At 35.2% G+C, this 71,634-nt stretch overlaps 7 protein-coding genes and 1 pseudogene across 8 annotated transcripts in view; 4 read left to right on the top strand and 4 right to left on the bottom strand.

Annotated features, from left to right (window-relative positions):
• The window catches only part of LOC105963514 (callose synthase 7), a 12,281-nt gene extending 8,639 nt beyond the window's left edge, over window positions 1-3,642 (bottom strand). The window contains exons 1-14 of the mRNA XM_012987919.2: window positions 2,957-3,642; window positions 2,506-2,606; window positions 2,259-2,371; window positions 2,068-2,155; window positions 1,845-1,955; window positions 1,638-1,760; window positions 1,447-1,536; window positions 1,262-1,353; window positions 1,055-1,178; window positions 798-932; window positions 635-711; window positions 478-565; window positions 172-291; window positions 1-66 (exon numbers count right to left, since the gene is read on the bottom strand). The exon at window positions 1-66 is cut by the window's left edge and continues 52 nt beyond it. Coding sequence (XP_012843373.2) covers window positions 1-66; window positions 172-291; window positions 478-565; window positions 635-711; window positions 798-932; window positions 1,055-1,178; window positions 1,262-1,353; window positions 1,447-1,536; window positions 1,638-1,760; window positions 1,845-1,955; window positions 2,068-2,155; window positions 2,259-2,371; window positions 2,506-2,606; window positions 2,957-3,161 — 1,533 coding nt within the window. The 5' untranslated portion in view covers window positions 3,162-3,642. The remainder of the gene's footprint in view (window positions 67-171; window positions 292-477; window positions 566-634; window positions 712-797; window positions 933-1,054; window positions 1,179-1,261; window positions 1,354-1,446; window positions 1,537-1,637; window positions 1,761-1,844; window positions 1,956-2,067; window positions 2,156-2,258; window positions 2,372-2,505; window positions 2,607-2,956) is intronic.
• Window positions 3,643-8,310: 4,668 nt separating this feature from the next.
• Window positions 8,311-9,940, top strand: LOC105950576 (uncharacterized). The gene is made up of 2 exons (XM_088812380.1): window positions 8,311-8,533; window positions 8,625-9,940. Exons 1-2 carry the CDS (start codon window positions 8,311-8,313, stop codon window positions 9,938-9,940), a joined length of 1,539 nt encoding a protein of 512 aa, XP_088668506.1.
• A 1,036-nt stretch (window positions 9,941-10,976) lies between these two features.
• Window positions 10,977-12,530, bottom strand: LOC105963517 (uncharacterized). The gene is made up of 3 exons (XM_088812379.1): window positions 11,919-12,530; window positions 11,132-11,818; window positions 10,977-11,060 (listed from the first exon to the last, which is right to left on the bottom strand). Exons 1-3 carry the CDS (start codon window positions 12,528-12,530, stop codon window positions 10,977-10,979), a joined length of 1,383 nt encoding a protein of 460 aa, XP_088668505.1.
• Window positions 12,531-14,667: 2,137 nt separating this feature from the next.
• On the top strand, window positions 14,668-19,751 carry LOC148765849 (uncharacterized). Its single transcript, XM_088812378.1, has 5 exons — window positions 14,668-14,743; window positions 17,035-17,190; window positions 18,289-19,191; window positions 19,297-19,373; window positions 19,464-19,751. Exons 1-5 carry the CDS (start codon window positions 14,668-14,670, stop codon window positions 19,749-19,751), a joined length of 1,500 nt encoding a protein of 499 aa, XP_088668504.1.
• Window positions 19,752-29,238: 9,487 nt separating this feature from the next.
• On the top strand, window positions 29,239-31,245 carry LOC148765848 (uncharacterized). Its single transcript, XM_088812377.1, has 2 exons — window positions 29,239-29,911; window positions 30,416-31,245. The coding sequence occupies exons 1-2, from the start codon at window positions 29,239-29,241 to the stop codon at window positions 31,243-31,245; spliced, it is 1,503 nt and encodes a 500-aa protein (XP_088668503.1).
• Window positions 31,246-39,684: 8,439 nt separating this feature from the next.
• Window positions 39,685-40,387, top strand: LOC148765847 (pentatricopeptide repeat-containing protein At1g15510, chloroplastic-like; annotated as a pseudogene).
• A 3,254-nt stretch (window positions 40,388-43,641) lies between these two features.
• LOC105963518 (uncharacterized) lies at window positions 43,642-45,989 on the bottom strand. Of its 2 annotated transcripts, XM_088811736.1 has the most exons (3): window positions 45,037-45,989; window positions 44,067-44,738; window positions 43,642-43,963 (listed from the first exon to the last, which is right to left on the bottom strand). In XM_088811736.1, exons 1-3 carry the CDS (start codon window positions 45,769-45,771, stop codon window positions 43,781-43,783), a joined length of 1,590 nt encoding a protein of 529 aa, XP_088667862.1. In that variant the 5' UTR covers window positions 45,772-45,989; the 3' UTR covers window positions 43,642-43,780. The 2 variants fall into 2 exon arrangements, with proteins under 2 accessions (XP_088667862.1, XP_088667863.1); XM_088811737.1 differs by lacking the exon at window positions 43,642-43,963 and having other exon boundaries at window positions 44,058-44,738.
• A 6,637-nt stretch (window positions 45,990-52,626) lies between these two features.
• LOC105964197 (uncharacterized) lies at window positions 52,627-69,881 on the bottom strand. The gene is made up of 7 exons (XM_088812375.1): window positions 69,231-69,881; window positions 68,100-68,771; window positions 67,780-67,998; window positions 54,027-54,220; window positions 53,850-53,938; window positions 53,290-53,747; window positions 52,627-53,208 (listed from the first exon to the last, which is right to left on the bottom strand). Exons 1-7 carry the CDS (start codon window positions 69,879-69,881, stop codon window positions 52,627-52,629), a joined length of 2,865 nt encoding a protein of 954 aa, XP_088668501.1.
• Window positions 69,882-71,634: the final 1,753 nt, after the last annotated feature.

Here is a 71,634-nt window from a genome sequence, read left to right as displayed (position 1 = left end):
AACGACATCCTCGTCAAAAAGTACGTTTGAGGTTAAACGTTGATGCCATGCAATGATAATCATAGCCTGATACAGAGAAAGATAATTAAGGAAACCACACAAAGGACAGATCAAGAGAAAATTGAATAACATAAAGAAAATATATATACGAATGTTAGCAAATTAAAGTACCTGGAGAGCCATAATGAAAAAAATCCACATTCTGTCGAAACTCCTAAAAAGGTGCCAAAACGTACGCAGTTCAACAAAATTTGTCTTGGGCTTTCTCTTTCCTACAGCCTGATTATTTCCCTATCAACGTAATAGCATTTTACGATAAGATATATGCATCTAATTACATCTAAAAACTCCCCAATTTTATCACCATTAACAGAGAAAGAACAACGTTACATCCTCGAAGCCGTAAATTAGCTAAATTTTCTACTATATGGTTATTCTGTTGATTGCAGTCTTTGAGCAAAAAAAATGGTAGGGTACCTTGTTTGCTGGCTTTATTACATCTGAGTGTACAAAAAAATCAGCTTTCCGATCCAAAGGCCAACCCAACTTCAAACACCTGTTTGTCCTGAAAAAACAAAGCAAGGAAGTTTAATAAAAGAAGTAGAGAAATTAATATAATTATTAAGAATGTTACCAAAAATATTCATTGAGATCGTCGTAGTTTCTCCATTCCGAATGGCTTGCTTTCCCACTTTTATTTCTCCGAGCTTCCTTTTAGAATAAAGATGAGCGGATTATTAGGAATCAAAAAAAAAAAAAATTAAATTACCGAGAGTAGCATTAGTGAAAAGAAGTACCTTCCGCAAAACCTCGTAAATCGGTGTCACAACATCCCTCAGAAATGACTCGTCGCCTTGTGCTGCCGTTTGATACGCACCTCCGATCACATGTTCGACGTTACCAAATACAGTTCCATACATCTCATGCGCCATCTACGGTTTTTCGAAATGTAAAGACATTATATTTTTTTTTCAAAAATGCTAACTCGATTATCAGTAGAATATAATACAATTAAGGAAGCAATTAGTGCTCGTGTTATAGAAACGAAACATACGCGGTGAAAAATATAGCAAATGCATTCCGGCATAAATCGAATGTTTGAAGCTTCACCCCAAATGAGGAGATAAAGTCCGATGTAGAGAAGCTGCGACTGTTGCCTCCTATCACCCCATGGACACCTGGCAAGGACGACGAAGATACATATATATATATTATATTATTATATATAAATATAATTATATGATTATAAATACAAACTTACTCTAGATTTTGTGTGAAGTGCAAGTATTTACACCACGACTGATAATTCTTGAAAATTTTGTCCATCAGTTTCTGAACGGTGTGGTTATCCAACTGCAGTATCGTTTCTTGTCACATTATACACGCATTATGTAATTAATTTGTCTGAATCTTAATATTAATATAAGTAAAATAAAAAATACGTACGAGCTCGTAGTCCTGAAGATTCTTGTTCCGCACATCCATATTAGCAAGAAGCAATATCAAGTGCTCTCGCTGATTTGCTACATTTCCTTTCTTCAGCACCACCATGGGGGTAAAAAGGTAAATGAACATAGTCAGCTAGCTGAGCCAACTCAATAATCACAATTCAACTGCTAAGGAGTGTTGAAATGTACCTGAAAACCAAAGCGTAAAGCAAGCCATTCGAGAATATCGTTGACCGTTCTCTCCTTTCCTTCAGGCATTTGAAACACCGGAAGATTTTCAACATTACGTATAGCTCGAAGTGCTGCTTTTATCTGATTATTATATATATAAAAAAAAATTAAACTACAAGATAAGATAAAATAGGCAGTATGTATGAGAATATTAAATAAAATAACCTCGGGGAGTTCCATGATTGCTGGTTTAACACCAACAGCATACAACGGCAGAATGTTATAATGCTCGTACTGTTCCTTTTTCTCCTCGACATCTTTCGCATATCTCTGAGTCTGCATTTATTATGTTATTAATAAAATTCAAATACTTTTTTTTACCAGAATTCTAAAAATTGAATAAATAAATTAAATTCACGAATAGTGTAGCAAAACACATGAATGAAACCTCCTCGTCGATTTTTGATTGAGGTACAACTGTCCTCAGCACGTCGTACAACACAGTTGCAATCTGATATATCTTAGCCATCTCCTCTCTGTAAAAGAGATCGACATATAATAAAAAAATTCATAAGGTCGAACAAACAATTCCTTGAAATATTCGAAAGCTACTGTTAATAAAATTACTTTGAGCCTTACGGTTTTTTGGTATATTGACCCTCTCGGATATTTTTCTCGTAGAAGATCTGATAATATTTCTGGATTTCTCTAGGATCATTTTTCGCGAGTATGGGTTTTGTTTCTTCTTCTTCCTATGCACAATGACCGTATATAAAAAACATTAAGCACAACATAAATTACAAAGAGAAAAAAACACAAAATGCCGAAATTTATTATGTAGAAAGAATAGCATGGTAAAATAAATATAGAGCTAAAATCGACGTACTCTTTCAAGCCTGTGTAGTAAATATGTCTTAAACTGCCGAATACCCCGCCCATTTGATGTCGGATCCATCCTGTGTGCTTTCTCAAATGCATGGAAGCGGCCTATTCCAAAAACGAGAAGAATACTGCTATAGTCAAAGTGTAAACGGATATCCGTCCTACTGCTAAAAAAGACGGTAGTTAGAGTCAACCAAACACTACGGCTATCATATTTGATGTACTAAGTTTGTATGTTATCTATTTTTCTTAAAAAGAAAATACAGAATCAAACAAACATTTAGTCCTTATCCCGATTCGATAAAAGATTATTTCCGTTTAGTATCAACATAGTGGCCGGTGTCGATACACTGAAACAACAACTGAAATTAGTGAATTAAATTTATCATTTATGAAATGCATCAAAAAATTGAAGCCATTCACATCTAGAAACTCGTAAAAAAATGAAAACATACATAAATAAGCAACGCGAGGGTTGTCCTTCTCGATTTCATTAGCAACACGGAGAATGGGGGCAATGGAAGCCAAGGAAGAAGGGACAAGCTCACTGTCGGCTGCGCTGCCCTCTGATTGGTCAACCATTGTCGGTGCTCTAGTCATCCTCCTCGACATCGTTCTTGGTGGCCCCACTTCATCTTTCGTCCCACTCGAACTCGCCATTCTACTCGAATTTGCAGAGTTGTTCTGCTGCTTCGGAAAGCGTAAATGGACAATGTTTTCATTATATATATATATATATATATATATATATATATATATATATATATATATATATATATATATATATATATATATATGCTTTGATGAAGAAGTAGGGCAAGTGTATGTATGTTTCTTTATTCATTCAAAAACTTTTGTTTCTACTTTAGATTTCTCTGGGAGGAAGGAAAGAATGTGGGGAACTGAAAAATCTTTGTCTGCTGTGTGATTGGGTTGGGCATCATGCTTTTTCTTTTTTTTTTTTTTTTTTTTATTTAATTTTTAGCTTTAGTAGTCGTGGTGAGTGTGTCGTTGTGTGAGTGATTGTTTTTCGGATATTGTGAAGAAATGCTTTTACGACAGTCAGTTTGTGTTTGTGTTTGTGTTTGTGTTTGTGGTGGAATTACTTTATGCACTTTGCTTTGCTTCATACGACAACTTTTGACGAGGAAGACTTGCCCACGACGACTGTATCTTATTCTCTCTCTCTCTCTCCATTTCCAATTTTACGGCTTTGTGTGATTGATTAATCAATCATTCTCACTTATTGGGTCTCACTTTTATCCTAATTACTTCACCAAAAAAACGCTGCTTGGTTTTTTTTTCATATAAGAGACGCTAGTTAGTTCACACGCGATGAAGTTGAAATTTTGAGTTAAAAATGATTAATGGTTAATAGCAGTGTTCTAAATATCGGTCGTGGCGGTCGATATATCGGCCGCCATATCGGTATCAATTATAAACCTTTACGATTTTGTTGAGGCGGTTTGGAATATCGGTTCTTTACGGCGAGGCGGTTTGCGGCGGTTTTTTGGCGGGTCAAACCGATATATCGGTCAACAAATCGGTTTTTTTTTTTTTTTTTTTTTTTTAAATTTAAATTAAAATGAAAATATGTTTTGATTTTTTGTTTTTCTCCAATTCTTTCAACTTCCAAAACCAAACCAAGTACTACCCCGCAATTTATGTTTTGTTGTGTTTATATTAATTGTTGATGCGAAAGACTTGCGTGGTATTTGTATTTCGTAAGAATCTTTTATTATATTATGATCTTATTGTTTTAAAATTTTTGTTATTTATTGAGTAATTAGAATTATATAATAACATATGAATGATAGGATAGAATTATGTTTAAACATTCTTTTATATATATTTTGAGTATTTATAAATAATATTTAGAAATATATTACACTAAATTTAAAAACCGATATATTTCCGATTTATCTCCGATAAATCACCGCCGCGCCGATTTATCGTGTGACGGTCCCTAACCGCCACGTACCTGATAACCGCCTTTTAGAACCTTGGTTAATAGAGGACAACTTTCAAAATATATTACAACATTTTTCCAAATTTTATTTTTAACCATTTATCACATCACTCACGCTCTTTTTTTTCCCCCTCTAGCTTTCTATTTAACAAAATGGGTTTTTATGAATAACACTGACCAACAATTTTTATTATTCTAGGTTTAGGGGTACAGTTATATCTCTTTCGCTAATAAGCTCATTCATTTAGGTGGTGTTTGTAAAAACTTTTAAAATAGGTTATGAGATTTTTTTTTTCTCTCATAATCTGTTTTTAGGAGTTTGCAAAACTGATTTTTGCTTTTGCTTCTCTTAAAATAAGTTGTTTTAAGTTACAATTTTAAAACTTCTATGTACCTGTTTTTTCTATTTAAATTGATTTTTTAGATTTTTTGTAAACACTTTCAACTTTTAGAATTAAGCACTTAATATCAACTTAACTCACAATCACTAACTTATGCTTTTAAATAAACTTTTGCAACCATCACCTTAATATGTATTATAAATAAAGGCAAAATTAATGTATATGACAAAATTACCCCCAACCTGTTAAACTCAATTCCTAATTGTAGCCCCAATTTAATTTCCATTTAATCAATTTTTACCACAAAAATCCAATTTTGACTTTTCCTTTTTTTAAACTTTTTTTTCCCGTTGGTCTCCGGCGTTGACTTTTTTTTTCCACCGCCGGTTTCTAGCGTTGACTTTTTTAATTTTAATTTTAATTTTTTTCCATAAAAAAATTTATCCTTTTTTTTTCTACGCCCGCCGCTTAACGTTGACCATAATTGTATTGTCATTTACAGTAATTATATTGTCGCTGATAGTAATTGTACTGTCATTGACATTTACGTAATTGTACTGTTGTTGACGGTACAATTACTGTCAACCACAACAACATTTTTTTTTTTGGCTCTTTTTGATTTTGTTTGATTTGTTGACAAGTCAACGTAATTATATTACTCTCGTTGACCGTAAAATTACTGTAAACACAATAATATTACCGTCAACCACATCAATTTTTTTTCCTTTTATTTTGTTTGATTTGTTGACCGATTAACGTAATATTTATTATTGTCTGCTATTGTAATATTGATATAAACCCAATAATATTACTACGGTTGACGGTAATATTACTATCATTAGAGTAATATTACTGTCAACCACATCAATATTAATTATTTTATCTTTTTATTATGTTACATTTGTTGAACGGTCAACATATTAATATTACTCTATTACACAATAATAGTGATTTTTGTTGTGTTAATATTACTGTACTAGAGAGTAATATAGAACTGTGTTAAACTGTAACATTGATATATTACTCTCTAGAACAGTAATATTAACACAACAAAAATCACTATTATTGTGTAATAGAGTAATATTAATATGTTGACCTTTCAACAAATGCAAACATAATAAAAAGATAAAAGAATTAATATTGATGTGGTTGACAGTAATAGCATTATCATCCACCGTAATATTACTGTGACGACAATAATATTACCGTCAATCGTAATAATATTATTGTGTTTATAGTAATATTACAATAGTAGACAATAATATTATTACGTTAATCGGTCAACAAATCAAACAAAACAAAAAGGCAAAAAAAAATATATTGATGTGGTTGATAGTAATATTATTGTGTTTATAGCAAGGTTGTAAAAAGCGGTAATCGAGTCCGAGTCGGTCAGGCACCGACTCACGATTAATCGGTGCGGCGGTGATTAATCGGTGATAAATCGGAAATAAATCAGTTTTTAAAATTTAATATAATATATTTCTAATATTATTTATAAATACTCCAAACATGTATATAAAGATATTTAAACATAGTTATATCTCCATCATGTATATATCTCAATATCATAATAAAAGTTTAATAATCATAAGATCATAATACATAAATATCCTTATAAAATATAAATAAAAAAACAATTTTGTTGAATTTACATTTATTCTTGAACATTCCTGGCATACATCATTAGTTCTTTAACAATAACAATTAACATAAACAAAATAAGGCATAAACTCATATTTTCTTTTATTAAAATCCAACTTTTATTTTGAATTTTAAAAAGAAAAAGAAAAAAAAAAAAAAAAAAAACTGATTTTTAACCGATTTTTGACCGATTGTTGCCACCGAGTTTGACCCGCCTTAAAGGTTTGACCGCCTCAGACCGCCTAAAACCGCCTCACAGGCAAAAAAACCGATTTTTCAAACCTTTACACTAAAATCGTAAAGGTTTTGGACCGCCTCCGCCTCGGGGACCGATTAATCGACCGCCTCGGCCGATTTTTAGAACACTGGTTTATAGTAATTTTACCGTCAACGACAGTAATATAATTACGTTCACTTGTCAATAAATAAACAAAATAAAAAAAAAACTAAAAAAATAATAATATTGTTGTAGTTATGTCAATGACAGTACAATTACTGTCAGCGACAGTATAATTCTTGTTAATGACAGTACAATTACGGTGAACGTTTAGGCGCGGACGTAAAAAAAAAGATATTGTTTTTAGGGAAAAAAATTAAAAGTTAAAAAAGTCAACGCCAGAAACCGGCCGCGAAAAAATAAATAAAATAATAAAATAATTTAAAAATTTTAACGCCGGAATCCGGCGACGGAAAAAGCAGACAAAACAAAACTCTAACGCCGGAACAGGCGACAAAAAAAAAAGTTTAAAAAAAGAAAAAGTCGAAATTGGATTTTGTGGTCATCACCAATCTATGTACGCGCCGTCCTCGGCGCAATCTAGCCAAAAAGTTCTAAATCTACTCCTCTTCGTCTGGCACATCGTCACCACACCGTCTCATTTCCCCATGGAGACTCACCTTCTTGGACGACAATAAATGATCAATTCTGATGGCAAGAAGGGGATGTTGTTGCTATAGGCAGCCGCATAGCCAGTGGTCATGGGCTTGCTTGAGCGTCGCCATAAGGGTGTAGGAGATTGGGGGCTCCGACGGCTTCACAATGTTGTTCTGGATCCCAGGCGTCGTCGCCATGGGTAGCTTATGAGAAGAAAGAGAGGTTACTTATAATGGTTGTGTTTAATTGTACTAGCTTGCTTGTAAATATGAATTATCGGAGATTAAACTTCCTAATTGGTTAAGGAATGCAGATTTAAGCAATTGAAAATTGTCAACAAATCTTAATCATTACAACACATTCAAGTTTTCAAGCAAGGAATATTAAGCTTATATATATACTCCCTCCTTCCCACTTTAATTGACTTTTAAGGATTTTTCACACAAATTAAGAATCTTATTAATTAGTCTTTAATTTAAGAATAAAGGTCAAAATTGCCCTTCCTCTCTAACTAATTATTCCTAGATTATCTCAATAATACATTTGACCATTTGATTTCTGCCGAGAATGTTAACAAACAAATCACATTAATTTAACAGAGACTCTTCATTATTCAAGAAAAATAAAAAAAGAAAAACAAATCATAACCACTTAATTAGAATATCTATGACAGTATGTGAAGAATGGAGTATTCCACTTCAACTAGAAATTAAATTGACAGAAGTTGATTTGAAAATTTCAATCCCCGCTACAATTAAGACATAAATTTTCACCACTAAGATATCAAGCTGAAATTTTTCAAAAACCTAGTTTGAATTTAAAAATTAAAAATTTCGATCATCCAAGATTAAAATTTTCCCACCAAAATTAATCTATAAAAGAAGGTTTAACTTCAGCCTTCAATATTAAAGTAAAATGAGAGTTTTTGTTGAACTAAATCAAAATAAAGAAATATCACAGTGTGACGTAAATAATGAAAGCATGAGACAAGAAAAAGAATTTGTTTTGCCAGACCTCAATGTTGTTGTTGCAGATTTTGTTGACGACCCCAATGTTGATCTAAATTCTCCAGAGAATGCAATATTTTCAGTGGATCGTTCATTGCTAGATTTAAACAGGGAACCGTTCGTGGAACATGACATATCATTGGAGATGGGATTACAAACTTTCATGGATGATAACTTAGAAGAAGTCTTCAATATAGGTACTTGTCCTTTACGTATTCTTCATGAAAAGTATTCATTCTTTGCTCATATTTTTTTTGTTCTGTCTTGCTTCTTTCCACTCTGTAAAAGATGAAAATGCAAACGAAGAATCTTTCCAGATACCAAGTGCTACAAGGAAAGTGAAACATTTAAACAATGCAGAACGTAGAGCTATATATAACGTGTTGCAACATAAAAGTATCAACGGAAGTTTGAAGAAAGGAGTAACAAAAATAGTGGCGTCACAATTTTCAGTTTCGATCCGAACTGTTCAACGTATTTGGAGACAATCAGGAAAAGGTGCACATGATGATGTATCGCATAAAAAGACAAGAAATTGTGGTCGAAAGAGAATTGAAATAAACATGGATCAATTTCGTGGGATTCCTCTGCATCGGCGGACAACTTTGGAGTCTTTAGCTTGTTCTTTGAACATGGCGAAAAGCACATTGTTTAGACGTTTAAAGTCACGAGAGTTACGACGACATTCGAATGCTATAAAACCGTTTCTAACGGAGGAAAACAAAAGATCTCGACTACAATTTTGTTTGTCAATGCTTGAGGGTGATAGCATACACCATGATCCAACTTTTCGTGGAATGTATAACATCATTCATATCGATGAAAAATGGTTCCAATTGACAAAAAAATCAGAGCATTACTATTTGTTGCCCGAGGAAGAAGACCCGATACGTACTTGTAAAAGTAAAAATTTCATTGGCAAGGTTATGTTTTTAGTTGCTATTGCTCGTCCAAGGTTTGATGAACAAGGAAATGAGACTTTCTCGGGAAAAATAGGCGTGTTTCCTCTTGTAACACGAGAGCCGGCTAAAAGAAACAGTGTGAATAGAGTTGCGGGTACACTAGAGACGAAACCGATTGCCTCGGTGAAAAGGGACGTTATAAGGTCATTCTTGATTGAAAAGGTCATACCAACAATCAAGGAAAAATGGCCAAGAGAAGACTCGAGATATCCAATATTCATTCAACAAGACAATGCAAGAACACATATTCCCCAAGATGATATTGAGTTTTGCCGAGTAGCGAAAGAAGATGGAGTTGATATTCGTTTGATGTGTCAACCTCCAAACTCTCCGGAATTGAATGTTTTAGATCTTGGATTTTTCAGTGCAATTCAATCATTGCAATACAAGGAGTCACCTAAAAATGTTGATGAACTTATTAATGCGGTTGTAAGTGCATTTGAAGGTTTTTCAGCGAGAAAGTCCAACCGTATATTCCTAACATTGCAATCGTGCATGATAGAGATAATGCGAGGAAAAGGTTCTAACAAGTTCAAGATCCCACATATGAGTAAAGCAATGCTAGAAAGAGAGGGCCGACTTCCAACTCAACTGAAATGTGATCGTGAGTTAGTACAAGAAATTCTTAATTATTTAGGATAAATTATGTTTCTAGATTATGCAATTTTCATTTGTAGCTTGATGTTGTGCATGTCAAATATACTCCCTGTTGAGCAACATCAACAATGTTTAAGGTCTTTTTGCATAAGTACCAAAATTTACTTCTTTATTCGACATAGTATTCTGCTTTCATGAAGCACCATGCTACTGTTGAATATTTTTTTATTCACTTAGCTAAAGGATTTTCTTAAATAGAACTAATGGGGGGGAAAAACAATGCATTTGCCTTGATAAGAATTAAACACCTCATATATATGGCTTATATATCAACTCGTCACCCAGGAAACAGAGAAAAGAAAAAGAAAAAAAAAATTTGCAGAAAAATAATTATCTGGCAGTCACAAATGGTTGTATTCATTCTCGACTGCATAAATACCATACATATCTTCTACGACCTGCACCATTTTCTTCTTCTTCACTTAAAAAAAGACAAGAAAAAAAAAGAGGTGAGATTGATTGAAATTTTAATAGAAGTTGGGAAGATAAATTTTCAGCATTATCATAACGACTTGCCGAATTTCTTCGTTTTGTAAAGTTTCTTCTCCTTCATCCGGAAATTTATTCAAATCAAAATTTCGATCTGCAACTATGTTCAAATCAAAATCCCTTGCAGGTTTTTTGCTTGGGATTTCTTCTAACAAATGTTTGAGTTTTAAATTCATGGAATCTTCATCTTCCATGGAGTCTTCTGTCTTCATTTTTTGTGTTTACGTGAGTAGAACAACATGGTATTTATTGTGTTTAGATTTTTTAGCTTTATTTAATATTATTACTTTCTCATTAAGTGTTTCTTGAAGAAAGAAAAAATAGCCGTAACATTAAAGAGTTGGAAAACTCAACAATAAGGGTAGGAATGGAAAAGAAAAAAAAGATTTGCTTTGGATTTCTGAAACGTCAAATAAAATGGGAAAATTTTCCATGCCTAAAACGTCAAATAATTAGGGAAGGAGGGAGTATTTATTTTGGATGGAAGCACGAAACTGACGGTTGACCGAAGTGCTACTCTTGCGTCGGTTGTTCATTTCTTTAGCATGGGATTCTTCATCAGGCCATCGGTTAGAGCAGAAGTAGATGTAAGAGATGCCTTCAATATGCCTAAAGCCTGCATCAAGAATATCAATCTCAATATATACGTAAGCAAATATGAGAATAAAAATTCAAATTAAATATTACCTCTTCCAATCGGATCTCCAGCTCCAATTCCTTGACATCAGACAAAGATATTTTCTGCTCTTTGAAAAACAAAAGGGTTGAAAGCATACAAAACGGTGTCACCGTTAAATCATCGGTCACCTTATACATTGTTGGTCCCCTAATATATTTGCCCTTGCATTTGAGGTACTTCAACGAAGAAAAAATAACAGTACCCCATCTTCGAATATAGTAGTCGGAAGAAAAACTACGTTTTTCACTAACAGAAAGAAATGGGGTTTTCGAAATATAATCATCAGGTAAATGTTTCGGCTTCATCAGTAGTCTATTCCTTATATGCCCAGACACCAAATTCTTGTCATCAATAATATCCGCTATGCTAGTGTATAGATTGTCTATACTCTTAAGACAAGTGTTACCACCCAAAAGGCACTCGACTCCTCCTAGGTTGATGGTGAGAAAACTACAAAGCAAATCAACAAAATCTTCCTCTGCTTGAGCAAATAATATTTTATTTGTAGATTTTTGTATATGGACTCTCAAAATCATCTTCTTCGAATCGGAAGATGCTTCTTTCTCCATCTCATGAAACAAAATCCCTGGTTCAAATTTTAATCCGGCCGCAAAGTCGTTTACGTGTCCTTTATTTAGTATGATATCGGACAATGGAGTCCGCGAGACTAAGCATCTTTTGAGCAAATCCATAATCTAAAAATTAAAAAGATTAAACAAAAAAAAAGGAATTTTTTAAAGTGAATATATATTCAAATATATTTAGGAAAGATTGTTAATAATCAAGAAGACTGACCTCACTAAACCCAAAAGTTACATGCCTTTGCTCACCAAAATCTAAATCGGTAATGCCAAGATTTGTGAGTGTTCGAATAAAGCCTGTCGTATTGGGAAATATCTTAAGATCATCGGAGATTATGAAAGACGATGTACTTTTGGTAAAAACTCCATCATCAGCTAGAGAATCCACTTCATCTTCTTCTTCTTCGTCTTCTGATCTTTTCATTATTTCACCACAAATGCATGTAACAATATCATAGTACATGTTTATGTGTAATAATCTGACATACTTCCAACTACAATCCTCGTTCTCACAAAAGAAACGTTCGACGGGCTTATGACTTTGTTCGACGTTTTTCGGATTGAGAAGCATCTCCTTACAACCCTCTTTCCAGAAATTGATGCTGTCGAGATTTGCTAAGCCATCGTACAAAGTGGTTAAGCTTCCAATAGCATTAGGTGGCTGGAGCCGCTTTAGGATAATTACAATCATCGCCATTGGCAATGTAAGGAAGGTAACCAAGATGTCGATGAAATCGACATCGGCTTCTGCAAATAGAACTTTTGTTTTCTGTTTGTTTATCATAACTTTGAAAGAGAACTTAATATGATCTTTAGGATCAGACATTGTGTGATCTCTGTTTGTTGTAGAATTGAAGAAATATTATAAATGTAATTTTGTAAGGCCAAAAGAGTACGTTATAATTAAGAGAAGCTGCCTTTTCATATTTTAATTGTTAGAAGACCAACGGACGTAAGGTTATGTAGCTTTAATTTAATTATTTTAATCTCAAATGACTAACGTTTTTAATAGTTTTCCTTTTTTTTTTCTTTCAATAATATCATGATTGGTGAAGTTCAATAGATCATTGAATTTGAATCAGGAATTAATAATGTTGCACTTTCCCATATAAACATAAGTATTTTAGCGGGAACTTGAGTGACTTAATACGGCAACAAATTGTTGGTTTCTTGAAATTTGATGCATAATTTATTTTTGTTAATGAAGGAACTCGCAGCCAACATATCGATGAACTGGATAAATCTAAACTCTCGTATAATAGCTTGTAAATTATACGAGAGACGTAAACCACATTGGACTAACTATGTGTGACAGACTTCACCTAGCGACCGTTGCAAGTGGATTCGAACTTGGGTCAATTGCCACATGCTCACTTGTTCCAACCGCTAAGTCATCCCTTGCGGGAAAATTTGATGCATTATTAAATATTGGCGAATTTTCCAACATGAGGACTTAAATGCACATATGTCCAGACCAAAAACAGTTCTGCAAATAAATTCATCTCATATTTTTTCCTAAAATATCCCACATAATATAATTTAAATCACTTTCATCCATTAAACTTTAACTTCATCAATATTGCACATTGACCAGGTTCAACAAATATATCACATTTACAGCTATTTTTGAATTAAAAAAAATTAGATTTTTTTTTTCTCAACATTTTTTTCCGGCCAGTCATTGGCGTTGGCCGCCGGTCTTCGGTGTTGATTTTTTTTAACAACCATCAAAGTAATTTTACTGTCTCAGACAAAAAAACAATAATACTGCACTGAGACAGTAATATTACTGTCTTATACAGTGCAATTATTGTCTGAGACAGTAATATTGTACTGAGACAGTACGTAATATTGCAGACTGAGACAGTAATATTAATATTAACACAATAATATTACTGAAAATAGTTAAAAAAATGTTTAAAAAAAAGAAAAATCAATGTACGAGACCGGCAGTCAACAACGGCTGACCGACGGTCAATAGCAGCTGACTGGTTGTGGGTTCAAAATTGGATTATGGGTTAAAATCGGTTAATTGGTGAAATTGGGACTAAATTAGAGTTAAAATCATGAAATTGGAATTGAATTGGAGTTTCAAGCTAAGGAGTTATGGGTAATTTAGGTATATATGAAAGAGTTTTCCTTACCATCAAATAAATTTGAATGGGATGAATAATATCAGACAAAGAAAGTAGAATGTTCATCTTTTAATAAAGTGACCTTGTCATTGGGTTTTTTCGCAATTTACCCTTAAATATTAAACATACTTTTCTAAAAGTGCAACAGCTATTGAAATTTCCATGAGAACTTTGTAAAGTTTAAATAGTAGAAAAATGATTTTTTTCTATGGTAAAATGTTGTAACAAAAGGTATTTTTTACTATGGAACAATCTTGTAGTCATTGCTAGAATTTACCGTAACAAAAAGTATTTGCTACGACCATTTACCGTAACAAAGTTTTTGTCACACTCATATATGCTATGGGATAAATTCGTAGCAAATGCATAACAAAAGTTTTTTTTACTACAAAATTGATACGTTTTGCTAGTAAAAATTATTTTTTACTAGTGTTTGTATGCATGAATATGTCAATGCACATTAGTAGGGTCAATGGGAAATGTTCGCATAGCCTTATTTATATTTTTGTCTATTAATTAATATTTAATTTGTTTTTAATTAACTGACGTCTTTCAAATTTGTATAAGTATTAGAATGTCAATAAATTTGTCTTGATTTTAGGAAAAATAAATTAAAGAGACTTATATAACTTTGATCATAATACTGTGATAAGAGAAAGTTAATAGTTAGAGTTGAATTAATAAGGTTAAAACGGTAAAAAATATATTTAATGCAGTATTGAAAATCTAAAATGACAGATAATATGAAACAAAAATATATTTAAAAAGAAACAGTAATTATGTAAGATAGAGAGTGAAGTACTAGTTAATGACAAGTCAATACGTTACATGGAAAATAGGAAAGGGTTTATGGTATTCAGACCAATGTCTTTGAAAACCGAACCGGACAAGCAACTAGGTCAAGGTTAGACCGGTCCGACCAGGGTCCGACCGGGTTTTTTTCATTTTTTTTTTATTATTTATATGACTTTTAAGTGGTAATGATATGAATATGCACACAAAGTATATGTATTAATCATAAAATATAATTTTTAAGAATTTAATGATTTATTATTTAGCTCATTAATCATTCACAATAACATTTAAATTAAAAAAAAAATAGAATTAACATTTACAATATAAAAAGTATAATTTAAAGAAATACAAATACTGAAATAACGTATCAAAATTTTTAAATAAAATTAATATATACTCATGAATATGCATAATTGAATCTTATATATACTATTTACGTAAAGTTTGAATAGTCAAATAAAATTTATGATAGTAAAATAATTTACTAAAAAACTTCAATACAATTACTAGTTAAAAGCCCAAAGCCCAAGCCCACTTCCCATCATCCTCTTTCACCTGGTTAATATTCTCTGGGTTTTTTTTTTCCCTTCCCATCTCTTTCTCAAGCACTGCCATGGCCAATCTTTCAGCAAACCACACACGAAGAAATGAAGTTTTCTGTCTACCTCTCTCTCATTTAAGTTTTCATAAGGAACCGGTTTTGGTGATGGGTTTTGTCGGTTTTGGGCGGTTCGACCGGAAAATTTCCGGTTTCCAACAATCAACCCGGGTTTTTGGCCTTTTTGGTTTATGCATTGGATCGGACCGGCTTGATGGCCGGTTCGCGGTTCAACCGGTCGGACCGGACGGTCCGATCCGGTTTTCAAAACATTGATTCAGACACTCTTATGTTTTCTTCAATGAGATAAACTACATATGTCTATTTAATTTTGAGGAGATGAAAGGTCTGACTCTTGTATTATAAAGCCCGGAGTGCTGAAAATTGGTTAGACAACAAATAGTCAAATACTATATATATTTGACATTTTGGCCTAAAATTTAATTTTGTTCGTTCAACCAAACCCAAAAATGACAACAAATAGTCAAATAATATATATATTTTATTCATTTTGGCTATGGTTGGTTGCAGAGGCGGTACTTAGGTGGTGTTTACAAATGTTTTTTGAAAGTGATTATGCGGTTTTTTTTGCTCATAATCTGTTTTTAGGTGTTTGCAAAATCAACGTTAGCTTTTGCTTCTCTTAAAATAATCTGCTTTAAGCTATTTTTTTAAAAGCACCCCTAACCCTGCTTTTTCAATTTTAGTTCATTTTCCGAAATATTTGCAAACACCCCCAACTTTTAGAAATAAGCACTTAAAACTAACTTAAACCACAATCACTAACTTCTGCTTTTAAATAATCATTTGCAAACACCACATTAGTAGGGCAGGGGGGCGGTTGACCAAAAAAAAAAAAAAAAAATTTTAATACTATTATATTAGATAATTCCTCCATTCCTATATAATCGTCACTTTTCACTTTTCACAAAGATTAAGAAACTCAATAAATATATTTTGATTTTAGAAAAATCATATAAAAATGACTAAAACAACCTTTAATATTTAATGATTTATAAGAGAAAATTAATGAATAGAGTTTCATTAATAAGGTTAAAACAGGAAAAATGCATTTAATGCAGTATTGGAAATCTAAAGTGACAGATAATATGGAACACAAATATTTTAAAAAAGAGACAGTTATTGTGGAACAGAGGGAGTATAATTATATATTATATGTATAAGACTTTTAAAAAAAGAAAAAAAGAAAACCTAAACCTAATAGAAGTGAGTAAAGAGGCGTAACATAATATCCTACACTAATTGTGGTCCCCTCTAACTTATATAAAATAATATAAAGCCTATTCCCACGAACTAAAAGACAAAAGAAGAAAACATAGCTAAGAAGGTGCTTCGTGTATCGTGACTTTTGTTCTTTTCTCAAAAACTTGAAGGTAAAATTTTTACTATTATCTTTTATTATTTTTCTTACTTTATATTTGGATGATTTTCCAATTGTTATTGCTTTTAGATTTCGAAATAATATCGTTATGTTTATTTTTTATTTTTCTATATATCTATGATTTTAGTAGTTGACTCAATAAATTATTTTTTTGTGGAATCATCAATGGGTTCTTTACATCTATTTAAATTTTATTTGAATATCTTTTATTCACAGTCGTATTCATTGGTTTGGGGTTTATTGAGATTTGTTTCACCATGATTGCTACCTCGAACTTAATATTTCGTAGATTCGTTTTAATGAATTGTAATTGTAGGTTTTGTTATTGCGATGTCTACACACTAATCTAATCGATTAAAAAATAGCTTAATTGGAACATTTTTTAAGAGTGTCAATGAAGTGCCGAAGACACCTGATGTTGATAGTTCCGTTGTTGATGACCGAGACATAGTCGAAACTTCTGCTCATAAAGATCAATTTTTTGCTCATCAAGTTGAACAGGCTGCTGCAGTTGATTCTAACCAGGAACTAATTTCGGAACGTGATCCGGGAAAACGTATGCAAATTTGGCAGTATCGTGTTAACCAACAAGATAAAATTCGACGGTCTTACATCAAAATGGGGCCATATCAATTTTACTTATTCAAATATCCCTATTCAAATAATACCAAATATCCAAGGAGATTTCAGCACTCTTGGTTTGCCCAATTTCCAACCTAGTTAGAGTACTCACCTACAACAGATGCTGCATATTGTTTACCTTGTTATCTTTTTGCAAGTAAGCCAAATCCACGTTTTGGGGCAAATGCATTTACTGTGGCAGGATTTTGCAATTGGAAAAAGGTTAACGACAAAAAAAAGTGTGCTTTTCTAAGTCACGCGGGAGATCATTCTTCCACACATTTTGCTGCAGTAAAATCATGTGAGGATTTAATGAATCAATCTCGGCATATTGACAATGTTATGATGAACCAAAGTGCAGAACTAGGGGTGCAAGTTGGAACGAAAATTCCAATTTCCGCCGGTTCCGATCCGAAAAGTTCCGATTTTGGAACAACTTTTTTCATTCCGACTTCCGAAATTCTGATTTCCGAATTTTTCCGATTTTTTTGGATTGGAATTGGAATTATATAAAATAAATTTGGAATTTCCGATTTCCGATCCGATTTGATTCCGAAATTAATTCCGAAAAATTCCGATGTTTTTCCGAAAAATACACCTATAAATAATAAATATTATATAATACTTATTTTTCCGAAAAATGCACCTTTAAGTTTTGTTTTAGGATTTTGACATAATGAATTGTTGTTAGAAGTTTTATTAGATATTATGTTGTGTTTATGTTTATTTATTTTTTGAACTGAAATTTAGTAGTTATTAGTTTTACTTTTATCGACGTGGATGTTCTTATTTTTGAAAAATTATGAACATTTTAAAAAAAATCAGCTAAGTTTTGAAATTTTTAAGCTCATGTGATTTTCGATTTTTTTCCGAAATTCCGAAACTTCCGGGACTTTTGGAATTGGAATGAATTTTTAGATTCCGAAAATTTTGGAATTGGAGTTGGAATTGATTTTGTACTTCCGATTTTTTTTGGAAATTTTCCGAAAAGACTAATTCCGATCCGATCCATCCGACTTTCACCCCTATGCAGAACAAATACTTAAGAATCGCTTGAGGCTGAAAACATCGATTGATTGTGTCCGGTGGCTTGCATTTCAATCATGCCCTTTCCGGGGACATGATGAAGGGCCAAAATCAACAAATCCGGGCAATTTTATCGAAATGGTGAAACTTTTGGCAAGGTATAATGATAAAGTATCTGAAACAGTTTTGGAGAAAGTTCCTCATAATGCTAAATACACGTCTGGGAAGATTCAGAAGGAGATATTGCATATCATTGCTACAAAAGTGCGAACCAAAATTCGTGAAGATATTGGAGATTCAAAATTTTGTATTCTTGTTGACGGAGCACGGGATGAATCAAAAAAAGAGCAAATGACTCTTGTTTTGAGGTTTGTCAACAAAGTTGGTGTTCTTCAAGAACGTTTTTTTGAAATCGTAAGTGTGAAAGATACTGCTGCATTGACTCTTAAGTGTGAGTTATCTACTATTCTTTCTCATCATGCATTAAGTGTGGACAATCTTCGAGGTCAAGGTTATGATGGGGCAAGCAACATGTGTGGTGAATGGAACGGGTTACAAGCATTATTTTTGAAAGATTGTCCATATGCATACTTTGTGCATTGTTTCGCTCATCGACTTCAATTGTCTCTAGTTACAACATCCAGGGAAATGATTCTTGTGCATCAATTTTTCACGAAGTCGGATTCTATTGTCAATATTGTTGGTGCTTCTACAAAGAGAAATGGTGAGTTAATTACTGCACAACAGGCTGAAATTTCTCGTCTGATATCGATTAGTGAGCTTGAGACTGGTAAAGGAGCTAACCAGATTGGTACTTTACAACGGGCAGGTAATACTCGATGGGGTTCTCACTTTTCTTCAATATGTAGCTTATTAAAAATGCTTAATGCTACTGGTATTGTGCTTCAAAGTATTATAGTTGATGGTGCAAATTTTTCTTAACGTGGTGATGCTGATTCTGCTTATTCTACCATGACATCTTTTCAATTTGTCTTTATTCTGATTTTGATGAAAGAAATTATGGGAATTACTGATGTTCTTTGCCAAGCTTTACAACAAAAGTCTCAAGATATCTTAAATGCTATGAATCTGGTTTTAACGACAAAGCAACTCCTGCAGAAATTGAGAGATAATGGATAGGATGTTTTTCTGAGTGATGTTACATCATTTTGTGAAAGCTAGGATATTGAGATGCCTGATATGAATGGTGCTTACAAAGTAGGCCGAGGAAAGTCGATTCATCAACCTCGTGATATTAATATTACTATTGAGCATCATTTTCATTTTGATATCTTCAATACCACAATAGACACTCAGTTGAAAGAGTTGAATAGCAGATTTTGTGATCAAACAGTGGAACTCTTGACTCTTAGCCTCACTTTAGATCCTAGTAATTCATATAAGTCGTTTAATGCTGACGATATTTGCACTCTTGTTGAAAAATATTATCCTGAGGATTTCACTGAATGAGAAAGACTCCTCTTGAAGTTTCAGTTGCAGCATTATTATCTCGACGTGGTCAAACATCCAGATTTATGTCTTGTACCAACTTTAGCAACATTGTGTGAAGGGTTAGTGCAGACGAAAAAGTCTGAAATATATTACTTGGTTGACAGATTGATTCGCCTGATCTTACTTCTTCATGTTTCTACCGCTACTACAGAGCGAGCATTTTCTGCTATGAAGCTTACTAAAACTAGACGTCGAAACAAAATGGAAGATGAGTTTCTTTGAGATTGCATGCTCCTACATATAGAGAGGGATATTGCTGATACTTTTAACACATATTCGATTATAGAAGATTTATATACAATGAAAGATCGTCGAGTTCATTTTAATTAATTTTGTTTTCTAATTATTTAGAATTTTTCGTGGGACAAAATATACGATAGTTTTATTTTATTATTTATCATTTAATTTCTAAATACTATTTTATTTAGCGCCCCCTACATTTTAATCTTGGGTCCGCCCCTGGTTGGTTCATGAATTTCGAAATAAGGAAAATGAAAATGCAAAGGAAAAGGAAATTAAGGACTTTTGAAATTCTAATTGTGATTGATTACTAGGAAAAATATTGATGAAAATGATTTTGTGGAAAATCATTTTCTGTAGTTTTGTTTGGTTCTTATGGAAAATGACGAGGAAAATATCAAGTAAAATGAAAATAACAAAAATTATTATTAAAAATTAAATTAAATTTCAAAACAAAAATTGCTCAGATACCCCTACGCCCAAAAAAATCCACCGTCTCTCCAGACCACACCCACCAATGCCCACCGTCTTTTCCTCTTTCGTTGACTCCAACATAGAGAAAGAATCCACCATTATCTCCCTGCAAATCCAGTATTATCGGTCTACCAATAGGAATATCGTCGGAAAGTTCGCAAGTGGATGAAAGATGAAACGGTTGCTGGCAGCGGCGACGACGGTGGGGTTCCTGGCGGTGGTAGAGAGGTTGTGACGGCCAGAAAGTTCTCAAGCGGGAAAGATGGAGAGGATGCTGACAGCGGCGGCAGATAATTTGTTGGCGGCGGTGGTCAGGGTTGGATGGGCTGGTGGTGGTGGCGGCGGCGGCGGCGGTCGTCGTAGGAGGGGCCGGTGGTGGTGGCGGAGATGTCGGCAGAGAGTTGGTGAAAGCAAGGTAAGAGTTTAATGGGGGAAGAGAGTCCGATTAGTTTTCCTCATTTTCCTCATATTTTTTTGAAGAAAATGGTTTTCCTCATTTGTAGTTAAAAATATTTTCCCCATTTTCTCTAAATTAAATTATTCACTATTGATATGCATAATTGGGCCAACCCAATAAGCCTACAATCTCTCCACCTACTGGGCCACGAGCCCGATTTAGAAGAATATCATTACGAAAGTTCAATCACATTAAAATAAGGTTTGAGCCCAATAAATTAAATGGACGCCCTATTATCTGAGTAATACGACAATTCGTATTCTCTCAACTATTTTCTACAATCCGCACGTCTGACTTGAGCGTCGGAGGGGTTTCCGCCGGATCAACCCCGCGCCTAGTTCACGTGTTCTTTGTTCGCAGGTGTCTCAGGACCATCTAGCTCGTGAGCCAGTGATCCACTTTGCTCTCCAGCTCCCTCTATCTCTACTACTTAAGGTGATCTATTTCTAGCATCATCGTAATGGCGCCGTCTGTGGGAAGGCATACAAGATCACGTAGCGAGCATGATGTCCCTGAGTCATCTACTCGGAGAGAACATGCCAATGCTAACAACCTTCCACCTCGTGGAGGCTATGGCTTGCCACTTCCTCCTCGTAATCAGGATCCACCTCATGAGGTCCAGATAAATCCCCCGCAGGATCCACCACTCCCCACTCCTCGAACGGTTCAAATAACCGAAGAGGTCCTCCAACACATGATTGCGGAAGTTTCAACTCGAGCTGCCACTGAAGCAGTGGTACAATACATCGCCACAACGGGAGTCAACGCTCCCCTTGCATCTCCACCTGTGGCACAACGACCTCCACCACCACCGGATAACACATCCACCTCAGACCCTAGGTCTCGAATGCAACAATCTACTCATCGCCATAATGCACGAACTGGGCGACAAGTCCCACGTTCACCTTCAAGAGGCAACGCCTCTCGCCAACGAGTACCTCCACACAATGCTGGAGATAATGAAATTAACAGTCGGGTATCTCGCTCAATCCACCTCCCTCACATAGGTAATCCTATTGGTGGAAGGGCAATACCTCCAATAAGGCGCAGTCTTTGCACTGTCGCAATAATCAATGAGATACTACCCCAACGGGTCAAGGTCTCGAGTCAACCGCAGTTCGATGGAACTAGTAACCCACATGAGCACCTTGAAAAGTTCTACGCCATGGCAGATCTATATGGCCCAACTGATGCGGCGATGTGCAAGATGTTTCGCACAACGCTCTCCGAACGAGTATTGAGCTGGTTCAACTCCTTGCCCACTGGGTCAATTGAATCTCTCTCCCAACTAACGGATCGCTCCACCCACCATTTCGCTATCAACAAAGAGTACGCTAAGACTCCCGCGTACCTATTCACTATCACCTAGAGAGAGGATGAAACCCTCCGCAACTACATTCAACGATTTGTAGAGGCAACTCATGAAGTTCCTAACATGGGAGGAAGCATGCTCTCTAGAATCATTCAGCAAAACTTGAAGCATGGTAGATTGAAGGAATCTATTGCAGGAAGACCTTCAACCACTCTGGAAGAGCTACTAAGTCGCGCTAAGAAACACGTGTGTATCGAAGAAGCTTTGACCCTCGCTCCTCCTAAGAGGAAAAGAGATGAAGATCACTTTAGCACCCGACGACGAGATGGCCGACGACAATCGTCGACATCTCATTGACAATCTCTTTCTACGTCCCTGGACTTCCAATGATGTCAATGACACTTGGAGTCTCTCAAGCCCATAACATTGTTAGTGATCGCATCATCCTAAACTGGGGGGCTATCTTATCTTAAGGATGATGCACCTCCTCACCTCTCTACATCAATTGGACGAAACACCTACATCATCTACTTAGTAAAAAAATAGTTATTTCGAGTGATTAGCTCCCTACTTGTTTAGTTACATTAGCCTCAAGTAGGCTTGTAACCTTCACATTTTCAAGCGATGAATAAAGCAAGTTATTTCCCTTACACTCGGTGTTATTGCTCTGCCACTACATAATTATTAGCTCAAGTCAACATTAACCCTGGGAACACTTAGAGATGTTATGATAATCTATATAGCCTGACCAGCTTGATTTCATAAACTTCTCTATCTGTTTTTATTGGGTCGTACATTTAAAACGTGGTCACGGTCTACCAAGGGGCACGATCCCCATCAATAAAAAAATCTTAGAAGACTGATTCCCTCATCAAGTACATCACACACTAAATGTAAACACATAACAGCAACGCGTAAAACCAATGACAATGTCATACAAAATAAACGTCAAATGAAATAGTAGTGGGCAAACCCATCTACTCCAAATATGAAGACAAAATGAAAAACCTCCAATTCCGCGCCCCTCAGGCCATGTGCCATTAAAAAAAGGGGGGGGGGAGGACAAACGCGCGCCTCGGTCCGCGCAAACGCACATGAGTAAAAAAAAAAAAAAAAGGAAAAACGCACGCACAACTGTCAGCACCGCGCAATTGGCCCAAGGGAGCCTCGGTCCGCGCGAAAAAAAAAAGAAGGAAAAAGTGGTTTTGCACATAGCGCGCGTGGGTTCCACGCGCCTATCGGCGCGTATGTCTCACGCGCTAGGCATTACTGCTTTTGTTATCTCTCCGCGCGTTCAGCGCACACTCCCAACTCTTTCTCTCTCCGCGCGTGTCCTGCACGCGCCCGCCTCACCCACTCTCTGCGCGCGTGTCACGCATGCGCCGCGCGTCTCTCAAGGCTGTCAAGTCGCGCGCCATTCTCTCCCCTCCCATCAATTGCGCGCCACTCCCTAAGCTCCCTATCTAATCGCGCGCAACTCCTTATGCTCCCCACTAAATTGCGTACGGATTTCTACGCGCTCCACCAAATTACGTGCGAATTTCAACGCGCTCCGCCAAATTGCCTGCCGATTTTAACGCGTTCCACTAAATTGCGTGCGAATTCGACGCGCTCCGCCAAATCGTCTGCCGATTTTAACGCGCTCCACCCAATCGCGCGGGCTCTCCAATGGGTAAATAAACAATTATTATTTCTCTATGCCACACCAACGATTAACGAAACACTACAACACCAATCTACTCTCGACACGATCCGGTACCCTTTTCGACTTGGCTCCCGCATCGACGCGAGAGTGGGGGGCTAATGATATGCATAATTAGGTCAGCCCAATAAGCCTACAATCTCTCTAACTACTGGGCCACGAGCCCGCTTTAGAAGAATATTATTACGAAAGTCCAATCACCTTAAAATAAGGTTTGGGCCCAACAAATTAAACTCAGCCCAATCGACAAGGTATAAATAACGATTTAATTCATTTATTAAAGTAATACGACAATTCGTATTCTCTTAACTATTTTCTACAATCCGCACGTCTGACTTGAGCGTCGGAGGGGTTTCCGCCGGATCAACCCCCGGCCTAGTTCACGTGTTCGCAGGTGTCTCAGGACCATCTAGCTCGTGATCCAGTGATCCACTTTGCTCTTCAGATCCTTCTATCTCAACTACTTAAGGTGATATATTTCTAGCATCATCAATTATTTAACCTTTTAACCAAACACGAAAAGTAAATTACTTGGACTTTTCAACTTCTTACGTAGCATTTTCCATGAATCAATCAGAGCCTAATGAAGTTGAATTTACATTGAAAGTTATATGATAAATGAATAGAAAATTAAAGTACTTACCGAGGTTGAGATCTTTTGTTAAGCTTTTTGACAATGCCATTGGGAAAATTTGTTAGAATCATGAAGCAGCCCTATGGAGATCAATAGGCACATCGGTTTGGAAGCTTAATCACTATGTATAATATAGCTTATCATATTTCTTGAAGTATTTAATCTCTGCCTTATTTACTATTTATACTATCATTATCTATGTCAAATTATTGAATAGGAGTTTTTATGCATAAGTTCCTGACCAACAATCTATATTATTCTAGGTTCAAGGTTGTATTTCTTTTACCAATAAACTTATCCTTTTATATGTATTACAAATAAAAACAAAATCAATGTATATGACAAAATTACCCCCAACCCCTTAAACTCAATTCCTAATTGTAACTCCAATTTAACTTCAATTTAATCAATTTCGACCATAAAAATCCAATTTGACTTTTTCTTTTTTTAAACTTTTTTTTTTCTAATTTTTTTTCCGCCGCCGGTTTCTGGCATTGATTTTTTTAATTTTTTTTCCATAAAATTTTTATCTGTTTTTTTATGTTCGCCGCTGAACGTTGGCCTAATTCTACTGTTATTAACAGTAATTATACTGTCAAGTGTCAACCACAACAAAATTATTATTTTTTTGGCTTATTTTGATTTTGTTTGATTTGTTGACAAGTCGACGTAATTATATTATTGCTGTTGACAGTAAAATTATTGTAAACACAATAATATTACTGTCAACCACATCAATAATTTTTTTTGGCCTTTTCGTTTTGTTTGATTTTTTGACCCGTTTAATGTAATAATATTACTGTCTACTATTGTAATATTATTGTAAACACAATAATATTATTGTGATTGTGGGTAATATTATTGTCGTTACAGTAATATATATTGTGATTGACTACAATATTACTGTCAACCACATCAATGTTGATTATTTTGCCTTCTTATTATGTTTGCATTTAACGTTCAACATTTCAATGTTAGTCTATTACATAATAAAAGTGATTTTTGTTGTGTTAATATTACAGTGCTAGAGAGTAATATTGATATATTACTGTGTTAAACCGTAGTATAGTTAATATTACTGTGTTAAACAATAATATAGTTAATATGACAGTCAACCACAAGAATATTACTGCTTAAACGGGAAAAAAGATGTTGATGAAAAAAAAAAGAAAAAAAAAAGAAGAAAAAAGTCAACGTCGGAGACTAACGGTCAATGACGGCGACGGGCGAAATTGTATTCAAAATTGAGTTTTGGGTCAAAATTGAATAATTTATGATATTTGAGGTCAAATTCAGGTTAAATTTAATTAAAGTATAAAATTTTGGATCATATTAAAGGGTAAATGGCAAATAGGCACATGACAAGGGCACTTAATTAAAAGAGGGACATCCAACTTTTTTGTCTTTCAAATAAATCCAGCTCATTCAAACTTATTTGCAAATAAGGAAAATCCTTTTATATATACCAAAATTACCCCCAATTTATATATGACCGGAAAAAAAACATTTCAGAAAAAAAATTATTTTCTGAAAAAAAAATTTTGTTGGGGGTTAATGTGATATATTTGTTTAAATTCGGGGTCAATGTGTAATATTAAGGAAGTTAGAGCATAATGGGTGGAATTGATAAGAATTATATTATGGAGGGTATTTTAGACTAAAGACATGGGGATGGATTTAATTGAGAGACTGTTTTTTTTTAGGACCAAAATGCATTTAAGTCCCATGTGATGGGCCTTTTTACCATTTGCCCCATATTAAAATGTGAGGGGGTATTTTAGTCTTTTACACACCACTGGACAATGTCTGAATTTTTTATAAAAGAGTTGTTCGTCTGAACCCCTATATGACCCATGACGGGCTTCTTTGTAATAAACCATATAAATAAAACGTTTTATCATTTGGTATATAACTGATTTGTCTAATTAACAATGGATGATTCAGTTTGAATACTTTTTAAAACAATTTTTAAAATACCTATTTTGCCATCTATTGTGAGATACAAAAAATGGGTAAACGAGTTTTTTATTGAAAATTTGTTAATTAAATCTTCTCTATCACATTTGCGAATTATCATATTATGCATTCTGAAAATACCTTTTTTGAATAATTTATTAATTTTCCAAAATCGAGCTCTTAACGTTCACGCTCTATGACTATAATGCTGGAGAAATAAAAAATAAAAAATAAAACGTGTTTGATGAATTATGTGTAACGGACTATTTGGTGAAATATATGCGTTGTAATATTTAAAGTGTTTCGAAGCTAAAACAAGGAAAAAATTCTCTCTCCATGAGAGGCCTTTTCTCTTTCCATGAGAGGCTCTCTGACCATCGGAGTTCATCTCTACTGCCGGCGAATCAAGCCGTCCCGATCTGCCCCCATACACTCAGGATCCCCTTCGTCCAGATGGTTTGATCGTATCTTTTACAGCATCTGATTTGTTTGTCTATAATTACGGCGGCTCTAGGGTTGTTCTCATAAAGTGTTTTTTCTTGCCTTTATTACTCCGTTATCATCTCATAACCCTAATCCCACCCTTTATTCGTCGTTCTCGGTGTATTTGTATTTTTCTTCCTTCTCTGACAGGCGGCGGTCGAATTCCACTCTCCACTGCTCATCTCATCTATCTGGGTCTCGCATTCCGAATGACCAACCTTGTGGAGGACATGGCTAATAAGTTTCATCTCACAACGGATGAAGAGGAAGGCATCATGATCGCTCAAACATCAACGTCTCTTGGAAACCCTAATCACAATCTTAGTCTTGTCGGGAGAGTTGTTACGCTGAAAGAGATCTGAGTGCATACGATTAAATCCAATGTCATGCGCCAACATTAACCGGTCAAAGGATGCGACATCCAAACTCTTGCTACAAATAGGTTTCTCATCAGTTTCAATCATCCTTTGGACCGAAAACAAGCACTAGGAGGATGCCCATGGATCCTGGATAAACAAGCTTTGTTGTTCTCGGAGATCAACCAAGAATCGGACCCATCGACCATGGAAATTAATCAACCTTATGCAGATCGTAGTTCGACTCCATCATCTCCCTATGAATCAACGCACCGAGGACGTGGTGGCCCGAATTGGTGGCAGAATTGGAGAGGTCCGAGAGGTTCTCGATAGCAAACAGATCCGTTTCGCCCAATTCGTGAGAGTTAAGGTGGTGATGGACGTGACTCACATCATTAAGAGAGGAATGTTTCTCCATATGGTAAATGGTAATAAGACCTGGGTCGCATTCAGCTATGAACGCCTACCCAACATATGTTTTTTGTGCGGCTTACTAGGCCATGGAGAGAATCGTTGCCCAAAAAGATACGAGGAAGGGTTTGAGGATCCGGGCGAGAATTTTCCTTATGGCAATTGGTTGAGAGCGTCTTTCAACTGGAAGGATACCACCCCGAAACTACCCCTTCGATCTGTCAACCCTAATACGCAGTACTCATCGATTCTCCATGAAAAAATTAAGGGGTGTGACACAAACATCTTCAACTGTTCCAAACCAGTTAGTCTCGAGGGACTCCGCGCCAAATCCAAACCAAGGGAAGGAAAATTGATCGACTATTGCTATTGAAGATATGCAACTCACAAATAATACTATCCAATTATGTCCGGTGGAAGCATTAACCTCTTTCCCTAGGAAAATTGTAACGGTTCCAAATCAAAAGAGAAAGAACAAGCGATCAGCTACATCGGATCACGAGAATAACCGAACTGAGAATAGAAAGATCCTACACCTGGTCGACGAAGACTCTAATTCAACGGCGGAGACTGCGGAGTAGTCCCGCCGACATCAATGAGTTACTTATTTTGGAATTGTCAAGGGCTCGGGGCTCCCTTGACAATTCACACCCTCGGAGACATCAACCGAAAACATAGCCCCGACTTGGTGTTTCTCTCGGAAACGAGATCAACACCATCCGCGATTGAACATCTAAAAAGTAGATGGAATTTGTTTGGCTTGGCAGTTGGGAAGGTTGGAAAAGCTGGTGGCCTCGCTCTTCTTTGGAAGAAGGACATTCAGGTCCATTTATACGGATTCTCCAACAATCACATTGACGTTGAAATTGTGCCAGAAGATGGTCAAAACTGATGGCGATTTACTGGTTTCTACGGTTTTCCAAAACAAGATCAGCGACAACGGTCTTGGGAATTGCTTTGTAGGATTCGTCAACTTAGCGACCTTCCATGGCTTATCGGTGGAGATTTCAATGAAATTCTTAGTTCCTTCGAAAAGGAAGGGGGAGATCCGAAGCTTCCTAAATATATTGAAGCTTTTAGGGTGGCCTTGGATACTTGCGAATTGATGGATCTGGGCTTTAATGACGACCCTTTTACCTGGTCCAACAATTGAAGACACCCCTTCACCGTTCGTAGTCGTTTGGATAGGGTGTGCGCCACAAATTCTTGGATTGCTCTATTCCCTCAAGCGCAGGTTACGCACCTGGAATACGTGGGTTCGGACCACCAGCCCCTTGAGCTCCGCATTTGTGAACTACCAGCAGCATTATCCCGCCGACGACGAAAACCTTTTCGTTTCGAAGCCATTTGGGCCCGAAAGGAGGAATGCGAGCTTATCATTAATCAGCTGTGGTTGGACAATAAAAAATCAGATCCAGTGATGACGGTTTTAGAGGCGAATGAGGGCTGCAAAGTTACTCTAATTGAGTGGAACATAACCAGGAACACACTCCTACAACGAAGAATCAAAGAGGTCCATGAGAAGCTTCATTTACTCCACACTGGTATTCAAATGGAAGAGAATAGGCAGGAGATTACGGCACTTCGAGCTGAGCTGGAAAAACTCTATGTGGATAATAACACCTACTGGCGTCAAAGAAGTCCTATTCAGTGGATGAAAGAGGGAGATTGTAACACCATTTTTTTTCACTCTAAGGCGACCTTGAGACAGAAGGCGAATCGGGGGGACAGCATTAAGGATAGTTCGGGGAATTGGAAAGACAAACCGGAGGATATCGAGCGGATAATTTCGTATTATTTTCAGCATATTTTCCGAAGTACGCACCCTGCTGAGGAAGAGATAGATGAGACGATGCAGTGTATCGAGCCACGAGTTTCGGCGACCGCCAGTCAGCTTCTATCTCGCCCATACACCGCCGATGAGGTACATCGGGCCATTTCTCAAATGGCCCCTCTCAAATCCCCCGGCCCTGATGGCCTCCTTATCCTCTTTTACACAAAATACTGGCAAATCCTAGGGTCCGATGTCACTGCATGTGTTCTTAAATTCCTGAATGATAAGATTCTCCCCCCGTCTAAACTTCACATTCATTGTATTAATCCCTAAAGTCAAGAAACCCGAAAAAGTCACTGATTATAGACCTATAAGCTTGTGCGATGTTATTTACAAAATAAGTTCTAGAGTGATAGCTAATCGCCTGAAATTGGTCCTAATGACTTGATCTCTCCTACTCAATCTGCATTCGTACCTAAACGTCTTATCACGGACAACATCCTTGTTTCTTATGAGACTAACCATTTCATTAGAACACACTCGAACAGCCGTCGGAATTATATGGCTATAAAATTAGATATTAGTAAAGCCTACGATCGAATTGAATGGCCCTTTATCCAGAAAATTCTTTCTCGCTTTGGATTGCCCTCTTCATTTATAGATTTGATTATGCTATGTATCACGTATGTCTCTTATGCTTTTCTTTTTAATGGAGCTCAGTTTGGCTCAATGCGGCCGTCGCGCGGTCTCTGACGGGGAGATCCCCTCTCTCCTTACCTTTTCATTTGTTGCTCTGAGGCTCTGATTGCCATGACTGAATGAGCTGTGCATGAGGAACAAATTCGCGGAGTGAAGATCGCTCCGACAGCTCCAGTGATCACGAACCTATGCTTCGCAGATGACACCTTGTTCTTCTGTAGTGCGGCGGAAACGGATGCTAGAGCTCTGAATGAGATTCTTGATATTTATGCAAGGATTTCGGGCCAAGAAATTAACCTTGACAAATCGACGATGGTCTTCAGCCCAACTACGCCGATGAATATTAAAATCAGAATGCATCACATTTTAGGGTTTAAGGTGGATGAGCATCATGATAAGTACCTTGGGATGCCGTGTGCCATCGGACGTACGAAACGAGAGATATTTAGTTACTTGAGAGATCGAATATGGGGCAAAACTAAAGGGTGGGGTGAGAAACAATTGTCTAGAGCGGGCAAAGAAATTATGATAAAGTCGGTTCTCCAATCCATCCCAACTTATATAATGGGTAGTTTTTTTATGCCGGGCAGCTTGATAATGGAAATTGAGTATGTTATTCGAAGATATTGGTGGGGAAACAGAAACAATAAAGGATTAGCTTGGCTATCTTGGAGGAAAATGTGCTTACCAAAGGCTGAGGGCGAGATGGGTTTTCGGGATTTGAAAAGTTTCAATCTGGCAGTTTTGGCAAAACAAGGATGGAGAATTATTTTTCATCCAGATTTACTCCTATCACGGATGCTCAAAGCAAAATACTTCCCAAATGGCGACTTCTTCTCGGCGGATATTGGCTCTCGCCCATCTAATACATGGAGGAGTATTTTAGCGGCAAGAACACACCTTAAGGCGGGCATTAGAAGGAGAATTGGGAACGGTTTTACCACAGCGATATAGGGCGATCAATGGGTAACTGAAGATGGCAACCTCAAGATCATTTCCAGAAGGCCGATACACAGCCCCTTTCCCAACAAGGTGGCAGATATCATTAACCCATCTTCCTCCTCGTGGAATGTTCCGCTTATTAGCAGATCTTCTGGCCTGTGGACTGGGATCGAATCAACTCGGTGGCACTAGGTGGAGCTTCGGTTGGGGATAGGGACATTGGGCACTATACACCACACGGCCGATTCACGGTGAGTTCGTGCTATCGTCTTATTCCTCAACGCCTGAATAGGGACATGGGGACGGTGGACTCAGGCTAGAAATCATCGGGTCAAGACACCCATGCATTTATCAGGAAGATATGGAAAATTGATATTCCTCCAAAAATTCGTATTTTCATCTGGCGAGCGTCAAACAACATCCTTCCAACGGCCTTGGAACTTTTCCGACGAAAAGTGAGCTCTTCTCCGTTTTGTCATAACTGTGGCACAACCGAGTCTTTGATGCACATTTTTACACAGTGTCGAGGCATGCAACAACTCTGGTCAGCACCACCTTTTCAAGGTTCCTATCCACAGGTGGAACTTTCTTTTGAGATGTGGCTTGAACACATTTTGGTCACTCTCCGAAGCAATTCAGTTCAATTGGCCTTGGTGGTTATGTGGAAAGCATGGGATATTAGAAATCAAGACCTCCATGGTGAAAACGAAATGAGAGTGGCAAATTTACTTGATTGGTGCTCGGCATACCTAGATCTGTTTCACCGAGCTAATGATGGGCATATGATTAGGTGTCAGCTGGATCACCCCTCCACTTGGCTTCCCCCTCCGCAAGGCACTCTTAAAGTGAACGTAGACGCAGCTTTCCCAAAAGACAAGAACTATTGCCGTACATCAATGGTGGCACGAGACTCGCAGGGTCAATGTATTTATTGGAAAGTTGAACAACATTTGGGTCGACCGAACCCGACGCATGGTGAGGCAAAGGCAGTACTCCAGGGAAATCAGGAAAGCGGCAGACAAGGCGTGGCACTCACTTATTATCGAAGGGGATAACATACAGGTGATGACAGCCCTTAAAAATGGAGGATCAAACTCTCTCTCTTTTGGAGCCGTCATATCCTTTAGTTTTATTAAAAGAATTGGTAATAGTTTGGCTAACGATTTAGCTAAACTGGATGACACTTCTTGCATGGAAAGCTTTATTCTTCCCCCTCATTTGGCTAATTAAGTCTAATAATATTTCCTCTTAAAAAAAAAATATTTAAAGTGTTTCGACTGATCTCAAATCTATTTACATTGGCACAAATATTTTTTTTAAATATGTTTATGTATCGTTACCACCATAGGATACAATATTTAGAAGAAAAAAAAAAGTAAACGAAATATTGTAATGGCCAAATAATAATTATGAGAAATATTTTGGATGTACAAGATTGAACCCCCGATTCGATTACAGTAACGTTGGTGTGGAATACGTCTCGAACGTAATATGTTAATTATTTATTTTGGACGATTGATAGGGTGAATCTCGTCCTATGTTTTTGTTTCTCTAATATCTTAAGTTATATTAGTTTTATATTATTATTAGTATTAATATTGGCGGCGGTTATATGCAAACCCATTTATTTATTAGTCCAAGACCTCCAACATAAAAATACTAATATTTACCCTTAATGAAATTTAAAACCAAATAAAAAATACAAAACATTAAAAAATAAAAAAAAATCATTTCCTTTGTGCAAGACCAAATAAAATACATAAATCCAGAAACCCCTCTTCCTTATTTCACGACTTAAAAATCTCCTCCTCTTCTCCTTCTTCTTCACAAACCCACCAAGAAACCCTACACACCAAAATTATCAAATACATACCAAACATTCACGGTGGAACCAGAAAACAATGATATAGTGGTTTACGAGGGTGGAGAACACAATGAAGTGTGTTTTAAGTTTTTAACTATTTATTTTTTATTTTGGGTCGTTTTTTTTTTTTGTAGAGAAAAAAAATCGACGATACCAACAATCGGTCTGCAAATACCGATTTTTGTTACTAAAGTCGGTAACCACATTCCGATTATTTTAATAAAAATCGGTACTTAAAACCCGATTTTTGTAGTACAAATCGGCATGACAACACCGATTTGTTTTTGTATTATCGGTATTGTCATGCCGACTTGTACTACAAAAATCGATTTTTAAGTACCGATTTTATTATCTGTGTTTTTTTAAGACCGTTTTCCCATACTTTCGTGCAGCAACCTAGGGGATTGATGGAAGATTATTTAAATGAATTATCTAACGAACAAATATTTGAGACACGGGAAGCTCTACTCGATTGGGTTAAAGGAGTTGGTAGACGTCATGGAATGGTGATAAACATTTTCGTTTCAAATACGGGATTGAAAGGGTGTAGAAGACCGTATGTTGTACTCGCATGTGAGCGTGCCAGTGAGTATCGTGGGAAGAAGAAAGCCGGTGAGGATGACCAATGAGAGGGAAAGAGGAGGACGAGTTCTAAAAAATGTAATTGTACATTTAGATTAAACGGACAAAACGAGGAAAGGATACCTATAATGTTGGGTGGAAGATAAAATAAATTGTCCTATAACTCGTATGCCTGATTATTGACGATGGTACCATGATGAAAAAACAGATGGTTGGAAGACTTCCGGTATGAAATCAAGGATTACAATGTTTAGAAAGTTAGTTGGTCAAGAAGTATCCTTGCAAGAAAACTTTATAGATTTCACATATGTACGTAAGTGAAGACGAGACGGTAAAAGATTTTTCGTGAAACAATGTAATTAATGTACATATTTTAAGATTGTTGGTAGCCTTTATTATTATTATGCCTTACTTACAATTGCTCGTAATATATATATATATATATATATATATATATATATATATATATATATATATATATATATATATATATATATATATATATATATATATATATATGCTTAATACCTCTAAAGTTGTATTGTAAGATCCAAACACCTAAGGATAGTGTGTATTACGAGTTGGAAAAAAAAATCTAAAAAGCAAAAAACCGTGAAATATCGGTACTGAAGAAGGAGCTTCATTAAAGGGGCACGCCTTTTTTTTTTGGCTTTTCCACCTTGCTCTTTTGAGCATTTTCCTTTCAATTACGGTTTGAGACGGTCGGGGGTACACTAGGAGGTTGAGGTTCCACAGCAAAATATTTAAAAAATATTAATTAACCAAATATATATTGTATTATTTAAAAAAAAAAGGAAAAAAATCCGAAAAATATCGGTATCCGAAAACCGATTTTGTACTCAATAATCGACATTAGAATGCCGATTTTGACTTGTAAAGTCGACGTTGTGTCGCCGATTTGGTTAACAAAAATCGGCATTATGAAGCCGATTTTCGTGTACAAAATTGGTCTGGGTAAACCGATTTGGGTAACCAACTAAAATAAAAAAAAACCAATTTCAATCTCAATTTTTTTTCCAAAATTGGCCAAAGCATTGCAACCCAACAAGAAATAAGCATAGATTAATGTTCATTCGTACATATTTATCAAGAATCGATGCTCGATTAATGTGGTGGTGCGGTGGTGGTAATGGTGTGGTGGGTGGGCGCTGGTCATCGCCGGTGCGGTGGAAGTCTCGCTGGTCAGCGCCGCGGCGGTCTGGCGGCGGCAGTCGTGATATTTTCTTTTTGTTTATTTTTTGTTTTTTGATTTTTTGGTCTTGAACAAATTAAAAATATGATTTATTTGTATTTTAGTATTATTTGTGGATAAGGGTATATTTGTCCTCTTTAGTTTTGATGTAATAAAATTAGATTAATTTACGGACTTGAACTAATAAACTCCTTTATGTGGGTTTGAACAAATAAAAAAATGGGCTTGCATATCCACCGCAATTAATATTAGTATTAGTATTAGTATTACTCGAGGTTGTAAATGCGGGAATTAGGTCGGAGGCGGTCATACACCGCATCATGATTAATCAGTGCGGCGGTGATAAATCAGAAATGAATTGGTTTTTAAATTTAATGTAATATATTTATAAATACTCAAAACATATATATAAATATATTTAAACATAATTGTACACAATCATTTATATATCCTAATCACATTATATAACTTTCATAATAATAAGATTATAATATAATAAAAATCCTTACAAAGTACAAATAAAACCAAAATCTTCTTCATTTAAAGGTTATGCTTGAATATTTTTTATGTATAATTGTTATTCAATTATTGTATTTCTAGTAATTATTTGAAAATGGAAAATATTGGTTTATTTATTGTAATTTTTTTTTTGTGAAATTAAGTAAAAACTACGACATGCATATAAATGTTGTTAAAATTATATTGCAAGATGCACTGGTCTGTGGTGGTAAAACTAGCCACAACATGCATATGAATCTTGTGAATGCTATATCGCAACATACGATGAATGTTGTTGTAATATAAACGACAACGCCGTTTACCACGTACTTTGCACGTTGTTATTATCCGGTTACTTTTAACAACATGTTGGTCAACCACGTGCGCTTGAATGTTGTCGAAATAGTTTGACAACGTGAGTCGCGTGTTGTTAAAAGGACCTTTTCTTGTAGTGTCATATTTAATTAAAAGCCCAACTTCCTTTTTTGGGCTAATTAAAAAAAGAAAAAAAGAAAAGAAAAACGATTTTTGACCAATTTTTTGATCCGCCTCAAAGATTTGGCCGCCTCGGACCGCCTCAAAAACCAAAACTGTAATTGGCCCCCTCCGCCTCGAAGAACAATTACATCAAAATCGTATAGGCTTCGGACTGCCTTCGCCTCGAAAACCGATTAATCGGCCGCCTCCACCGTTAGCCATGCTTATATTTTTCGGTTGCCTCTGTTTTTTACTTTTTCTCTAAGAAGATATTATTTTCACTGATATATCATATTTTCCAGCCTTATCTCACTGAAATTAAATTAAAATGTGGAAATATTTGTTCATTTGTTGACATTTTTTATCACGTAGCCGTCATATTATTTAACGTGTTCAATCTTACATTATTATCTGTAAGATCTAATGATTTGTATGTTATCAACTCACATCATTTTTTTTTTCGGATCATCACATGTATATTTTGTTATATTATGGCAAATATTTTATCATTCACCAGGCGCTACGGCGCTGAAGTAACCCACGCCATACTCCTAGGAAAAGCTCGAACGACCATTAAACAAAGGGGTACCTGTACCCGAAACCGACACAGGTGGGCAGGTAGAGAATACCTAGGGGCGCGAGACAACTCACTCTAAGGAACTCGGCAAAATAGCCCCGTAACTTCGGGAGAAGGGGTGCCCCCTCACAAAGGGGGTCGCAGTGACCAGGCCCGGGATTGAAACATAAACGTAAATTTTACTTCCATGCACTATATTAAATCGACGTTTTAAATGTTATTTTTTTTATTTAATCATTCAACTAAAATCAATCGCATTATAATATATTTCATCTCAAATAAAAAATATGTTTACAATTTCGATAATATTATAAGCAACACACATTCTCTCTATTTAATTAGTAGTACACAAAATTTAAATAATTATACTAAAAACTTTATTCATAATAATTTGCAATATTTAATTACAGCCAATCATAAAAAAAATATGAGCTAATTTAGAAAAATAAAACCTAATTAATTATTTTAATAGAAATTAATTTACGATTAGGACTATAGTATTAGGATTAGCATAATTAGCATTAACATTCACATTAGTATTAGCATTGACATTAGCATTAGCATTAACATTAACATTAACATTAGCATTAGCATTAGCATAGCATTAGCATTAGCAATAGTATTAACATTAGCATCAGCATTAGCATTAACATTAGCATTAGCATTAGCATTATCATTAGCATTAATATTAGTATTAGTATTATATTAACATTAACATTAGCGTTATTATGAATATTAGCATTAGCATTAGCGTATTTGCATTAGTATTATATTAGCAGTATTTGCATTAGTATTATATTAGCATATTGCATATTAGTATTAACATTAGCATTAGCATAATAGTATTATTTTAATATTAGTATTAGCATTTTTATAGAAATTGGGAACCCAGCTCGAAATGTTTAACATGTATATTCGGACAGATTCGGAGATGGCAACCAAGATGATAACAAGGGAAGATTCCGTTTTATTCGTGAAGTGACTCACAATTGACAGATTGTTTTCATGTTAAGTATCCTCCCTCGAGTATAAGTATTTAGTATTAGTGTTAGCATTAGTATTAGTATTAGTATTAGCGTTAGTATTAGCGTTAGTATTAGTAATCGTATTCGTATTAGTATTAGTATTAATTAGTATTAGTATTAGTATTAGTATTAGTATTAGTATTAGTATTAGTATTAGTATTGACATTGGTATTAGTATGAGATAACGTGTTATTCATCCTATATCGATAGATTTGACTGTAGCATTGAGTTCAATTGTACCAACATTCAGATTAATGTGCAAGAGTGGTGCATTGCTTTGATTGCAGTCTTGGAGTTGGTTGTTGCATTTCGACTTGAACGATGTTTAGAACATTGTCAGTTTATATTTATGTACAGGGGCGAGTCCACCCTTGGGCAATGGTGGATTCAAGCCCATCCTTAATTAATAATTTTCCCCTATATTCCTGAATATCTATTTAGCCACCCAATTTTATTAATTTGTCTGCACAAAATATTTAGTAATGCAAAAAAGTTCCATTTTTTTATTAATTAGCCCACTCAAAATTCATTTAATGCAAAAACCCCAATTTTTATTAAGTGGCCCACCAAAATTTTCTGAATTTTTAGGCAAATATTGGATACTTGAAGCGATAACATGGTTTGTGGTTATTAGCAATGGTAAGTGCTTGGTTTTAATTAAAACAAATTGGGTTGAAATTTGGAGGAAATAGTTTCCTTTTGATTAAAAAAAACAGATATTTGTTTCTAATTTATTGACCCAATATATCGGTTTGACCCGCCTCAGACCGCCACAAACCGCCTCACTGTTCAAAAACCAATTTTGCAAACCACCTCACTAATATCTTAAAGATTTACGACCGACCGATATGGTGGCCGATATATCAGCCGCCACGACATATATTTAGAACACTGATATATAAACACGCACAACAAATTGAGGGTAAAAGCGTCCGAAAAAAAATGAAACAATAAAAAAATCAACTATAAATAAGAAACCAACATGTGACGTCATCATGGACTAACATATTGTGACCGGATGGGACATTTTGTTATATTTTATAGTTCAAAGGGATCTTTGTGACAAACCTCATAGTTAAGGGGTGCAAAGTGCAAACTGTATTTTCCTCTTTTTCTCATTGGGGTTGTCTAGGGTCCGAGAAGTTGACCGTAAAATATTTAATAGAGCGTATAAAGTAATTAACTTTTAATCTCATCCATTAATTTTATAGTACGACCCAGTACGAGTCAGTACGATACTAGTATTTGGTACGAACCCAGTAAAAACACATCGTACCCCATCATACACACATCGTACTTTGCTAAAATTACTTAATTAACCTTCAATTTTAAATCAATGAATTAAATTTCCAGTAAAAAAACTATTATAATAGTCAGATCAATTAACATATAATACACGATAAAAAAAAAAAAAACTCAAATGTTCTTCCCAAAATAAAAAATCAAAAAATCTGCGGATCGAAATTAAGCAAAAATCGAAGTCTTCGGGCTGCTTCATCTTCTCGTTCCTTTTACAACTAAGATCATATGGAAATATTCAATATTGTCTTGAACCCTTTCAATCTTTTCTGATGGCCGTTGTGAAATATGGTGTATTTTAGAGGTCATGAACCCCAAATCGCTGTTCTTGCGATTTTGTAAATCGAAGCTGAGGTTTGAGGAACCATGGGAAAGGGTTGAATTCTGAAAAGTGTGTTGAGGAAGGTGAAATATAGGCAGCCAAAGTGTTCGAGTAAATGCCTCATAGAGCGATGTGGTTAGCGCTGGAATTTGTGACCACAAACTGTTCGATAAGGTTACCAAGAGACACACAGCTCATCAGGCCTCACCGAACGGCAAAGCCCACATTTCTTTAAATATGGTAGACCTTGTCGAATCTTTCAAACATAAGGATATTCCAAGATCATGGTCGTTTAGAATATTCAGTTTGGTCAGGGAAAACACGTCTGAGGAGGCCATAGGTTTATTCAAAGCGATGCTCGTCTCAGCAGAAAGGCCAAAATTTTGTGACTGTCTTAAGTGTGATAAAGGTTGTCGGTTCAATAGGCTCCAAAGATTTGGCATGTGGGATTCATGGATATTCAATAAAGATGGGTTTAATTGATTCACAGGTGGCAATAGTGACTGCACTTGTTGGTGTTTACTCTTGTTGGGATATTAGGACTGCATGGAAATTATTTCATCGGACACGACGACAGGTAATGAAGATGTGGTTTTGTGCAGTATAATGGCAACAATAAGGAATATTTCGAAACCTTAAAATTATTTAATAAAATGATTCTTTGTGGTTATTCTACCAAAATATCACTTTATTGTCGTACGATTTTGTGGAATTCACTTCTCTATATGAATTCCAAATGCAGGGATTTAGAGGCAGCACTTCGGGTTTTCAAGCATATGATGAACAAAGATATGGTTTCTCGGAGGATCATGATACATGGCTGTGTCGTAAATAATAGGCCAAAGAAAACATTGAAAATCTTTCTCGAGTTGCGAGCTTACAGTGAAAAAATATTAGACATGCAAGAAGTAATCGGAGCGTATTCGCAATTGGATGAGAATTATATCAGGCATGTATTTCACAGTGTTGTACTTGAAATGGGATTTGCTGCATTTGTTACTGTGATAACTGAGCTTCTTCAATTGTATATGAAATTTTGGTGATATTGAATCGGCTAGGAATATCTTTTTTATCATCTTAAACAAAAAGATCTAATTGCAATGAGTGTGATGGTTGCAGTTTATGCTCAAAGTACGCAACCTAACAACGCCTTGATGTATTAAGACATATGCAATCTGCTGACCAAAAGCCTAACGAGTTCACATTTGTTACTTTAATACTAGTTTGTACTGCACTCGACGCTATAGAATTAGGCGACAATGTACACTCTCAGATAACAACGCCTTTTAGAAAATAATGGGAAATATTGAAAATTAAAATCGGCTCGGGAATTAGTTACATCAACGAGTATTCATCACAAATAATTCTTTTTTTTCTCTATTATCCACCGAAACTCATTACAGAAAACCCCAAAAGAGGGTAAGAAATGTAATAAAAAAAGATTTCCTATTAAGACTAGAATTCCTGGAATAGCAAATTTGCCCCCAGAATGGGCTGGATTCTGGATATGAGAAAACCCAAAATATCCAATCAGCTTCAACTTCTCCAGCGGTCATCTTCGACAAAAATTTGGGGAGCCCAAAACCGATACTTGTCTTGATACTTCCTCAATCTTCCAACAAAACCGAAATTGAACCAAACCAACACGATCTTCAAAAATTATTCTTTGCAAAGAATAGAATTCCTCATACGAAAACGCTGCCTACGGACGAAAAGACCATGTGCCAAATGAGTCTATGTTGTAAGACTGATGCAGGGAGATCATTTTGCTGGAAAAAAAAAAAAAACTTGATGATGAATGTGATTATGAGCATAATCCGCTAGGCAATCGGCCACCATGTTTTGCTCCCGAAAACATAATGAAGACTAAACGTCTTGTGCATTAAGTCCTTAAAATCTCGCCTAGCATATTCCAAATTCCAATAGAGTTTTTGCTCTCCTTGCAAAGCACGAACAACCAATTGAGAATCAATTATTCCAACAAATATAAAACATAAATACAATTTATTAATATTTTGATAAAAATAATTCTTAAATTACACAAGTACAACTTGTGTTACAAATTAGTGGTGGAAATTGGAACGAAAACGACTATTATATTTTACTTTTAAGAACATACATCTGGTAAAAACAACAATTATATTTTAAAAACATACATCTAGTAAAAACAAAACAAACATACATGTGGTAAAAACAAATATATTCAATTATATATATTTGATTCATTGAGATTCTTTTGATGAAACATATAATTTTGTTTCACTACACACAATAATTAGACGAAACACAATTATAAAAGAACTTGTGCAATTTTTGAATTAGATAATCAAAACGATAAATCAAAACCCTACTCCTTTAGTTTCTTGTTTTCCTTTTTCCACAGAGAAGAAAAAGATTGTACCTTGGATGATGAGAGAGGATCATTTTGTTCTTAGAGGAGGAAAGATCGATGACGATGATGATGATTTTGAAAAAAACGAATAGGGAGATTAGGGTAAAAGATTGTGAAAGAATGATTAGATTCTTTAATTACGTTTTTAAATTATTGATTATTTAATTATATTTTTAAGTTTAATTAAAAAGGGGTTTTATGTAATTTAATAATAACATAGGTATCGTACTTTTTTTTACTGGGTACGTACCAATCATATGTGGCGCATTCTCATTGGTAGATTACGTTCCGAGAAGTACGGCCCTCTCGGACCCTAGACAACCCCTTTTCTCATTCGCCTCTCTACTTTTACATTTGATATAATTACTGTTATATTATTTTCATAATTTAAAGGCGGCGTAAGATATAAGTCACTGGTGACAAGACTAATTAGAACTAAATGACAATTCAAACTAAATCTTTGTTTCATATCCGCTATTAAATTCATTTAAAAAATGCCCTTCCACTCACAAATTCGAAATTTGCATTTAGTAAAATTCAAACTGCATTTATCATTTTTTATTATGCGTTTAATATCTTATTTTTTCATCTAACATATTTTATTTTATTATAATAGACTTTGTCGTCTTTATTTTTTCGTTTCTTACTCTAGCATTTTTTTACATTATTATAAGCAGCTTCATTTTTTTTTATTTTTTTAACATTTTACTGAAAATTACTTTTTTTTCGTTTTTGTTAAATAAAACAGCAGATTTTAAAATACTATGGTGTACTATGGTATACTATAATTTACTGATATTGAAAATGTGAATGTTTTAAAAAAAAAATCGGTCGTAGTCGACTATAGACACCTATAAGAACCATAGTAGTTCGTGGTCACATACTCTTGAATCCCTAGCTCACATTTTGAACCCTAGTCGCTACCCATTCGTATAGACTCATAGTAATTCATAGACACCCGTAGTCATTTGCACTCATCCAATATGAAACCCTAGATCCCCCACCACCACCACCTCCACCTCCACCTCCGTCCTCTTCTTCTATGTCTCACTTTCCATCTTAATTAGGTTTCCCCTTTTCGAAACCCAACATCAAATTCTAACAAAAAATACTGTCATCATCGAAGAAAACCACCACCGACGCCAGCGAACAAAACCGTCGCCGCTCCCACCGACCAAAACCACCATCTCTCACCGCCAAGCAACCAAAACCGCTGTCGCCTCGAACGACCAAAACCACTGCCGCCCCTAGCGACCAAAACCACCGCCGCCCCCAACGACCAAAACCACCGCCGCCCGCCGCCCCTAGCGATCAAAATCACCGCCGCCCCCAGCAACCAAAACCACCGCTGCTCGCCATCCCTAGTGATCAAAACCACCGCCGCCCCCAGCGACCAACGCCGCCCGCCGCCCCTAGCGATCAAAATCACCGCCGCCCCCAGCAACCAAAACCACCGCTGCTCGCCATCCCTAGTGATCAAAACCACCGCCGCCCCCAGCGACCAACGCCGCCCGCCGCCTGCCGCCCCCACACCAAGATCCGATCTAAAATTCTCCTACAACTAATACCTCCAAGTCAATGAAAATAGAGAAAGAGAGAGATAGAGAGAAGGAGAGAGGAAGGGTTGGATCAATGAAGAAAAAGAGAGAAAAAAGGCCATGGTGGGGGTGATGGAAAATTGAAAAAAGAGAGAAAATGGTGGCGGCGGATGAGAGAGGGGGAGAGAGAGAGAGAAATAGAGAAATAAAAAGAGAGAAGGAAATGTTGATTTTTATTAGGTCTAATAAGGATATTTTGGGTTAAATAAAAATAAAAGAATGTTGGTAAATTTTATTTTCAACTAAGGATTTAATTAAAATATTCTATTTGAGGTTGTCTATCCCATCTAATTAGATTTGGTTTGAGGGGTGTCTTAGCTTGTTCAAAATTGTTTTCAAGTGCATGAAATAACCTTTTAACTAGTAGTAACAGTTTTCACAAGTTTGGATTCTATCAATTTACTAAATATTAATCTAGTGAAAAGAAAATTTAACGCCTAGTCGTGGAGTCTGGGTCGGGAGAAATATTATTTAAACGAAATTATTAATTTATCAATTTATCAAGGTTTTGTTGTAAAAGATGTTGGGAAATAATTGGAAAACTAACGACAAAGAAAATATTGATAGATTGTGGTCATTAAATATAGGAAGCAATAAAAGTAAAGTTCCAATGAATAAAATAATATGCAACTTCAAGCCAGTTGAAGAGCGTCAACTGAGCTGTAGTAGAAAAGAGCAAAAAGAGCTTTCAAATATAAAACTAGAACTTCATATATGATGGATTGAAGCACGGAAAAATCTTGTCGATGAAGCTGTAGCGAGGCCGACGATTTTGACTAACATCAGTGTCCTTGCTTGGTTGTTTCATGAACATGCCATCGATCTTCAGTCCATCGGTTAGAGCAGAAGTCGATGTAACAGATGCCTTCAATATGCTTAAACCCTACACCACAAAGAATTAGTACGCGTACGCTCAACACATACGCATGTGTCATAATACATAAAATATATACTAATAAGAAATAAAAAATTTCAAGTTACATTACCTCGTCCAGCCCAATTTGAAGCTCCATTTCCTTGATATCAGATAACGGGACGTTAAGGGATTCGATAACGGAAACAGCTGAAGCCATACAGAAAGGTGTCACAGTCAAATCATCAGTAATCTTGTACAATTTCCGTCCCTTGACATATTTCCCCTGCCCTGTCTCGAAATTGAAAGAAGAAAACTTTGTCACACCCGTTAAGTTATAACAGGTAGCATATAGCCTTTGTTCACTCAGAGGAAAAATCGGGTTTTTGGAAATATATCCATGATGTAGCTTAGGATTCATTAGCATCTTTTTAGTATCTGCACTCGCTAGAGACTTGTGGTCCATAAGATCTGCTACACTGCGGTGCAAATTGTCTATACTCTTAAGACAAGTGTTACTTCCCAAAAGGTGCTCAACTCCTCCTAGTGGGATGGCCAGAAAAATAAATAGAAAATCTACGAAATCATCCTCAGCTTGAGCAAACAATAACTTATTGGTAGATTTTTGTAAAATCACTTTTAAATTCATCTTCTTGGATCTAGCATTTGCTTTCGTCGCAATCCGCTCAAGTGAAAATCCCGGTTCATATTTTGTTCGAGCGTAGTTGTAGATCTGGTTTTTGTTGAGTATGATATCGGTTAGCGGAGTATGGGATAGTAACGAGGCCTTGAGCAAATCCATAATCTAATATAGACAAGGAAATATTTGTCATTCGATTGAGATAGTAATATCTAGCAAATAAAATATGTAATTTTGATCGCGTAATATAATCATAGTATTATTAATGCTAAGTTTATGATTTTTAAAACGGCCAAGTAAAATTCGTCAATTGCATCATAAAATAAAAAAAGAATAGGACAAAAAATTACTACATTTACAAAATTATTGCATGTAAAATTGAAGCGTGACAACTAAGAGGACGAAATCCCTAAATACGCATGTTTGCCCCTTAAAACAAACACAAAATAGTTAAAACACTAACCTCATTAAATCCAAACGTCACATTCAATAGCTCTGCGCCATAGGTGTCTGCAATGCCGAAACTTTTGAGAGTTTGCACGAAACCCGTCGTATTAGGAAGTATCCGAAGATCGTCAGAGATTATTAAAGACTCTGAATTTCTGATAAAAACTCCGTCCTTACAATCATTAGGTTTAGGCATCTTTTGACATGCGAAAGACACAGTTTTGTTGGTAAATTTACCAACAACTCCATCATCATTAGCTCGAGACTCGTTTTGAACTACTTCTCTTATCATTTTTTCTCCACAGCAGAAGCATCTAACAGTATCATAATAAATGCTTAAACATAGAAAACCGTAATTGGATTTACAATTCAAGTTTTTACAAGTGAAGTATTCGATGGGCTTAGTTTCACTTATATCAAGTTTTAGTTTAAGACACTTGGCTTTGCTTTCGAACGAACTTGTCGGATCGAGAAGAACCTCCTTACAACCCTTAGTCAAGAAACATTCGTTTTCAAGATTTGCTAAGCCGTTATATAAAGTGGTTAAGCTTCCAATACTAATAGCCTCTTCTTCTTCTTCTCCATAGTGTTTCTTCAGAATCCTAATAATCGTTCCCAATGGAAGTGTCAGAAAACTCAGTAAAACGTCGGCGAAATCGCTGTCGACTTCCGCAAATAGTACTTTCGTTTTCTTTTTATTGACAACAACTTTTAAAGAGAACTGAAAATACTCCTCGTCACCGGTGACCATTATGTTAATGTACAGGACCAGAAATAAGAAAATAAAGATGAAAATTCCAATAAACTAGATGATGCTATATATAATTGCTAGGGAAAGTGTTTAGAGTTTCTTGGAATCCTTCGTACGTGTGGATATGTTGTTCTGTATAGGAAGAATTCCTTTTAACATAAACATCACAGGATCAATAATACCCTTTAAATTCATAAATTTTGAAATTTATAAATTTACCCCAGTGATGTACATGGGCCAAAAATATGATGAGGCCCAAAAATTATAACTATAATATTTGGGCCCAATTATCAATTAAAAGCCCGAGGTTACATTCCAGGCCCATAGTAAGATTCTGTATATAAATGCTTTACGTTTATTGGGAAAAGGTAATTTTATATATTTTCGAAAGACATTAGAATATTTTCTTCTCGTATTTTCTCTGACATTCTTCTCTTGGAATTTGGACTGACTTAAGCATCGGAGGGTTTTCGCCGGAACCAAGCTCCGGCACCCTAACGTATATTTTTCTTACGCAGGAAACACCTAATCCATCAAATCGAAGAAGATCATCATTAAGCCGTATCGATTCCTAAGTATTCGTTGCAGGTTTAATTTGAGGTGATTCGAGTTAACTTATTGTTGGCCGCATCATTTTTGGCGCCGTCTGTGGGAAACCGCGGTGTTTCTGCGTCAAGAAATGCAAACTCGATCGAAGAATATCATCGGTGCCAGCGGTGAGGATGGACAATCCACTCATGATCAGCCACGAGTTGTGGAAGCTCAAGAGCAACCACCTCCGATCGTTTCCGCTGATATTGTACCGTTCACAATTACACCGGAGTCGCTCCGCACGATGATGGAAGAAATTACAAAGAAGGCGGCTGAGGAAGCTGTAGCGAAATTTATGACTTCCCATAATGGCGTGGAACGTACATCTCCGAGTCGCGCTTCACAGTCGCATAGTCGAACTGGGTCACCTAAGAAAACAGTACTATCCGTATCTAGAAGACACTCCAGGCACCCGACAAATTCGCATGAAGAGGCTGGAAGTCAAGCTTCTCAACCGGAAGAGGAAGAGGGAATTCTTCCTAAGCGAAAAACGCCCAAACCGCCAAATACTCAGCGACCGACTGGACAACAAGATTCAAGTATTCCAATTACAACCACATTGCCTTATGTTGCCGCTTCTATTGCTGAAGGAAGCCTCCAAGGAATTTTGCCAGCTCGGAAAAGTCCTTTTTCTACAGCTATTTTGGCCGAGGCGCTACCTGTAGGTGCGAAGATTCCACAACTTCCAGACTATGAGGGAACTGGCGATCCGCACGACCACTTGGACAAGTTCGTAGCTAAAGCGGACCTATACGGTCTAAGTGATGCTGCATATTGCAAAATTTTCCGAACAACCCTATCGGGAAATGCTTTGAAGTGGTTCAATCAGCTTCCTGCAGGTACCGTTGAAAGTATGGAGCAACTAACTCATAAGTTCCTTGACCAATTCTCCATCAACAGAAAGTATCCAAGAACGCCAGCTTATTTATTTACTATTATTCAACAAGAGCATGAATCGTTGAGAGAATATGTGCAACGTTTCTCACAAGCTGTACAGGAAATCCCGGCTATTGACCATGCTGTTTTGGCGGGTATAATTCAACAAAATTTACTGCATAGGCGCTTCAGAGAATCTATTGCAGGAAGACCGCCACGCAATCTTGTCGAGTTACTAGACAGGGCGGATAAATATATTCGTATTGAAGAGACAATGAGCTTGACCCAGAAGAAGCGCAAACGTGAAGAGGGGCGACGTGAGATGCCCAAGAAAGAGGAACGACGTGTTACTCATCATAGAATTCAACAATTCACACCCCTTAATGCGCGGCTCAGTGAGGTGCTTGTTATAGTGCAACAAAAAGGTTTGGTCCAACCTCCAAGGCCCATGAAAGAGAGTGCGAAAAGGGAGAAGTCGAATAAATTTTGTCGTTTTCATCGCGACAAAGGGCACGATACAGAGGATTGTTTCAATTTAAAACAAGAAATTGAGAGATTAATACAACGAGGTTATTTAAGAGAATTTGTAACTAAGCAGCGCGACCGTCAACAGGAAGAAAGAGGACGAGATGGTCGAAATCACGAGCAACTAAGAGGTCGCCAGGAAGGAGGGCGTCAACATGGACATCATGAGGATAACTTACCTACAGCTGGAACCATAAACGTGATTTCAGAAGGTCCTTCTTGTGGCGATTCAAGAAATGCCAGACAAGCTTTATTGCGAAAGGCTAAGAATACCCATCTTATCCCAAATGGTGCATCTCCCCCGAGTTGGGCGGAATCAGTTTTTCAAGTGCAATCAGATGGCCAAGGTTTGACATTTGGTGATTTTGATTTAGAAGGAAGCCAACGAGAGGAACATAATGATGCGCTTGTGATTTCAGCATCATTATCCAACTTTTGGGTGCGCAAAATATTGGTCGACGGTGGTAGCTCTGCTGATATTATCTTCTATGATGTTTTCCAGCAGTTGGGAATCGCTGACGCCCAACTTGCACCAGTCAAAACCCCTCTTATCGGATTCACAGGTGAAGTTGTGGAAGCGCTCGGACAAATCACATTACCTCTTTCCCTGGGGACATTTCCCAGAAGAGTAACTCGCATAGTGAAATTCTTGGTAGTTAAGTCGTCATCGACCTACAACGTGATTTTAGGGAGACCAAGCATTCATCAATTTAAAGCAGTGGCTTCAACGTATCATATGAAATTGAAATTCCCGACTCCCCAAGGAATCGGTGAGGAAGTTGGAGAGCACCGCATCGCGAGAGAATGCTATGCTAATACTATTCAAAGAACGATGGGACCTTTGAAACGGCAGAGTGGGCGAGGCGGCGTATCTTTGTAAAGAGAAGTTAGCCCGTTCATCAACAGATGAAGAAATGCATGTTATTGAAAATCAACCTGACAAAGACACGCGACTGGCGGCAGCTGAAACGCTAAAAACAGTTGAAGTGGTACCAGGAGATCCATCTAAAGTGACCAGAATTGGAGCTGACTTAGCGCCTGAGATGGAAGAAGCAATTATTGCCTTTTTGCGGAGAAATTCCGATGTTTTTGCCTGGGGCAGAGAAAATCTACCGGGAATACCTGAAGAGTTTGTTATGCATCATTTAGATGTAGATCCTAGCGCAAGACCAGTCAAGCAAAAGAAAAGAGCTTTTGGGCCAGTTAGGAGTCAACATATCAAGGAGAAAGTTAACAAATTGAAGGATTCCAAATATATACGACCTGTCCGATATCCAGAATGGCTCGCTAATGTTGTCCTGGTAGAAAAAAAAGGAGGCAAGTGGAGGTTATGTGTGGATTTTACAGATTTGAATAAAGCTTGTCCAAAAGATCCATATCCTCTACCAAGAATCGATTTATTGGTAGATTCAACATCAGGCTGCGAGTTGCTGAGTTTCCTTGATGCTTATCAAGGATATAACCAAATAAGGTTGGCCCCGAAAGACCAGGAAAAAGCAAGTTTTGTAACTGACCAAGGAATCTTTTGCTACGAGGTAATGCCCTTCGGACTGAAGAACGCTGGAGCCACTTACCAACGCCTTGTCAACTCAATGTTTGATGGCATGCTGGGACGCAACATGGAAGCCTATATAGATGACATGTTAATTAAGAGTGTTATCTCCTCAAAGCATACTGAGGATCTAGAGGAGTGTTTCACTATTTTGAGAAAGTATCGAATGAGGCTCAATCCTGAGAAGTGTACATTCGGAGTCAAAGGAGAAAAGTTTTTGGGTTATCTAATTTCGCAACGAGGAATAGAGGCCAATCCGGAAAAGATAGAAGCTATCATGAAAATGTCGCCTCCTCGGACTTTAAAACAAGTGCAGGAACTGACAGGACGGATGGCTGCTCTCAATCGGTTTTTATCTCGATCAACCGAAAAAGGACTGCCGTTTTTCAAAATTCTTCGTCAAGGGAAGCATTTCCATTGGTCCGATGAATGTCAGCAAGCATTTGAAGATTTGAAGAATTATTTGAGTTCGCCACCCTTATTGATTAAGCCAGAGACGGGAGATATATTGTCCATTTATCTAGCTGTAGCAGCAGAAGCAGTAAGCGCTGTTCTTGTAAAGCAAGTAAATCGTGAACACCATCCAGTATACTACATCAGCCGAGCGCTGCAAGGAGCTGAGCAACGCTATAGCAATATGGAGAAGCTGGTTTTTGCTTTAGTAACGGCTGCTCCAAAATTACGCCCGTACTTCCAATCTCATCATGTAGTGGTTTTATCCAACCACCCTTTGAAGCATATATTGTCAAGTTCCGAAGCGTCGGGAAGAATGGTCAAGTGGGCTGTTGAGTTAAGCCAATATGGATTGGAGTATAACTCTCGTCCAGCGATAAAAGCTCAAGTTTTAGCAGATTTCCTCGTTGAGATGGCAGGATTTGAAGAAAGCAATTCGACTCCTGCCTGGCTAGCTTATGTGGATGGCTCTTCTATCATCGGTGGAAGTGGAATTGGCATAGTCTTGGAGAGTTCGCAGGGAGATAAAATCGAATATGCGATCAAGCTCGATTTCCACGCTTCAAATTACGAGGCAGAATACGAAGCTTTTATAGCAGGGATCCGTTTATCCCTAGCTGCTGGAGCCCGAAAGCTAGTTATACATAGTGATTCGCAACTTGTGGTGAATCAAGTCTCGGGAGTTTATGATGCAAAAGAAGAAAAGATGGCGAAATACCTTGCTATAGTCAAAAAGTTACTAACGCGGCTTGAAGATTGTGAAGTCAAGCAAATTCCGCGAGCCGCCAATGAAGGAGCAGACAGTTTATCCAAACTCGCCAGTTCAATGTCTAATATTAATAGCCGGCGGATTACTTTTTTAGTTTTTGCCAGGTCGGAAATTGACACTTTAGATGTAGTGATGTGCAATGAGGCTGCTGAACCAACATGGAAAGATGAGTTGGTGCGATACCTAACACTAGGTGAACTCCCATCTGACCAGTCCCAAGCACGTAAAATATGCACTCGAGCCGCTCATTTCACTATGGTGGATGATGAGTTATATAAAAGAGGTTTCACTCAACCATTTCTGAAGTGTTTGACGCCACAAGCAGCGGACTACGTACTTCGAGAGATTCATGAAGGTATTTGCGGTAATCATCTCGGAGGGAAAACGTTGGCAGGAAAGGCACTTCGTCAAGGGTACTTTTGGCCTACCATGCTCCAAGATGCAAAGGAGTTGGTTAAAAAGTGCATTGCATGTCAATTACACGCCAACATAGCCCATCAACCGGCCGCATTGCTTCAACCGATGGAGTGTCCCATACCTTTTGCACAATGGGGTATTGATTTGATAGGCTCATTTCCAGTGGCTACAGGTCAAAGGAAGTTTCTCATCGTTGCAGTTGACTATTTTACAAAGTGGGTAGAGGCTGAACCGCTCGCAAAAATTTCTGAAAAAGAAGTTATCAATTTTTTATGGAAAAATGTTGTTTGCAGATTCGGTGTACCACGTGCATTAATATCAGATAACGGAACGCAGTTCGCCGGTTCAAAGTTGAAAGATTGGTGTGAAGGCTTGCACATCAAGCATTTTTTTACCTCAGTATATAATCCACAGGCTAATGGGCAAACTGAGGTGACCAATCGTACTATACTGCAACATTTGAAGACTCGACTTGGAAATGCAAAAGGGAGGTGGGTAGAAGAACTTCATAATGTGCTTTGGGCATACCGTACCACTCCCAGATCTGCAACTGGTGAGTCACCTTTTTCTTTAGCGTATGGAACCGAGGCGTTCGTCCCAGTCGAGATTGGAGAACCTTCTTGGAGAGCAAGATACTACGAAGTGCAGAATAACGAGGTGGCTATGAGAGTCAATTTAGACCTTCTTGGTGAATTACGAGAGGGTGCAACAGCTCGAATTCAGAATTATAAGGTTCGCATGGCTCGTGCTTACAACGCCAGGGTACGATCACGGACGTTTCAAGTTGGTGACTTAGTAGTACGCAGAGCTGACCTTTCACGGCCTATTGGCAAGTTAGATGCAAAATGGGAAGGGCCCTACAAAATAGTGGAAATAGCCAATCCTAGTGCATATCGTCTACAACATCTTGACGGGCGAACGATTCCTCGCACTTGGAACATTATCAATTTAAAGCGTTTCTTTCCATAGATTCGGAAGTTTTTACTATGTACAGTTTTTATGTGGAAGACTTTCTTTTTCTTCTTCTTTTTTATGCATTTTTCTTTCGCTTGATGTAAGAAGGGGTACTCTTTTCCTTGTTTTGGCCAACAAGGTTTTTAATGAGGCCCCTATGATCGTTCCATGTCTTAATGCAACAGACATCTTTTTTCGGCCAACGATTTTTGTGTGAGCTGTTTTCTTTTGAGTTATCTCGATACTTAAGATGACATATCTACATCACCTAACATCACTTCTGAATCATGATTTGTTCGCCACCTAAAAGGTTATCCTAGGTGGTTCAAGAACATTAACCCACCTAAAAGGTTATCCTAGGTGGTTCAAGAACATTAACAAGGAATTCAAAAACTCAACCTAATACAAGGAGTGACACTTCACTCGATAATGGGTTCAAGAGTTTTCCTTGATTAGGGAGACTGATCACCTCTCTAATAAACATAAAAGTACAAAACAAGCAATTTTCGGGACTTAAAGAATTCCGAGGTGTGAGACAATTTGGAGTCATCAAAACTTTAGGCAAGAGAAATAAAGTATCGACAATCAGCAAAGGAAATGGCAATTCAAAGAAATCAAGATGTCCAACTGGAAGTAAATTTAAAATGCGACTACTCTACGAAATACAATGTATTTCCTAATGCTAAAAAGCAATCTAAAATAAAGGAAAAATAAAAAGCTACACTGCGACCTCTTTTTTTTCTACATCCGCATCCTTAGGAGGCGAGTTATCCTTCAAGACCGTTGTAGCATCAACTGGTGGCTCTACCGCATTCGACTCCTCAAAAGGGATCATCTTAGTACTTGGTACTACACTCGGTTCTGAAATATCTTGCCCGAGTAGGTTAATGACATCTTCGGACACTCGACCGGTCTCCCTCAACTGGCGTTGGCACATGAGAACCACCTCATCGTACAAGTCAACAGAAGCTAGAGTGGCATCTCGTGCAAAATCCTCCTTATGGTACCTTTCCAGCTCTTGTTTTCTTATTTGCTCTAGGAACTTCTTGCCTTTATCAGATGCCAAGAAAAAGGCGCCGGTTTGTTTCTCTTCAAAATACTTCTCCGTCATACTCTTTAAAGCCGCCATTGTTTTGTCTTGTGCTTCCTTGACGATCCTCATCTCAGCAGCAACCATCTCTGCACGAGCATCACTCTCGACCTTTGCTTTTACGGCTCTTTCTTCCGAATCTTTTATAACATCAACCGCCCTTTTGTAGTCTTCAAGGCGCTTGCGAAGACCTGTCCAACCAGTGACAACCTGCGAATTCATATACCAAATACATTCAGCAAGAACACGTCATATTATGACCATACGGCTAAAAAGTATAAAGCCATGTACCCGGGCAATGTCGCTCCCCATAAAATCAGCCGCATCTAGATCGGAAAAGGCACCCAATCGTTTCATGTCCAAGTCTGAAATGGCACCTCGAATAAGCTTACATCCTGCGCGAGGATTCTCCACATCCCACATGGAACCGCTCATATCAGAGTCAACGACGGAACTAACAAAAAGAAGACCTTTACCAACAGAAACACTAGAAGACGAGCTTACGTCATCCTTTTTCTGCTTTGATGCGTTAGTACGTGGAAGTTCGTGAGATTTCTTTGTGAAAGGAATGCGAGGTGCGCCTCGCCTAACTTCACGAGCTACATCGGCCCGATCAGGCGAAGATGACCTTTTTCTTTTCCCCGCAACATCACCCGACGGTACGCTCGAGGAATTAGACAGATCATTAGCTCGAGCCGTCACACCACAAGAAGACTTTAATCGACGAATCTCCTCAGCCGACACCTTAACTGTAGAAAATAATGTACACTCATTAGTTCGAGGAATAAAGCAAGTATAATATAACAACGCAAGAAAGACAGTTGAAACAAAGTGAATAGTAAATAATCTACCACCAAGTGCTATTTCCTTAGCATTTAACGATAACTTAAATAATCCTGCCTTTTTCAAAATTTTCCAGGTCGAACCTCGTGAACCAGTGCTGCCCTCAATTTTTGTTTGTCCCAAAATGAAGTTTTCAAAATTTACAGTTAAGACCCTGACATTTTCAATATCATTCTTCAACTAACCGCCAATTCCGTAGCCCTCCTCCATAGCCACGCACCATTTCAGATCTGCGTTTTGAGGCAGCGAGCTCCACCACCTCTGCCCCACCTTGTTTTCCCTCTTTTCTCAATCGCCGCCGCCCGCCACCGCATTTTCTCTTTTCCTCGATCTCCGGCGCCGCCACAGTATCACTTCCGACCAAATTATTTTCGGCGAACTACTTCAACGCACCACAAATTGAGGAAGAAGATGAGTGGTAAGCTAGGGCGGTGTGGAGGGCTGCGTGGGTTTGTCTGGGAACAAGAGAAGTCATCTCCTTTTTTTTATTTTTTCTTTATTTTTCTAATTAATTTATTTATATTTAATATATATTTTTCTCATTTTGTTTGTTTAAAGAGGAAATGAGGGATAACCCCCTAGTTTTGAAAATATATAGGGATAGCCGGATGAGTCCTATGAATTTTTCTTTCCTAGCAAAAAAACATAAATTCTAATCTTAATTTGATAGACCCCCTAGACAAATTGAAATACCAATTTTGCCCTTTTAATTACAATTTAAAATCGTAACTCTCTCACCAACTCTCGTTAATTTCTCTCTTCATTCCCCCAGCCGCTTTCTCTTCTCTCTCCCTCTTCCAACATTTTCTCTCCTCTCTCTCTCAAAATTTTTGTTCTCTTCTCTCTCTTCGCTCCGCTTCCCCGTCTTCTTCGCTTCTCCGTTTCTCCACTTCCCCGCCTTCTCCGTCGCTCTGCTGCTCCGCCGTGCTCCGTCGTGCTCCGCTGCTTTGCCACCAAAGCCTTGCGCCGCTGCTCCGCCACAACCTTGTGCCGGTCGTCGTTGCTCCTCCCATCGCCTTGAACTCGGTACTAAACCATTCACTCAACTTTTTAATTTATGAATGCCAAACCATTTTTAATTTGTTCTTTTTAAGATATGAATTCTTATCACTATTTCACCAAAATTTTTTAATTTTTTTTTATAAAACCAACTGAATTCAAAAATTTTAAATTGTGATCCGACGATGTGTAGTCAGATTTAATGGTGAATTTCAGATCTGGAATTGGTGGTGTTCGATTGTATATATTTACTGCAATTTATATATATATATATATAAAAAACCAGATCTACTATGTTTTTGAAGATTTGTGACAATTAATATTAAAATATTTTTCTTTGGATTAATTTGATTTTTTATTATAAATCATATGTAATTTATTTTTTGTATTTATTTGAAGATGATTCCAAATGCCTAAAGTGTGAGAGCTTTGTTTGGCTGTAATGAAAATTTAACCAATAGTGGTTACTTACATGGGTGATTTGAATCAGGTGAATATATAGTTATATTTAGTCATATACAGTCATATATAGTCAGTCACATGTAGTCATGTATAGTGATGACTACATGTATACATGACTATATATAGGACTTGTAGTATAATATAGTCATTTGTAGTCGATTTTAGTTCAGTAAATTTATCAACAAAAAAAATCATGTTTTTTTTTTGTATTTTTCATGTAATTTGATTTTTTATTATAAATCATATGTAATTTATTTGAAGATGATTTGAAATGCCTAATGTGTGAGAGTTTTGTTTGTCTGTAATAGAAATTTAACCAGTAGTGGTTACTTACATGGGTGATTTGAGTCAGGTAAATATACAGTTATATTTAGTCATATACAGTCAGTCATATGTAGGCATGTATAGTCATGGCTACATATAAATGATTATAGGACTTATAGTATACTATAGTCATTTGTAGTCGATTTCAGTTCAATAAATTTATCAACAAAAAAAATCATGTTTTTTTTGTATTTTTCATGTAATCTAACTCGCATGTTCCATTTTGCTATTTAACTCGTGTTTTTTTTTGTCGCAGGTTTTGCTATTATTATAATTTTATGACATGCAGAGAATAAGATTCGATGAAGTGCCTTTGTGAAGTTGGATTCATGCTACAGTAATCGAGACTTTATGTCATTATATATAACTATAGATAATTGTAAATAACTATAGTCACTTGTAGTAACATACAATTATATATATGCTATAGGTTTTTAATGTACAGTAATACTTGGTCATGTTTGAAGAATATATATGCATGTGATTGTATCTTTTTCATTTTTTGTTTGTTAGTTGATTTATAATATCAAGATAAATTGTGAATTTTTTTGTTGGTGTATATGAATTTTGGAGTAAAAAGACAATATATGTCTACATATAACTATACAGGACTATTGAACTTGTAGTAAACTATAGTCATGTGTAGTATACTTTCAGTTCAGTAATGTTACCAAAATTTGAATTTAAATTAAAAAAAAAGAAAAAAAAATTATAAAAAAAATTTAAAAAATCGAAAAAATTTAAAAAAATGAAAAGTTAAAAAAATCAAAATATTAAAAAAAATTATTTTATAAAAAACTACAATGATAATAAAAAAGGTATAATATATATGCAGTAATAAAAAAATAATTAACAATAAAAATGATGATATATGCAGTATAAAAGACGAAATGCAGGTCCAAAATGATAAATGCAGTAGGTGAAAATGCTGAATGCAGTTGGGCGAAAATTACAAATAAGGGCACAATATTACTTTTGCCTCTCGAGGGGGGTATCTCAAAGGAAGATTTTTAGGGGTGAACCTATCCCTATATATTTTCCATATGAGAGGTGTATATCAAATGGACCCTTGTTTAAAATTGAAACTTAAAAACTAAGAGCTGGAAATCGGACGGAATGGATCGAAAATATTGTTTTGGAAATATAAAATAGGTTCAAATTTTCGTTTCAAAAAAATCGGATTTTAAATACCTCAGAGAATTCCGGAAATTTTGAAAATTACATTAATTTATAATATCTTGTTACAAATTCGGATATAATGGAAATTTTTACAATATTTTTAATCTTTTATGAAATTTTGCATCAAAATACAAGAAAATCCATAAAAGAGTTCGACATAACCTAATAAATAAAGGGGCTATTTGACAAACCCCCTTCATTCAATTTTGACTTCATTATAAATCCATTTTTAATAATTAATATTTGACATAAGTCCATTTGACTCAAATTATCTGAAATGCCCTAGCATACTCTCCAAAATAACTCCTCACATTTATTGAAATCCACAACAAACCCTATCATATTATTATATATGATTTACGTTTTTTTTTTATTATTCTATTAAAAAAAAGTTTTTTTATTCTTTTTTTTTTGGTTTTTTTTTATTTCAATGTTACAACAAAATATTGTTTTTATTTAATTTCAGTATTTTTATTTACTTATTTATTTATTCTACCGGGTTTAAAAAAATATGATTATTATCGTCCAATTTTTTTTTTTCCTTTATATATAGTTTTTCTTTTTTCCACCAGGGTTACGAAATTAAAAATCCATTATATATTCATCGAAAACTACTTCAAATTTATCGACAACCAGTGTAAAATTATTGTAAAATTCACTGTAAAATCAACGTAATCCACTTTAATATTAACATAATCCACAACAAACTTATTGAAATCCACTAAAAACATACGTAATTCATTACTAACACAACACAAAACTAACAAACAAAAAAATCGTAAACCACTACTATGTCCAGGAAGAAGTGCAAGACCAGTATACCACCACCAACAAAGTCGATGAGGGTCACTAAATCAATCTGAATAAGAAAAAAAAATTAATTAGCAAATAAAAACCAATTTCCAAAGAAGACCTTGGTGTCACGCCATCGTTGGTAATTTTGGAAATTTTCATAAATAAAATCTTTTCAACCTACTAATATTGCATCAATTTGTTGAAACGGAAAATGAAAGAGGGAACAACAATGAAAACCACTATGCATAAACAGCTATATAAACACGAAAACCACTCTGTATAAATAGCTATATAAACATGAAAACCACTTTATATACTTATCAAAATTAACTACAAATTTATCGAAAACCACTTTTAATATACTTATTGAAATCTACAATAAATTTATTGAAATCGATTATGAAATTAACGAAGTCAACTATACAATGCAATAGAAGAACAAATAACACAGACATATAAAATTTATGTTTTGGTTTAATGTTCAGAAAAATAATAATAACAACAGAAGTCCACAAAAAAAATGAACAAGAAAGTCCATTATTTCTCCACAAATTGCCAATTAATGTGTTGTTTTTATATCAATGTGTTGTTTTTCCGATGACATTATTCATTATTTATCTATTTATGTTTTCTAAATTAAATTAAGTTCGTAAAAACAATGAAAAAATAATGAATACATAGTTGTATACATTATTTAAACAATAAAACAATAAAAAATTAACCAAATTCAACATATCTATTCTCAAAAATAAAATAAACAAATCCAGATCCAAAAACTCTTTAGGCTTAATTGAACCAAATACATAAAACAGAACAAAAGAATAAATTGATAATAATTAACCAAAAAATCTAATAATTGTTACCTTCTTATCAAGTTGTGTAAACGTTGATTAAATAATCTAATAATTGTTACCTTCGTTGAGAGAAGGCTGAAATTGCTGGGATTGAAGCCCCTCGCGGCAAATTTGGTTTGACGAGAGAGATATGAGAGGGATTTATGAGTTGTGGATGTCGTCTTCTACGACCAAATCGATCTGAAAATTGCATCGGTGGAGGCGAACGTGATGGAGAAGAGATGGAGAAGATGAAGAGAGAAAATAAAAGAGAAAAAAGTTGGACGGTGAAAAGAAAAATCAAAGAAAGATAAAAGATCGTGGAATATAGGGTGAAGGGTATAATTGTATTAAAATAATAAAATTTTATTATTTGTGGTTACTAAAATTATTTTGAATTTTTCTTAAAAAGATAAAAAAAATATGGACCCATCTTAATTGTACAATGGATATGAGGGGGGTTTGTCAAATAAATCCCAACTCATTTACTTATATTAAGATGATATAACTTCATTTTCAAAATTAGTGAGAACCCCCTAATTAGTTAATTAAATATATATTTATTAAAATTTAAAATAATCTCTCTAATTTACCCTTCTATCAATAACATATAATTTATTTTTTCCTCCTAAAATTCTAACCACATAAATTCATAGTCTATTCTTCTATTTTCTCTTATATCCACAGATTCGCCTCTCCACCTTTGCGTCGCCGCCGCCGCCGTCGCTCCGCCAACGCCACCCCACTTTGTCATGGTCGGCACCATGGTACTCACTGATCTCATCTTATAGTTATCTAATAGTAGTTTTACAATTTATAGTTGGTTTTCATTAAAAAAAAATGGCAAAAAATGCCAAAAATAACTGAAAAATTAAAATTAAGAAAAATAAAATAAAATAAATCGAAATTATATTCAATTTCGGAAATATTTATAGCTGGTTTTGGAATCTTTATAGTTGATTCCGAAAAAAAAAACTGAAACTAAAAAAATAAAAATAAATACAAAATTAAAATATTTTTTAAATAAAAAATTAAAAGAAAAATATTATTTAAAGCTATTATTGTTAGTTTTAAATAACATGATAAGAAAAACGAAAATTTAAATTTATTTTAATTATATATAAAAAATTTAAAGTAGTGGATAATATAGAGTGAATAATGCGGAGGGTAAATTTGCGATAAAGGAGGAAGTGAGTCTATTACGAATAAGTGAAAAGGGGCTGGATTCATCCGTATTTAAAAAAAAAAAAAAAAAAAAAAAAAAAAAAAAAAAAAAACTAGAGGGGGTTCTCATTAATAGCCACTAAATAAAAATATATGTGGAAACAACAAATTGAAACATATATTTTATTTTAAGGAAATATTTAAAATAATGTTTCTGATATTAATTAATATTTTTCTAAAATTTTAATTTTCTTGACCCTTCGGTATTTATATTTTTCGTATAAAATATAACATAAGTTATATTATGGGATTACAAAATAGGGGCTCTTTGATGTAACCCCCTCAATACTTCTTTTAATAGGGAGATACCCAAACTATTTTGCATCATTTGTGAAAAGCTCCTTCCCAATTTGAGCCACCTATTTTTTCAATTATGCCTCTGTCACCTCATCAATACTATCACCAATTACGCCCCTACCACCTCATCAGCCTTTTTTTTTTTAATTTTTTTTTCGTTTTTTTTTATAACTTTTTTTGTCCTCTATCAGGTATATTAATCGACTATGAGATATAAGCATAGTCGATTAAGAATCTGACTATTAAAAATAACGAATCACAACTAAAAAAAATACAAATTATCAACTATATTTTACAAAAATAAAAAATATACAAACATAATATTTGATTTATATAACTGGAATCAATAAACAAAAACTTCAAAAAATAAATAAATTTGGAGTCGATTAACCTTAATTGACTACCAGAGCATTATCTTGATTAACTTAATCGACTATTGAACACGTACATAGTCGATTAAGGTTCATGCCTCCACTTTCTCTACCCGCGTCGTTATCAGTAGGGCTGGGCTTTTGGGATCGGGATTGGGGATCCCGTCCCGTCCCGATCGGAATTTTACTATTTGGGACTAAAACTTCGGGAATTCGGGATTACGGGATTCAAGATCGGGATTCGGAATAATTACTGGATCGAGATTCAGGAATTAGTTCAATCACGATCGGGATATTTTTTTTGGGGTTATCTAAAAGATGGAATTAGAACACCAAAACTTCGATGACGACTCGAGATATATCCCGAATTAGGAAAAAAAAGAAAAAAAATAATAAACACACACACACACACACACACACACTCACACACACACACACACACACACACACACACACACACATATATATATATATATATATATATATATATATATATATATATATATATATATATATATATATATATATATATATATATAAACTTCTTTTCTATGGTAGATTGCATCTATAATTTATATATAGTGTCAAGGAGATGAGAAATACAATATAATATATCGTTTCAATTTTTTTTTAAATTTTATTTGTTCTGAGTTTCGTTGTAAAAATAAATAGTGCAAAAACAATAGTATGTATATAATATATTCTAGTTGGTCTAGTGTATAAAATAATAATAACAACAATAATGGAAAAAAATGAAATATTTCTTACTTTTTAGGCAAAATATGAGATTTTCCGATCCCAACCCGAATTCCCAAAATATTTAGGGGGTATATACCGGGATTTCATAGTATGGGACGGGATTGGAATTTAAAATTTATATCCCGAATCCCGAAATCCCAATCTCAAAATGCCCGAACTCCCGAAATCCCGTCCCGAACTCACCCCTATTTATTAGCATGATCCACAAAAAAACCCTAAATCTGCCTCCCATCGTCACACACCGCCGCCACACCACACTTTGTCAACCATAGTGGGAGTTCGATCTCCCAGTTTCAAGAACTGGAATCCTCCACTAACAACATTACTGAAGAACTCCATTAAAATATAACAAGCAGAAAAGAGAGAAAAAAAAAAGCACAGAGAAGAGAGAAGATGAAGAATCTGGAAATTCATACTTTGTTCCCAACAAATTATAATCTTATCAAAATCAACAGAAAGTTCTGACAGATCTACTCCTACTCATGACATATTTGCAGAAATTAATCCCAAAACAAACTGGGTGTTGCTTTTCTCTCTCTTAATTTCTTACACGATTTACTGTAAGAAAAAAAAAAAAAAAAAAGAATACTAATGTGTATACGGCTTTTATCCCATTGAAGATATCAGTGACAACCTTTCCCATATTTACAGAGAAGAAGAAGAGGAAAAAGGAGGAGAGAGAGGGAGAGAGAGTACGCAAAGAAGAAGAAGAGAAAAAAAGAGGAGAGAGAGTGTACGTGAGAAGAAGAGGAAAAAAGAGGAGAGAGAAAAAGGAAGGAGATGAGGAAAAATGAGGAAAGAGAAAGAAAAAGTATACGTAGAAGAATAAGATGAGGAAAAGAAGGAGAGAGAGTGTGTGTGTATGTACGATAAATGAAAAAAAGGAGATTATGGTTTTGAAAGAATATATTGGACAATTAAGAGTGATTTTAGAATTATAAAAATATCATTTGGGTGGAATATTGGGTTTTCTCTAATTATTTTTTGGAGGGGCTGTTTCCTTAACTACATTTTTCCTAGATGGGGGTTCTTGCTATTTTTTCCTACAAAATATATCATAAAATTATATTATATATTTCGAAAAACCATAGAAATATTCAAAACTAAAATCGGATCGCAAATCGGAATTTACGATAATTTTATATAGCATTCCAATTACATCCAAATAAATTCGGAAGAATCAGAAATCGGAATGAAAAATACGGTTCAAAATTCGGAGTATTTTTTATCGGAATTGACAAAATTCGGAAATGTCTTCCAATTTTCACCCCTAAATAAAAACCTAGAGAGATTCATAGGGGCAATTTTGTATTTTCATATAAAAACTTGTACAAAAATCACACAAACAACGAGTGAATGACACGAACGAATGCGAGAGGTTGTTTGCTTTGACTACCGATTACATGGGAGTTTATGCCACTTATTTTTTCAAGGGTTTTTTTTTTTTACCTTTATGAATTAAAGGATGGTTTGGCATTTTACTCGAAAATAAAATAATGGGAATTAATTTCCTTCTATAATTTGGATTCTATATATTCCCAAAAACCATGGGACTGTTCTAGAATTTTTATAGTTAATATCATATTTGTTGAAGGATAGACTATTTTTATAATATACCCTGAAACTAGATCTGAACATAATAATAGATAATGGCAACAGAACTATGACTATGAACATTGCACGCTTGAAAGCACATGTATGGAACTCCAAACAAGCTTGAAGCAATCTTCGCAAGAACCCACGCGACCGACCTTATTTTTCTTGCTTAGGTTGTTTCATAATTAATAGGTGATGGATCTTCACTCCATCGATTAGAGCAGAAGTCAATGTCGGTCGGTTTCGAGTTTTGTTTTTGTGGACCCTAGGACCCGGACTGGGGACCCGATCCGAGGACCCGTGTCCAAAAAAATGCAAGGCTAGGAGGTCGAATCCGGGGTGCCCAAATGATTTAGAAGAGTACTAACCATCCAGGCAAATCAAATTATCATAATATTCCTAACTATAAAACTAATGTTTAATAAATTATTAATTGTCATATTCACTACTGTTAGTATTAAAAATCTCCACTAATAATAAATGCATATATATTTTTAACTTTGAAAAATATAAAGAGTTACGGTTCCATCCGTGTAACTTAAAAGAATGATTGATTTTTTTTATTTTATTTTTAATTTTAAAGAATCTCTCAATTATTATTTTCACTTATGAAATAAGATGTTTATTTAAAAAAATAGATTATAACTCATTCCAATTAATTTAAATCGATTAACCTCAATTATTGACAAAAACTTATTAAAATTATTGATTATTTTATCATTAAAATAGTAAAATATAATTCGTAAAAATTGTAACAATAAATCTTTTGATCGTAAGATTTGAATCCATTAAGCTCAAGTTCTTTCAATCCGTAAATTTTATTCAAGGATTTAAATGAATAAAGCTCAACTATTGACAATGATGTATAAATCAAATTAACTATTTATTAATCAAGTAATATCTTTTTAATTGAATTTTATTATAAAATATAGTAAAATTTAATTTTTAAAAATCGTAAGAATCAAATCGTAGATAATTTTGAATCAAATCGTATAAAATAATAAAATTTAATCATTGTTTTTTTTTTTTTTTTATATAGTTTTGAATTTAAAGTTAAGCTCAAGTATCTTCAAGTTTCAATTTACTTTTTGCTTTCTTTATTGTAAAATACTATTAACAATTAAAAAAAATAAAAAATCTAGCTAGTTTGTACCCGGACCCGACCTAGGCCCAGACCCACCTCACCACGGGTCGGTTTCGAGTCACCGAAATGTTAGACCCGGGCCCTACTCGACTCGTGACAGTGTCTATAAGAGATGCCTTAGTATGCTTAAAGTCTAGTATACCAAAACATTAGTCTTAGATATACTATTAAAAAAATAGAAGGCGCTGTCCCTGAACCCTTGTAATCTTTTGGTCCACTATTTTTATTAATGTTATTTCTATTTTTTGCTATATTCAATTCCAAACATTCTTAAAAAAAAAATCTTTAATGTGCCATAGGCCACACATATCTCTTTCCTTCGCTCTAGAACCACCCCATTCCAGAGAAGAATCCACGCGACCCCTTAGTGGAGGGACCAAAAAAAAAGAGGAGAGGCACCATGGCTACATGTCTTATTAGTATTAGTATTATTATTAAATTTTAGTATTAGATAACAAGTTATTCATCCTATAACGATAGATTTGACTGTAGCATTGTGTTCAGCTGTACCAACATTTAGATTAATGTGCAAGAAGTGCTTTGATTGCAATCTTGGAGTTGGTTGTGGCATTTCGACTTGGACGATGTTTAGAACATTGTCAGTTTATATTTATGTATAGGGGCGAGTCCACCCTTGCCCAAGGGCGTACTCAAGCCCATCCTCAATTGATAATTTCCCCCCTATATTATACCTGTACATCTATTTAGCCCACCCAATTTTATTAATTTGTCTGCCCAAAATTTTTATTAATGCAAAAGAACCTCAATTTTTATTAATTAGCCCACTCAAAATTCAAATTAATACAAAAAAAACCCCAAATTTTGTGAAGTAGCCCATCAATTTTTTATCAATTTCTTTTATTACAAATATTGGATACTTGAAGCGAGATTATGGTTTGTGATTATTAGCAATGGTAAGTGATTGATTTTGATTAAAAAAAAATGGGTTGAAATTTGGAGGACAAAAAAGGAAAAAATATCCTAGTTTACTTTTAAGTAAAAAAAACATATATTTTTTTTTTCCAATTTATTGACCCGATATATCGATCGGTTTGACCCGCCTCAGACCGCCAAGCACCGCTTCACTGTTCAAAAACCGATTTTGCAAACCGCATTACTAATACCGTAAAGGTTTACGACCACCACCGATATATCGGCCGTCACAACCGATATTTAGAACATTGATATAAACACATACAACAAATTGAGGGGTAAAAGCGTATGAGAAAAATGAAAAAATAAAAAAAATAACTATAAATAAGAAAGTCAACATGTCACGTCATCACAGACTAACATATTGTGAATGGAGGGGACATTTCGTTACATTTTATAGTTCAAAGGGATGTTTGTGACAAACCTTATAGTTAAGGGGTGCAAATTGTAATGTATGTTCCTCCTTTTTTAATTTACCTCTCTACTTTTACATTTGATATCATTGCTGTTATATTATTCTCATAACTTAAACCGATATAAATATTTTTAATAGTTCGTTCAAAATTGTTTCCAAGTGCATGAAAATAACCTTTTAACTAGTCATAGTAGCAATTCTCACAAGTATGGATTCTATGAATTTACTTAATATTAATCTAGTGAAAACAAAAAAAATTAACGCGTAGTTTGTTGGTGATAATACCTACATGCAAGTGCATGTATCGTACAAGTAATATAATGGATTTTTAAGTCCAATTATCGATCCCACAAAATATTTAATTATTTAATTCTAGACGCTAAATCCTACCAATTGTGATCAAGCCCACCCCTACATAGTCGAATTTTGAGTAATTAACTAAACTAAATTAAAACAAATTAAAAAGGCAAGAGCAAGAAAACAATTAAACACGAAGATTAATTAGAGAAAACAAGCATAGGATTTTATTCTTCCGCCTATGTGATTATTAATTCTCCAATTCCTTCAAATATGCAAGTTAATAAATCGGATTACTTACCTGAGATGCTAAATTAATCATAACCCGCTTCCGCGTATATTATGATTATAATACTCTAGATTCAATTATTGTATTCATACGCAATTAATTCTAGAACACAACATGAAACACAAATCTTAATAATGGCTACATAAGAGATTAACTATATTCTTATGTTACTACAAAGGCTCTTCTACCCAAGTTCTATTTATTAACCCGATCTTTTGATTCATGCGATTAACAATAACATAAAAGCACATAAAGTGGCCAATTTCATGCACTTAATAAAACAAGTAGAAGAAACAACCCGGGATTAATACTTGTATAAAATCATAGAAAAATGGTTCATAAATCGCACATAGGGTCCGAAATAAAATCCAAGAATTAAAAGAGTTAGCTACTCATGATTAAAGTAAAAACGAAATTAAAATAAATCATGGAAGATAAAATTATGCTTGGAGTATTCGAATTCTTCGTCTTCGTTATTGCTTCTTTGCTCTTGAAATTGCGTAAAAAGAGGACTTCCAAGTGTGCTTGAGATGGCTTTTTATAAGGTAGAAAAAATTGGGGAAAATGCAGTTTCCTTGTAACTTTTGGTAGGGCAGTCTTTCCTTCTCGGATGTTTGACTCCTCTAATTGTGTCCATATTTTCTTCTAAATTGTAGTTTTGACCCTCAACTTATTCAATTCAATCACAATAAATCAAAACTTTAAGCACTAATTATCGACAAAATATACTAAAAGCTCCTATTAAAAGACATGATTAAGTATCAAAATATACACTTATGACTTAACATAGTCCTTGAGTATGGGTTGAGAGAAATATTATTTAAACGAATTTATTAATTTATCGAGGTTTTGTTGCAAAAAATGTTGGAAAATAAATGGAAAAATAACGAAAAAGAAAATATTGATAGATTGTGGTCATTAAATATAGGAAGCAAGAAAAGTAAAGTTCCAATGAGTAAAATAATAATGCAATTTCAAGGCAGTTGAAAAGTGCCAGCTGATAATACAATCTATGCAAATTTAGAAAAGAGCAAAAAGTGCTTTCAAATATAAAGCTACAGCTTCATACAGTGGCGTATCTACCATAGTCCTAGGGTGTGCAGTTGCACACCCTTGGATTTAAATAAAAAAAAAAAAAAGAATTATATATAATATTATGGGGTTTTTTTTATATTTATAACTGATGAGGGGTTAAATTGAAATTTAGTAAAAAAATAATGCAGCCTTACCAGAGTCAAGAGACCCCTAATATGTTTTTTTTTTCTTTTCTATTTTTTTATGTATATACTCCTTTTTAAATTCCAAATCTTCTGTAAATAAATTGGCTTGTAGTTAATTGGTAGAAAGTTTTTAAAAGGAACAAGATTTAATTTTCATTACATACAATATTTCAATTGTTTTCAATTTTTTGAATATGTGGGTATTTTTGAATATTTTATATAATCTAAATTATTCAAAAATTCTTAATGTTATATATATATATATATATATATATATATATATATATATATATATATATATATATATATATATATATATATATATATATATATATATATATATATATATATATATATATATATATATATATATATATATATATATATATATTATTTCAATTATTATTTTCTAAATTTACAACTATGTGGTTATTTTTTTTTATATTTTAAAAATTCAAAATATGCTAATGAATTACATATTTTGTTACTTGCAACTTTAATATTTTCACCAATTCTATGTCTAAATATTTCTTAACTTAGTCCAAAATTTGTAAAATAATCCCTTTAAATTTGAAAATTTTACATATTTTTATTATTTAATGTTTATAGTATTAAAAAAAATCGGGGGCGCTGCCCCCGAACCCTCGTAAACTTTTACCCAACCATCATATTTTCTACTATATTTAATCCGAACACCCTTGGCAAAAATCCTGGATTCGCCACTGGCTTCATATATGATGGATTGAAGCACGAAAAACACTTGTCGATGAAGCTGTAGCGAGGCCGACGATTTTGACTAACATCGGTGTCCTTGCTTTGTTTCATGAACACGTCATCGATCTTCAGGCCGCCACTAACATCAGTGTCCTTGCTTGGTTGTTTCATGAACACGCCATCGATCTTCAGGCTGCCACTAACATCAGTGTCCTTGCTTTGTTGTTTCATGAACATGCCATCGATCTTTAGTCCATCGGTTAGAGCAGAAGTCGATGTAAGAGATGCCTTCAATATGCTTAAACCCTACACCACAAAGAATAATTAGTAAGCTCAACACACATGTGTCATAACTCATAATACATAAAATATATAGTAATAAGAAATAAAAATTCAAGTTACAGTACCTCTTCCAGCCCAATTTGAAGCTCGATTTCTTTGACATCAGATAACGGGATCTTAAGGGATTCGATAACGGAAAGAGTTGAGGCCATACAGAAAGGCGTGACAGTCAAATCATCACTAATCTTGTACAATCTCGGTCCCTTTACATATTTCCCCTGCCCTCTCACAAACTTGACAGAAGAACACTTTATAGTACCCCATGTACTATTAAAGGTAGCATATAGCCCTTGTTCACTCAGAGGAAGAATCATGTTTTCGGAAATGTATCCATGATGTAGCACCGGATTCATTAGCATGTTTTTCGTATCTACACTCGGTAGATAGTTGTGGTCCGTAAGATCTGCTACACTCTGGTGCAAACTGTCTATACTCTTAAGACAAGTGTTACTTCCCAAAAGGTGCTCAGCTCCTCCTAGTGGGATGGCTAGAAAAGAAAAAAGGAAATCCACAAAATTATCGTCAGCTTGCGCAAACAATAACTTATTGGTAGATTTTTGTAAAACGACTTTTAAATTCATCTTCTTGGATCTAGAATTTGCTTTCGTCGCAATCCGCTCAAGTGAAAATCCCGGTTCATATTTTGTTCGAGCGTAGTCGTAGATCTGGTTTTTGTTGAGTATGATATCGGTTAGCGGAGTATGGGATAGTAACGAGGCCTTGAGCAAATCCATAATCTAATATAGACAAGGAAATATTTGTCACTCGATTGAGATAGTAATATTTAGCAAATAAAATATGTAATTTTTATCGTGTATATATATTGGCCTGCATTTAGTCCTCTAAGTTGTCCTATTTCAATTAATTTTACATGCAATAAGTATGCAAAATTATCATCTTAATTTGGTCCTACTGCACATCGAATTTTAATTGAATTTTACCTAACATAATCATAGTATTATTAATGCTAAGTTTATGATTTTTAAAACGGCCATATAAGTAAAATTCGTCAATTGCATCATAAAAAAAAAAAATAAAAAAAAAACAAATCATGTAAAATAGGACAAAAATTACTACATTTTCAAAGTTATTGCATGTAAAATTGAAACGTGACAACTAAGAAGACGAAATCCCTAAATACGCAATTTTGCCCCTTAAAACAAACATAGTTAAAACAAAATAGTTAAGACACAAACCTCATTGAATCCAAACGTCACATTCCTTAGCTCTGCGCCATAGGTGTCTGCAATACCGAAACTTTTGAGGGTTTGCACGAAACCCGTCGTATTAGGAAGTATCCGAAGATCGTCAGAGATTATGAAAGACTCTGAATTTCGGGTAAAAACTCCGTCCTTACAATCATTAGCTCGAGACTCCTTTTCGACTACTCTCTTCATTGTTTCTCCACAGCAGCATCTAACAGTATCATAATAAATGCTTAAACATGGAAATCTGAGTATATTTGCTTTACAATTCAAGTTATTACAAGTGAAGTACTCGATGGGCTGAGTTTCACTTATATCAATTTTTAGTTTACGATACTCGGCTTCGATTTCGGACCAACTCATCGGATTCAGAAGAATCTCCTTACAACCCTCATCCCAGAAACTGGCGTCTTCGAGATTTGCTACACCGTTGTATAAAGTGGTTAAGCTTCCAATATCGAGAGGTGCTTCTCCTCCTCCATAGTGTTTCTTCAGAATTCTGACAATTTTTCCCAACGGCAACGTTAGAAAACTCAGTAAAACGTCGGCGAAATCGTTGTCGGCTTCCGCAAACAGTACTTTTGTTTGCTTTTTATTTACAAAAACTTTCAAAGAGAACTGAAAATACTCTTCATCAACCATTGTGTATGTTTCTGTAGATTGTCGAAGACTAGAAATAAGAAAATTCAGATGAAAACTATATGCTATGATTTTTTTGTAAACTATATTTAATTGCTAGTGACCGTGTTGGTTTCTTTAGAATGTAATCTATATTTCCTTGTAATTATTTAATTAGTTTCCTTCTCTCCCATAAATATCACACGCGATATTATATTGCCATATGAGAATATATCTTGAGAAAGAAGGCATCTTCCCACATTAATTCACATGCACAGCTGTACGTGATACACAGGTTTTCTGAGTATTTTTATCGTCATTGATTTTTTCTGTTTTTCTCTGATTGACGAGAAAATCTTTCTTTGTCATCTTTTTAATAATTATTTTTTTTGAAAAAATACAGTTTAATTTAAACATATTTCAGATTTAATATTTGGTCTCTTATGTTCACAAATAACACATTTGGTCCTTCATGCTTCAAATATTCACACTTTCAGAAATTCTTGTCAATTTTCCATTAAAACTATCTAAATAAAGCGTGTGTCCATCAGTGCCTTAACTGACCGATTAATGGTATTTTGATGGAATGACCTAAAAGTGTTAAATTATGTAAACATGAGAGACCAAAAGTGTTTTTCATAAACATGGAAACAAAATGTGAAATTGGTGCAAATTTGGGAATAAAAACTATATTAAAAAAAAAAATTGTTTCTTCACTCGGTGAAATCTTCTTGTATTTGTCAGCTTGTGAACTTAATTGTCTCTTTCTTTCACTGAAAGAAACACTTAGCAACCCTAAGCAGCCAATTTGTTTTCCCATATATTTCCCGTATACGTTTCGAGTAAACTAATTGGTTATCTCATACTAGTAGACACGGCCACGGGTCCGACTTTAATAGGACCCGAAACTGACTCGTGGGGAGGCGGGTCGAGCTCCGGGGCGGGTCCACCCTGGTTCGAGCTGGGTCCGAGTCCAAGACGGTTTTTTTTTTCAAATAATTACAAGAAAGAAAAGAAAAAGAAAATTGAAACTTGAAAAATTTTGAGCTTAACTTTAAATTCAAAATTATAAAAATAAAAGTTGAATTAAACACTAAACAAATTTTGGAAAAACTGAAACGATTATGACCTTGAGAAATAAAGTAAATAAAATGAAGGTTGTGAAAATGAATCAGTGAAGATTGGATTGGGATATTTATAAGTGAAAATAAAAATTGAGAGATTTTAAATTCAAAATTCAATCTCTCTTTTAAATTACACCGGTTGAACCGTAATATTTTTCAAAATCAAATATTATGTCTTTATTATTAGTGGAAATTTTTAATATTAATAATATTGAATAACAATTAATAATTTATTAACATTAGTTATACAATTAATATTATAATCATTTTACAATTTTATTATATTTATATGTTTATAGCTAGGAACATTACAATAATTTTATTTACCCGACCTGGTTTCGAACCCTAAACCTTGCATTTTTTGTGAATTTATACATTCAATTCGGGTGGACCCGACGGGTCCTTGGGTCGGGTCCCCGGGTCCACCCGCCAGGTCGGCCCTTCTGGTCTCGGGTCCACAAAAACAAGACTCGAAACTGACCTATGCAAACTCTAGTCCTGGTCCAGGTCCACTGTGGCCGGGACAGGATCGGGGGCAGGGTGGGTCCAAATCTGGGTCCCGTGGCCGTGTTTACTAGTAAGTGATATGTGCGTTGCACGTGGTTCATGTTTTTTTATTAATTATTTATATTTTTATTAATAATTTACTCAAC

This window comes from Erythranthe guttata, chromosome 13 (assembly GCF_056151865.1).
Source record: "Erythranthe guttata isolate IM_541 chromosome 13, IM_541, whole genome shotgun sequence".
Classification (NCBI taxonomy): domain Eukaryota; kingdom Viridiplantae; phylum Streptophyta; class Magnoliopsida; order Lamiales; family Phrymaceae; genus Erythranthe; species Erythranthe guttata.
The sequence above is the reverse complement of the archived record's forward strand: the minus strand, read 5'-3'. Positions and strand labels throughout refer to the sequence as shown.

Bases quoted from the DNA above. Each gene is read 5' to 3' on its own strand.
- LOC105950576 (XM_088812380.1), top strand. From the start codon at position 8,311: ATGAGACAAGAAAAAGAATTTGTTTTGCCAGACCTCAATGTTGTTGTT. The intron at 8,534-8,624 runs GTACTTGTCCTT...ACTCTGTAAAAG, and splicing joins AGAAGAAGTCTTCAATATAG to ATGAAAATGCAAACGAAGAA.
- LOC105963517 (XM_088812379.1), bottom strand. From the start codon at position 12,530: ATGTCTGATCCTAAAGATCATATTAAGTTCTCTTTCAAAGTTATGATA. The intron at 11,819-11,918 runs GTCAGTCTTCTT...TTTAATTTTTAG, and splicing joins TAACTTTTGGGTTTAGTGAG to ATTATGGATTTGCTCAAAAG. The intron at 11,061-11,131 runs GTAATATTTAAT...TTCTTGATGCAG, and splicing joins TGGAGATCCGATTGGAAGAG to GCTTTAGGCATATTGAAGGC.
- LOC148765849 (XM_088812378.1), top strand. From the start codon at position 14,668: ATGGAAAATAGGAAAGGGTTTATGGTATTCAGACCAATGTCTTTGAAA. The intron at 19,192-19,296 runs GTATTATAGTTG...TTTTGATGAAAG, and splicing joins TACTGGTATTGTGCTTCAAA to AAATTATGGGAATTACTGAT. The intron at 19,374-19,463 runs GTTTTAACGACA...TGTGAAAGCTAG, and splicing joins TCTTAAATGCTATGAATCTG to GATATTGAGATGCCTGATAT.
- LOC148765848 (XM_088812377.1), top strand. From the start codon at position 29,239: ATGACGGTTTTAGAGGCGAATGAGGGCTGCAAAGTTACTCTAATTGAG. The intron at 29,912-30,415 runs GTATTAATCCCT...TGACTGAATGAG, and splicing joins GTCTAAACTTCACATTCATT to CTGTGCATGAGGAACAAATT.
- LOC105963518 (XM_088811736.1), bottom strand. From the start codon at position 45,771: ATGGTCACCGGTGACGAGGAGTATTTTCAGTTCTCTTTAAAAGTTGTT. The intron at 44,739-45,036 runs GTTAGTGTTTTA...TGTCTATATTAG, and splicing joins TGACGTTTGGATTTAATGAG to ATTATGGATTTGCTCAAGGC. The intron at 43,964-44,066 runs GTAATGTAACTT...TTTGTGGTGTAG, and splicing joins TTCAAATTGGGCTGGACGAG to GGTTTAAGCATATTGAAGGC.
- LOC105964197 (XM_088812375.1), bottom strand. From the start codon at position 69,881: ATGGTTGATGAAGAGTATTTTCAGTTCTCTTTGAAAGTTTTTGTAAAT. The intron at 54,221-67,779 runs GTTAGTCAAAAT...GCGTTGAAGTAG, and splicing joins AACAAAGCAAGGACACCGAT to TTCGCCGAAAATAATTTGGT. The intron at 53,939-54,026 runs GTTAGTTGAAGA...AATTGAGGGCAG, and splicing joins GGAGGGCTACGGAATTGGCG to CACTGGTTCACGAGGTTCGA.